We start from the raw sequence: 59,618 nt of genomic DNA, 5'->3' as shown, positions 1-59,618 counted from the left end.
TGGGAGGGCTCTGGCTGGTCCTGAAGAGTCCCTACTGGGGACTGGGCAGTTGTTATAGGTCTGAGGGTGGGCCTGTGGGTGAGCCCTGGGGCACTGTTGCTCCCAAGCCAGCAGGGGCATGCCCAGAATCAGAGCTCAGGTGGTCACCATCCTGGCTCTAGCTTTCATCTGGGTCCTGATGAGGGAGTGAGGATGGCTCTGTGCACCCTGTCCCTGCTGCAGGACCACGTTTGCACTGTGTGTGACAGAAGGGTCCCAAGCCACTGCCTTGACCCTGCCATGCACAGGTGGAGAAAGGTGGCACTATGTGGCTCTGGCTGGCTGCATGAGCCTGCCCATCCTGGATCACAGAACTGGACGCTGAGGCTCAGGATGCTCTTGTCACTGGCTTACCCCCTTTTGGGCCGATGCTGGGTGGTTTCCAAGGGATGGCAATTGTGTGAGGATGAAAGAAATGAGATGGGAGAGGGGGCCCTGTGTATGTCCTCTGCTCTGACCCTCTGCTTCCCTCATGATGAACGCAAGAAAATGGGTCTTGGTGGTGGTGTCTGTGGGTGGCTGGGGTTCCTGTGTGACTTCCAGAGCCCGTTGTCCTGAGGGTCGGCAGGCCTGGGTGGTGGGACCTCCCCGGGGCCCCTCTGCATGTCCCTCTGGCTGTCTTCTCCCCTTGTGGTATTTCTGGCTCGTCTCTACTGACCCTCCCCCCACCCGTTTCTTTCTCAATACTGTTGCCAAACATCTGGAAGAAAAGTGAAAAACTTGCCCCCCCGCACTCCCCCCGCCAGCCCCGGATGTTGTCAGATTTCCAGATGTGGGTGTTCTGCCCTCCAGATGAGAGGCAGAATGTGTTCCAGTCAGGAGCGGGCCGGCCCCAGTCCTGGACTGCTGTCCCTCCCTGTGAGGCGGAGTGACAGGATGAGAGGGACTGGGCCCAGTAGGAAGACAGCAGGGCGCACCAGGTAGAGGCCCTGGGCCCCACGGCACCCTCTCAGCCTCAGGCTTAGCCCCTCGCCACACCAGGGAAATCCCTGGGGGTGGGGGCACTGCCTCTGAAGTTTCTATCAAAGGCTCCAGGCACTTAAAAATAACCAGAAGCGCCTCCTTCCCATCCCCCAGGCGCAGATGCTGGGCAAGGAACAGAGCCCAATGTGTTTGCAAGATGTCCCCACTGTTGGCGTCCCCGTGCGGGAAGAGCCTTGTGCCACTTCAGCCTTCCCACCTCCCCAAGTGGCAGTCCCGTCAGGCTGCACTCTGTCACTGTCATCTGCTGAAGGCTGGGCCTTGGGATGGACCCTGAGGGCCCGGCACTGCAGGATGGGCACTGGAGGTGGGCACTGAGTGGTAGGAATGGGGATGAGCGTCCTCGAACCGGGGCAGACCCTGCTCGGCAGCTTGCGGTTCCTCAGAGAGGCAGACCCTCTCAGGGCCCTTGCCAAAAGGGTCGGCAGAGGGCAACATGGGGCAGTGGAACAGCACTGGAGAGAGCTTTCTGGAAGAGGGCCAGTAGAGCCGAGCCTTGAATGTGTCAGGCAGACGGGGCGAGGGCACTCTGGGCAGAGGGTGCAGTGGGGAGCCAGGCCTGGGGTGTGTAGGGAAATGTGCGTCCCTGGGGGCTGTAGAGAGGGAAAGGAGGAATCCAGGGGTGAAAGCTGAGACACTGGTCTCTAGGCCAGCAGGGGCTGAAGAGGGAGGCTGCTGAACTGGCCTGGGGCGACTGCCCTACAAGGAGCAGCATCCTTTCTCTTGCCCTTTGTGGGGGTTTCCTGGAGACCCTTGGACCCATAGCCAGGGCTACAGCTGCCTGCCATGACCAGGTACTCACATACAGACACATGTAAACACCCAGGCATAAACACACAGAAGCAACACCCGCAGACACACTCACATAGACATATAGACACACACACACATAAAGACCCAGACCCACAGAGACAAATGCAGACACCTGGGCCATCCCTTACATAGACACAGATATGGAGCACACATAGGCACACACAGAGTCCCCTACCATGGAGGCACCCAGACAACACACACAGGTGTACACAGACCCCTCACCAACAAACACAGACGCACAGAGACCCACAGACACACAGACACCAGACACAGACACAGAGACAACACACACAGACACATGCTGACCTCCGCCTTCCCCCATGCGGACATGGTCATAGACACAGACACACACAGACACATGCTGACCTCCGCCTTCCCCCACGTGGACATGGTCATAGACACAGACACGGGTACAGGGGACTTTGATGCACAGATGAGAGCTAAAGTTCAGAGGTGCCCTTAGGTCATCCCAGTCCTTCTGGTCCCAAAACAACACGTAGCGTGTACTTGGTCCACCCTTCTTCACCTCTTCATCTTACGGACCTGCGGAGGGGCAGCAGGGCCCTGTGTGGGTATGTGCGGGTTTGCAGAAGAGTGTGTGTGTATGTGTGTATGTGTGTGTTAAGCAGTGGCCTTTGTCCCCCTTTCTCCCTCCCCCTTCCCAACAGGTGATTGGGAGGAATGGAGATCCCTCCTCCCCTACCCATTCCTGAGCCCGAACAATGCCCTCCCCAGGCCCCAAAATAGCCCCTGAGCCTAGCCATATCCTTTTATGGCCCTGTCCCTATTGTGCACTGCAGGGGTGGGGCTGGGGTCATGAAGTATCTGGGCAGGATAAAGGCCTGAGCAAGGCGGCTCACCTACCCTGCTTTCTGCATTCTTCTTTCCACATCCCTCTCTATACTTACAGCCCCAATGGCCCCCAAAAAGCCAGAGCCCAAGAAGGATGACAAGGCGGCCGCCAAGGCAGCTCCAGCTCCAGCTCCTGCTCCCGCACCTCCCCCTGAACCTGAGCGCCCTAAGGAGGTCGAGTTTGATGCTTCCAAGATCAAGGTGGGTATGGGAGCTGGTTGGTGGCAGTAGGAGCAAGGCAAGTGAGTGGATCCCAGAGTGGACCTAGCAAGAGGCAGGTCAGGCTCTGGAAGTGAGCACTGAGCTGACGCTGGAAGCTTCTGTGCAGAGGTCAGACAAGCCCTGCCTGCTTCAGGCATCAGAAAGGCAGCAGCAGGAGGGATGATGGTCAGACGTTCTGCAGGACTCCCCTGGTGCTGCTGAGAACTAAGGGTGGGGTCTCGACTGGGGTTTGAGTCTGGACTGTCTTTTCAGTGGTTTTGGAAATGGGTTCTCCCTTGTCCTTCTCCCTGGACTTCTCATCCTTGGGGAATCCCGGAGCCAGTGGGAGCCAGGCAGGGATTTTCCTTCTTCAGCTGAGGGTCCCAAGTCCATACACGCTCCCAGGGTGGATGAGATGGGGAGTAAGAAGCAGGGCCCCTGTCCAGGCTGGGTCTCGCTCAAGTCACCGAGCCCAAAGCTGGTACAGCACTTCCGGGCCTCAGTTTTTAGGTAGGGAACTTGAAGCATCAGCTGACTGGGGACATTCTGAAAGCTGTGCAGGAAGCTGGTCATGGTGGTATGACCAGTGGCCCCAGGAGCCCTTCCCCAGCTGGGAAGTCTTTCTCAGAGTCTAAACTTGGAGGGAGCCATGACTCCCACCTGTGGCATCTGCATAGCAGCACGTACCCTGTGTCCTGCCTGCTCCCTGTTCTTGGCTGGGACCACTGCTGCCCTGGCTGCCTCCTCAGGAGCCCTGTGGAACCCTCCCCATCCCCACATGCCCAGCAAGACCTATATTCCATCGGTGAAGTCTTGCCTCCTGTTCATGAGCCCTTCCCAGAGACACCTACCATGTCCTTCGAGGCAAGGGTTCAAATTCCAACTCTGCTCCATTTTAGTTGCCAAGTTCTTCAGTGCTCTGAGGTGTGGTTTCCTCAGCTGTGAAACAGAACAGCAAGTCCCCTCTTGCAGGGCTGCTGGGAACCATTCAGAGTATATGCATCTGGAGTTGGTCACCCCAGGTCTCAGGCTTGCATTCTGCAGGCCTCGTGGTGAGGCTCTGACCACAGCCATGGCCCCTGGTGGCATTGTCCTTTCTCGCCAGGTCTGAGGTTGGCACAGACACCCTTCTGAGAGGTAGGGACGATGAGACCCCTCATGGGCCCTCTTCCCCCTTCCCCAGGTGGCAGGTAAAGGGCAGGGAACCTTTCCCAGGAGCTCAGATATCCTAATCTCAGCAGGCTTCCTGGTAGAGAGAGCCCTCAGGGAGCCAGGAATGACAACCTCTTCTTCCCAACCTGTTCTTCTGGTCGAGCCGGAAGCCAGGAGGGACAGACATGGTAGGGTGGCCCTGAACAGGGTGTCCCTCTGTGCTGGCATGCACTGTGGACGTTGGTGGGTCCCCGAGGCAGCAGCCATGAGAGAAACGTCAGTCATGCCCCTCCCCCAAGCTCCTTTCCCTCGTGTGACCTTGACCTTGGGGCGAGTGACTGCAGTGATAAAAATAGACCTGGTATCCGGTGAGGAGGGGGACACTGGATCCCTGGAGGCCTCTTGATTGACGTCAATCAAGGTGGCCCCAATGTGACTTCAGCAAACACTCAGCAGCACTGCCCCGGCCCTGTGCTGTCCTGGGGTGCAGGAGCTTCCCAGGGGCCTACAGACAGGGTGTGTGAGAAATAGGTATAGGTGGGGCTGGTGAGTGATTGCCCGGTCTTGAGGGCTCAGGGGTCTCTGTGAAGGCAGACGTATATAGACACATGCTCACACACACACATTCACACTTGTGCTCACCCCTGATGCTGCCACGAGCCCTCAGCCTATACCATTGCCCTTATTCCTCCTGCCACCCTGGGCCTTCCCATATCACTTTTGCTGACAGTCCTGCCCACCAGGCCCCAAGCAAAGCCAGCCTGACTGGGGCTTGCGTCTTAAGGCACATCTGTCCAGAACCAGGAGCATCAGGTAAGGCCCCCACTGGCCTGAGACCTTGGGCATGCGGCCTCCCTCCTCACTGCTACCCCTGATTCCACCGAGAATCAGGGGCTGGGTGCACACAGACTCAAGGCCTTCTGGCCGGACAGGTGGAGGGGTCAAGGAGGCAGGAGAGCGTCAAGGTGGACTGCAGGAGGTCCTGGGGGTGCAGGCTGGGATGCTGGAATGGGACAGGCTGAGACAGTTGACATTCTGGGCTGGCCATGGAGTGCCCAGGAGGAGGCGTGGTCCTACCTTTTAAGCCGGGCATCTGAGTCTTTGGGGTCTCTTTTCAGATCGAGTTCACACCTGAGCAGATTGAAGGTGAGCAGGGGTCTTGAGTCCAGGGGTTGCAGGATTGGGCTGGGGTTCCCTGGTCTGAGGGTCCTGCCAGGGGTGTGGGGAGTGGGGTAGGCTGAGCCTGGGAGTGTCTGTGGCTCACTGCCCTCTCCTGGCAGAGTTCAAGGAAGCCTTCATGCTGTTCGACCGCACACCCAAGTGTGAGATGAAGATCACCTACGGGCAGTGTGGGGATGTCCTGCGGGCGCTGGGCCAGAACCCCACACAGGCGGAGGTGCTCCGTGTCCTGGGGAAGCCAAAACAGGAAGGTAGTGCACCTGCCCAAGAGCCCCATAGTGTCAGTCCCAGAGAGACTGCCTGGGTGGGCTGCCATCCATCCTACGGGATAGCATGAGAATCTTTCCCGACATCCTCCCGTTGTCCCAGTGAGGACACCGAGGCCAGTCACAGGGCCATGCTGACCAGGAGACATGCGGTAATGGTTTGCTAGAGCATCTGGCTCCATGCTGATTTGCCAGGCCTCCTGGTGGTAGGTGCTGACACCTACGGAGGAGTGAGAAGGTCAGGCAGTGACAGCAGTGGGCAGTGGGATGCTGTTATCCCAGTCCTTTGGAAGGATCACTTGAGGCCAGGAGTTTGAGACCAGCCTGGGTAACATAGTGAAATTCCATCTCTACAAAAATTAAAAATTTAGCTTGGCATGGTGGCATGCACCTGTGGTCCCAGCTACTTAGGAAGCTGAGCCAGGAGGATCCTGTGAGCCGAGGAATTTGAGGTTGCAGTGAGCTATACTCACACCACTGTACTCCAGTCTGGATGACAGAACAAGAAGACCTTGTGTCTAAAAATAAATAAATAAATAAATAAATGAATAAATACACAAATGAATAAAAGTTTAAAGCTAAAAAAAAAAAAAAAAGGGAGTGAGGCCCAAGCCCCCACCAAGGGTTTAAAAGTCCCAGGGAAGGTCTCTGATTGGCCTAGCTGCTCCTCACCCAATCACAGGTGGTGGAGGGTGAGGTCTATAAGAAAATGCCATGAAGGGAGGACTGTTTCCCAAAAGTTGGCAAGGGGTTCTGGACAGAGCCCTCCGTGGTGGCTCAGGGCAGCAGACTCCCTTTGTGAATGGCAAAGGGTTATGGAAACAGTGCATTGCTCAGTAGACTATAAAGTGCCTCGTTGTGGTAGCTTGCTTTTAAATGGCACACTGGAGTAGACTGCTGTGAGAACTGGTGTAGACTGTTGTAGAACTGTGGGGGCGGTGGGGATAGCTCCTCATTACCAGGCACGGGGGAGGGGTGTGCCCACCCCAGCCTTAGACCCTGGAACCTGGGACCATTTTTCTGCAGAACTCAATACCAAGATGATGGACTTTGAAACTTTCCTGCCCATGCTCCAGCACATTTCCAAAAACAAGGACACGGGCACCTATGAGGACTTCGTGGAGGGGCTACGGGTCTTCGACAAGGAGGGCAATGGCACTGTCATGGGTGCTGAGCTTCGCCACGTGTTGGCCACGCTGGGTGAGGGCAGCCTCCTCCCCTACCCCCCTCCTTCCAGGGGCATCCTGGGAGAAACCACTCTGTTGCCCCCCAGGCCTGTGACCCACTGGTGAAATGGAGAGAGTTACATAGTTAGGGAGCCTCAACAGCAGACAACAGAACTGTTACTTAGGAGGGGAATAAAGCAAGCATGCTGGTGCAGCTCACAGAAGGGGGATGACATCAGCTCTGGGGACACAGCAGGGCAGGAAGGAGCTGTCTTGATATGCTCCCTTCCTTCCCACGACTCCAGGCCATCGTCCTGGTGGTCATTACTCCAAGGTCAAATTCCAGGGCCACAGCCCTAAGTGGTCAAGCAGGTCGAGTGCCTGCCCCCTGGGGATTCTGACCTCTGTGGAGACTTGTGTACCTCCCACTTGTACCCCCACCATCAGCTGCCTGCAGTAGGGGGTCCCTCTTCAAAGTGATTTTTTCCTGCAGCAAACATTTGAGTGCCTACTGTTTCAGCTCTGTGCTGGTCTCTCTCTCCTCTCTCTCTCTCTGTGTGTGTGTGTGTCTAGAGGTGGGGGTAATTAGGGGGAGCTGCGGCTGGCACTTTGAAGGGGGACCAGCACAGCACACAGAAGTACGGAGGCAGGAGAATGCCAGACTTGGGGAGCAGCGGGTGGTCTCTTGGCCCCCTCCACCATCCTCTCCCAAGGTCCCCAACTCCACCGCATGGGCCGTTCCTCTAGCTTCAAGGGGCTGCCCCAAGGGACTGCTTCTAGGGAGGCCTGGCTTCCTCCTGGTGGAGGGTCCCCCTCTCAGCCTAGTGGGACAGAGGACAGCACATGCTGCACCCCAGGCCCCTTTTTAACTTGTCATTGATTCTCCTGGCCTCAGAAATGGGGTGATGGCCAAGGTCTTGTGAACAGTGCTGGCTGTGGGAATACTGGAGAGGTTGAACCACTGTCTAGAGGGATTCAGTGGGTGCCCCCACCCCATCATGCCTCTGCACGCACAGTGCTGACTCAGCCTCCCACTCCTGCAGGTGAGAGGCTGACAGAAGACGAAGTGGAGAAGTTGATGGCTGGGCAAGAGGACTCCAACGGCTGCATCAACTACGAAGGTGGGCTCAGCAGGGGCAGGGATCTTCCGGGAGGGGAGTGCTGGGACCCAGGCTTCCAGCCATGGCTGCCCCATGTTGCATCCCTGCCACTCACTCTCCTCTTCTTTCCAGCATTCGTGAAGCACATCATGGCCAGCTAAACCTCCTGCCCAGGTAGGCACCCACTCCCTCCTGAACCCGCTGCTGCCACCTCCCTACACTCCACCAGCTGCAGTGCTCACTTGACATCCTGCTGCCTCCATCTCCCTCCTCCTCTGTAATCTGCACTGCCTTTGCTCTCAGGAAGCCCAGGGAAGGCTGTGCAGGGACGTCTCATCTCCCATGTGTGATGCTGACACCAGCGGCCTGGAGTCGGGGGAAGGAGGGGAGCGTATCAAGACCCTGCACAAACCCTCGGACCTCTGCGTGGCTGCCATCTCTGGCCCCTCTCAGGCTGTGCTTACCTGTGACGGCAGGCAGCTCCGTCCCCACCCCATGGGCCTCATGAATAAATGCCTTCTTGCCGGCCTTCCTTTCTGACTTCCTTCCCTTCCTCCCTCTTTTTTTTCCCCTCTCTCCTTCCCTCCCTCTCCTCCTTTTTCTTCTGTCTTTCTCCTTCCCTCCCTTCCTACCCACCTCCCTCCCTTTCTTCCTTCCTTCTTTCCTACATTCCCTCCCATTTTCCTCCTCTTCCTCCCCTTCTTCCTTCCTTTCTCCCTTTCCTCTGTTCCTTCTTCCTTCCCCCTTTTTTCCTTCCTCCCTTCTTTCCTCTCTCCTTCCCCTCCTTCCTTCCTTCCTTTCCCTCTTTGTCCCATATTTCTCCTTCCCCTCTTCTCTTTCCTCCTTCTTTCCCTCTCTCCTTCTTTCCTCTCTGTGGCCCTTGGCTTGCCTCTGTGAATTCTGTGGCCTATGGACGCTGAGCTGGAGGAGGCCGAGTGCTTCTCTGTTGTGCTTGCCCCCCACCCAGCCTTCTGTAGGAGGCAGCCATGCTGGGGCCACTAACAGGGATGCGGGCTGCTGGGAGCCTGAGAGCACTGTCTGAGCCGTCTCACTGCATGTCCACCAACTGGGTGACCATGGGGCACTGGCCCAGAGCCACTCTATCATGGGTGGGAAAGCTGAGGTCCAGCACAGGGAATGGCCTTGCCTGAGTGACATTGGGAATGGGTGACAGGGCAGGAGCTAACTTTGTCCCCAGGTTGTCAGAACTGAAGGGGCCTTACCCCTTGCCCTGACTCCGATGGGGAAACTGAGCCACTCTGCCAGCAGTGTGGCTCTAGGTCAGAGGTGGAGGCTTTGTGGGGATAGCCCTGGGCTCCTCAGCAGAAGACAGCATGCAATCCCTGCGTGGTGGAGAGAGGTGCACACACCTGCAGAGCCCTGCCCCATTCCACTCCCTGCTCTGGGGCCAGGGTCCCTCCCCTGGGTCCTGGATGCTGATGAGATAGAGAGCAGAGGCTTCCTGGAGGAGATGATTGGTGCAGGCTTGATGTGAAGGGAGAGCAAAGCCCTGCAGAGAGGCTGGGGGCCCCAGATATAGAAATGTAGGGGAGATCAAAGGCTTTGAGTGGGGAGTGGGCCACACTGGATGGGAAACATCTTGCAGGCCAGGAGGACCCAGGAGTCAGGGCAGCTCCAGAGGGAGCCTTTTCATGACCTCATGTGGATGCGCATGTCTGCGTGGCAGGGGGGATGTGGTGGGGTGAGAGTGACTTGGAGGGCCGGTGTAGATCAGACTGCCCAAGGGGCTGTGTGGTGTGGGGAGTCCTGAGTGTGTGTGAGAGTGTGTGTGGATGGGGGTTGCCGGCAATGTGGGAGAGAGTGCATGTGAGGGGTGAGTGTGTCGCAGGAGTCTGTTGCGTCCTCCTTTCATGCTCTCAAGCATTTACTGAGCACCGACTGTGTGCCAGGCTGTGTTCTAGGTGCTGGGAACACTGCAGAAGGCAGTGGAAACCTCTGCCCTTGTAGAACTCACACAAACCAGACAAATTCTGGCAGTGGAGTGTCGAATGGTGCTAAAGGCAGAGAAGGACTGAAAGCAGGGAGCGCTGTGGTGTGTGCATGCATGTGTGTGTGTGTAAGCCGGGAGGTGGGTGACATGTTAAATAATGAGGTCAAGGATTATCTGAGCAGGAAATAGTTGAGCAAAGATTTAATGGAGAGAAGATAATATTTAGAATACATAAAGAACTTCTGTAACTCAACAATCACCCCCCAAACAACCCAGTTAAAAAATAGGCAAATTACTTGTATGTATACATTTCTCTAAAGAGGATATACAGGCCTGGTGTGGTGGCTCACGCCTGTAATCCCAGCACTTTGGGAGGCTGGGAGAAATCACATGAGGTCAGGAGTTCAAGACCAGCCTGACCAACATGGTGAAACCCTGTCTCTACAAAAATACAAGAATTAGCCCAGCATGCTGGCAGATGCCTGTAATCCCAGCCACTTGGGAGGCTGAGGCCAAAGAATCATTTGAGCCTGGGAGGCGGAGGTTGCAGTGACCTGAGATTGCACCACTGCACTCCAGCCTGGGCAACAGAGCAAGACTCCATCTCAAAAAAACAAAACAAAACAGAACAAAAAACCAAAGGATATACAGATATAGCCAATAAGCACATGAAAAGATGCTGAATATCACTAATCATTAGATAAATGCAAATTAAAACCGCAGTGAGATACTGCCTCACACCCATTAGGATGGCTGTTACAAAACAACAGAAAATAACAAGTGTTGTTGAAGATGTGGAGAAATTAGAACCCTTGGGCACTGTTGAAATTTGAAAGTAAAATGGTGCAGCCACTGTGGAAAACACTATAGCAGTTTCCCACAAAATAGAATGACCAGATGACCAGCAATTCTACTTCTGGGCAAGTACCTAAACTACTTGAAAGCAGGGTTTGAACAGATATTTGCACACCCACGTTCACAGCAGCACTATTTGCAGTAGCTAAAAGGTGGAAGCAACCCAGGTGTCGTGGAGGGCGAATGGGTAAGCAAATGCGGTCTATCCACAAGGGAGTGTCACTCAGCCTGACAAAGCAAGGCCATGCGGACACATGCAGCAGTGTGGGTGAACCTTGAGGACATTACGCTAAGTGAAATAAATCAGTCACATACACACAAAATACTGTACGAGTCCACTTATCTAAGGGTCCTAGAGTAGTCAAATTCATACAGACAGAAAGTAAATGGTAGGGGCTGGGGGAGGGGAGATGGGGAGTTATTGCTAAAGGGAAAAAAAGGGAGAGATGGAGTGTCTTAGGCTGGGCTCCCCTACAAGTGATCCCTGAGACAAGGGCCAGATCAAGGACTACCTGCAAGTAGTCTGCCTGGAAGGTGATTCCAGGGAGCGTGGGGGGGGGGGTGGTGGGGGGCCTGGGAAGGAAGAAGATCCCCTCAAAGGGGTGCACGCAGAGCAGATGACACTATGGGCAAAGGGGTCTCAGCCCTGCTGGGAACCTCCAGGAGATGGTGGTATTGTCTCACTGAGGGATGAGGAAGGCAGACTATCTACAGACTCCCATCTGTCACTGGCTGGGCAGGGCCCCTAGGTGGGCTGGAACATTCCTGTGCGGCAACTCAGCATCTGCTTCAGGAGGCTGTGTGGGCATCTGAGGGAAGACGTCCTGGCAGAGGGCACAGAGGCCTGGTGATGGGAGCAGAAAGTGCCATGGAGAGGGGCAGGTCCTGAGTCGGAGAGGTCGCTGCAGCATGTGCCCTGGCGAGATGCTTTCTCAGTGCCATCCTGGCCGCTGTGTGGAGAAGAGACTGTGGGGGCCACAGGAGCAGCAGGGAGGCCAGTGAGGAGGGTCCAGGAGAGAGGAGACGTATACTTGGCCCAGGGTACTGGCAGGGGTGATGATCGTAAGTGGTCGGATTCCAGGACTGTTTTGGAAACATCCTCAGCAACATCATGGACAGATTTCAAGGCTTTCTGGTTCAGTCCACTCCAGCCTCAGATCTGATTTAGGGGAAGGAGTCGTGATCTGCTCTTTCACAGTTTACCGCCACGGCACTGAGAGGTGCATAGTCTGTTGGCTGGTGGGGCAGATGAAGGCGCTCTGTGCCCCGTTGCAGTGCACTCGGCCAATGAGGGCGTCTTATTGTGCCTGTGTGATCTTGGCAGGCTCTGGCCAGCCTTCCTGGCCCATGAGTGGCTGAAGACCCACATAGAGGGGAGCAGGTCCCAATCAGGCTCTACCTCCAGCTTCCTCCTGGGCAGGTCACCCCCTGAGGTGGCTGACACTTTACTGGGCAGTCCCCAGCTCCCGCCTGTTCGGCGCACCTTGCTCCTGAAAACCAAGCCCAGAAGTGTTGAGCTCCCCTTCAGAAGTCTGCATGGAACTGAGTGGTCTCAGCATTTTCTTTCTGCGTATGCCTGCCCTGGGTGGAGTCCTGAGCAGAGATTGCACCCACTGTCAGTCATCTCCAGCAAGGAGTGCCCTGCATCCAAGTTCACATGAGTCTCAGGCCTCAGGCATACATGTCCCACTCTTTCAAGAATGCCTGCTCTTCTCGTTTCCAGGGTGGCCCGCAGTACTCCCAGGCTTTTCCCAAACATACCCTCCTTCCTGCAGGCTTCCCTAGTCCCTGGGGGCTACTGTCCCACTCGGTTTGGTTTGGTGGTAGAAGGGAGCATCTTGTAATTCCCTCGTGACATTCCCCAGCCCCCAGTCTTCTTGTGTGGCTGGGAGGGGATGGGTTGGGGGCCCCTTGGTCTGCTGGTGAGGGCAGGGCTGGGGCTGTTTTTTGATGAGCCCTGGCAGGGGCAGTTTGGTTCCACTCGTTGCAGTTCAACTCCACTTAGAATGTGCCTCTGGCCCAGCCATGGCCATGTTGCTACCCTGGGGCCATTTACCTCTCATATGTGGCTCTGCTGACCACGTGTTCCTGGGTTTGGGTCACTGGCTGTGGGTGCAGGCATCAGAGTGGATGGGGTGGAGGCACCTAAAGGTGGGACTCAGCTGCAGAGGTGAGCCTTCTCCTTACTCAGCATCCTGTCGTCCTGGCTGGGTGAAGCGTGCGTGTGTATGTGTGCTTAGGTCCACAGTTGTCCGTGTATGCCTGTGGATCTGTGTCTGTGAGTGAATGTGGGCTTGCGTTTGCATGTGTGTTGTGTATGTGTGTCCACGTCTGTGAGTGTGTCGGTGCCCATTTGTCTGTGCATATGTACATGTGTATTTGCCACTGTGTGTGCATGAGTGTGCGTGCCTGTGTCCGAGTGCATATGTGCTGGGGGGGACTCGGCTGAATCAGCACTGGCGCTGGGCAGGCGGCACTGCCAGGCAGGCTGTGGCCTCCCCACAGTGGCATAAACACTGGTCCCAGCTCCCCCCTCAAGCAGGGTGGTCCAGCCTATGGCCGGTGGAGAGGGGTGGGAGGGCAGCGGGTTTGCCCTTGGGCCACCTTGATACCCCCCATGCCTCAAGTGCCCTGTCACGTGCCCCATAAGGCTGGGGTCTGTTCTGGGGTGTCTCTGTGCCTCACTTTCCTTCTCTGGCCTGGGGCCTGATCTCTGAGGTCTCCTCAAGGTGGCAGGAGGAGCCACCTCTACATTCTCAGTCCAGGCTGAGTCAGAGGGTCGGTGGGGTACTCCAGGGGTAGAGTTCAGCTTCAGCACCCCAGGCAGGGCCAGGCAGTCCCCCTGAAACTGCAAAACCTAACTCAGAAGGTCTAGTGACACTGCAGGAGCAAGGTTCTGATGGACCCTTGGAATTCACTGCTTTAGGGCAGGGTTTGGGGATCTGGAACTTGAGCACAAGGGCAGAGGATTATCAGAGCTGGGCCTGCGATGGGCCCAGAACAAACCATCCCTCCACTGCTCGGATGTTCCTGCGTGGATGCCCGTGGCTCTTGTTAGCCTGCCGCACCCTCCATCCTCTCTTCCAGACATCATCCCCAGGGATCCTGGGGTTACCACTGGGACATGAATGAGATGGCATGGAGTAGCAGTGCCAGGAAGGCCAGAAATTCAGGCTGAGATAGAAAGAAGTCAGGTGGGATCTTGAAGAAGTCAGGCATTGGATGAAAATTTTGCCAGGCCACAAGAAGAAAGGAAATCAGTGCAGCCGTGAGAAAGTGGACTGTAGGGCTCACAGCACTCAGTGGCAGACAGTCTTATGGAAAGCTGATGGAGGCCTTAAGAGAGGTCAGGGGGTGACGGAATGTATGGAACAGGGGAGGAGGGGCCAAAAAAAGTCAGGTAGCAGTGTGACAGGAGCTCCTTGTGTTGCATACGGTGGGGTTTGGGGTGTCCTCAGTGGTTGGTCCCGAGGCCATGGGTAGTCGTGAGAGTTGTGGGGTCAGGGAGAGGGCGGGCCTGCCTGGGAACAGGGGAAATGCTGATCCAGTCACCTCAGAGCACAGCAGGAAAACCCGGATCTTGAACCTGGTGACCCAGCACCGAAGTGGTTCCCTGGGGTTCTCCCAAGTTCCTTTCAACCAGCCCCAGTCCCTCCCTGGCCCACTTTTGGGGGTTATTTGTTCCCTGTCCTCCCAAAGCCACACAATCCTGGTTTGCCCAAACGCTGACAGAGCACAACTGGAATGTGGCGTGTGCGTGTGTGTGTGTGCACATGACACTCCCCCAGGCCTGATCACCCAGCAGGCCCCTCCAGTCTCAGCAGCCAGGGCCCAGGGCCTCTTGGACAGAGAAGGCCCTCGAAGGTCAGGTCTGGGCTGGGTTCCTGCCTGCACCCTCATCTCCAGCCCACCTGAGGACTCCTGAGCTTCCACCATTTTCTTTCACTCTCCACCCCCACCTCTGGTCTATGGGCTTGGGTACCTCACATATCTACCGAGGCCGTGGCCATGGTGCACATCAGAACCTTTCTGAAGGGCCGTTTGGGGTGGAATGGGGCAGCCGGAAGACTCAGACTCCAGACTCCGCACTTCCAGGTGCCCCTTGGGAAAGTTCAGATCTTGGCAGCTTCCTGATTTTTCTACTTTGGTCCAGCTGGACATGAGTATGCCCTTTTCCTTACCACAGCTATGCCCTGGGGCTGGAAGCCTTGGTCTTCCCTCCCCTCAACCCCTCTGCCATCATACCCTGCTCCTGGTCTCCTTACCTCTCTCCCGTGGTAGGCTTGGAAGCCATTTAAAGGTGTTCTACAATGTCATTGTCAGCCCCTGAGCTAACTGGGAGAGGTGGTGAGCCCTCTGTCCTGAGGAATATGCAAGCAGAGGGGAACCAATCCCAGCCAGAAAGGCTGCAGAAGGGGCTCTTACCCTGGTGGAAATTGGAAGCACTTGGGCATTTCCAAGCCCTGAGGCCCAACTTATCCCAATACCCAAGAAAGTTTTGAAAAAATGTCCTATATTGTATATTTTCCAGGATCCCAATTTATGCATCTTCAATGCTTGTCTTTCTTCCAAGATTGCACCCTGCCTACTTTCTTTTGCCTTGAGAATATCCTTTTGTTTACAAAAACAATGATGACGGTAGCTGTTGTTTTCCATATCTCTACTTGGCAAATAAGACCTTACCTTACAAGTCAGTTTTTAAGTTTTGAGGAAATTTCACAGTTTGTTGCAGTCAGCATTTCCCAAACCCCTGGATAGAGACCCTTGAATGGAGCAGATCTTTGCCAGGTCCAAGGTTCATTTGAATCAACTTATTCATCCATTCATCCATCCATTCTCCCTCCCTCCCTCCCTCCCTCCCTCCACCATGTAATTTTCAGGTGTTAACTGTGCCGCACCTGTGATGAGTAACAGAGGCCCAGCCTTGCCACTGGGATGGAGTGGGGAATGGGAACTTGGCAGGGAGGTGCTAATGAGCCTCTGGAACAGGCAGGTGCTGTGAGGTCAGGGCTGGGGGTGGTGGGGCACAAGGGAGAAGATACATCAACTCTTTGTTGGAGTATCTGGGATCCTGAGATTCTGAGTTTCCCCAAACCTCTGGATGTCCATACCTGTTTCCACCTCTGGGGCCCGCAACTGGAGGTGGGGAAGCTCATGGCAGTGACCTCACATCCCTAGCTGCAGCACAAGGTGTGGGATGGTGGCTGCTGTGGCAGGAAGGCAGATGTTTAATGGCTTCTAGCCCCAGGAAAGGTGGATGGATCTTGAGGCTGAGGGATGAGAGGGAAGTGAGGTTTCCCTCTATATGGCCCAGGCTCAGTGAGGGGTCCTGGGTTGGGCGCCCTCAAGAGGGTGACATGGCCAGACCCCAAGCTCTAGGCTGGGACAGCTGTATTCCTGGAAAGGGGCCTGCTCTGAGGGCTGACTCAGGCTCTGTGCAGTCCCTCTCCAAAAGGGGCCTTTCTCATAGTGATGGAGTTCTTGGGGTGTTTCAGAGTAGAACTGGACATATGGGAGGGCTCTCGGCTCCCAGGCTTGCAGTGGACTCCAAGAACCCTCCAGGACCACATTACAGAGTCACCTCTACCCTCCTGGGCACTCGAGAATGCTGCCGTCAAGCCCCAGGCCTGAGTGGGCGTACCCAGTGATGGGGTGAGTGTGCGCAAGGCAGCCTGAGCGCTGACAGGGACAGCTGGACTCAGTTTCCAGGCCCCCGGGTTGCCTGCCCCACTTGGGCCCCTGCCCCATTTTCTCCTGGGGCCAAAGTCCCTCCTCCAACCTCTTTTCCAGGGCAAGTCTGACCAAGCTGCTGCCTGCTTAAATGCAACAGGATCTTAGACCCTGCCGAGGAAGCTCTGCATGGGCAGCTCTCAGATGTAGAGGAGAAATCTGTCTAGGGCCTCCCCGTTTCTCTGAAATTGAGTCTCCAGAACTGTTTCACCCCTGGCTGGCCCCTTGGTGGTTCACTAGGCTGGCCGTGGCCCTGCTATTTTCTAGGGATGGAGCTTGCCCTCTGTAAGGCCACTGACTCAGTGAGGGCTCAGTTTGCCAGGACCTGAGCAGGGCAGGGACTTTGATAATTCTTCTAGCACCTGCTCCAGCGGGGGAGACGGGGGTTCTCTTTGTGTTATGAAGGGACCACTGTGGCCGCCTGTGTGGAGGGTGGAACAGAGTGGGTGCAGAGAGGCAAAAAGACAGTGTTATGGGAGGGTAACTGGGACACCTAGGGGAGGATAAGTTCAGGTGCAGACTGTTGGGGGAGAGCCCTGCAGGTCTCCCTGGGATGCTATCCCATCCATCTCTGGCCTTAATTTCCCTTCTGTGCCGGGCTGGAGGTGTTGGAGACTCTGGTGTTCTGAGCCCTGGAGAGGCCCCTTCTGGACTCTGAGCTTCGGGCTGGGGGCGGTTGGGGGAGGTGACAGCTGCTTTGAAATGTGGAGAATAATAAAGCAAGGAATGTCTGAGCTCAGGGGAAAAAAAACCCGGCTCGCCAGGCCTCCCACCCAGCTGAGCATAATGAATTAAGTATAGGCAGGCACGTTTCATGTGGGGGTGTGGGCTGGGGGAAGCAAGAAGGCCCCAAATGAGAAACAGGGTCCTGGGCGGGCTGCCAGGACCTGGGGGTTCTGGATCATCTGACCTGAACCCTGGGGATGCCCTCACTCCCCAGAAGCTTCCCCTCCATCTTCCCTTGGTCTGCATGGGTGAATGGGTGAAATGCATCCCAACCCTATGTTGACATCTGACCCTAGGCTGCACGCTGGCCCTAACCCTGACCCCAAAAGGCCAGAAATTGGAGAAGGTGTGGTTGACTTGGAGGGATCATCTCTTCATTCTCGCCCTTCTACATGCATTTATTAAACACCGATGGGGTGCCTTCTCTATGCTGGATGACGGAGTCAACGCTGCCCGCTGTTGAACTGACTGAACCTGCAGTCCTGCCCATCATCCTCTGGGGAGCAAGCCCTGAGGCTTTGGAATGCATCCTGCTCCCAGTCTCCCAGCCCTCTGCTTCCTCTGGCCAGTTCTTCACATATCCCCTCTGCTCCATGTGAGGTCATCCTCCCTTCCACCCTTATGTCCTTGGCACCCACTCAGCCTCCCTGCCCCAATCTCCCTGGGGCTTGGACATCAGTGGCTTCCAGGCCCACGCTTTCAGGTTGTTACTCATGCTCTTTCCTTTTGCTTATCTGCCTGGTGGACCTCATTCATTGACCGCCAAGACTGCTTTATAAAAGACTGCACTGGCCAGGCACAGTGGCTTATGCCTGTAATCTCAGCACTTTGGGAGGCCGAGGCAGGGAGATCACTTAAGGTCAGGAGTTCAAGACCAACCTGGCCAACAATGCGAAATGCTATCTCTGCTAAAAATACAAAAATTAGTTGGGTGTGGTGGTGCGTGTCTGTAATCCCAACTACTTGGGAGGTTGAGGTGGGAGAATTGCTTGAACCCCAGAGGCAGATGTTGCAGTGAGCTGAGATCGAGACACTGCACTCCAGCCTGGGTGACAGGGTGAGTGAGACTCTGTCTCAAAAAAAAAAAAAAACCCAAAAAACCAAAACAAAAAAACCTCCCCTTCCCAGAGTGGCCCAGGGAATAGGTAAGTAATTGAGCCATCAGCAAAAGGGCATATTCTCAGCCAGGAAGCCAGAGAGTGGTGGAGGCAGGTAGTAGGGCTGTTCCTTGGGCTCTCCAGCAGGGATTCTTGCCTCCCGGCCTCTGCCAGCTTGGGGCAAGACTCCCACTTTATTTTTAAGAAGTCTGGCCTGGAACTTGGAGCTCCTTGAAATATTCTCCCCTACAGTCCCTTCTCTCCCCCACCCACTTTAATGAAAACCATTGTTTTTCAAGCACATGTTAATTAAAAAGCAAACATGTTTTGTTAAGTAATTTGGAAGCTCTGGTTCTGCAAACCATAGCCATTCCAGTTAAATAACATCCCTCACTCAGCTTACCCCAGTGTTTTGGGAGCTGAAGACCCCCGTGGCTACTGCAGATGCACTTCCCTTTACAGCTTAGGCACCCTGTGGTGGACTGGTCAGGATTGGGTGTCCTCTCTATCTCATAGGTGGGGACATGGAGGACCCGAGCTCTTAGCAAGTTCAGTCCCACCAGCTCTCTGCAATCCTCTGCTTTGGGTCCAGGGGAAATAGCTGGTAAGGAGGGGTGAAAGACTCATGTGCCCCATACTGCAGGCAAGGTCACTGTCTCAGAGCCATGGCCCAGCTGTAGGGTGAAGGGAGGAGGATGAGCCTGACACCCTTGTGAGTCCAGGTGGGAAGGCTGGCAGGTGCTGCATGGCCTGGGCTGCCTCCCATAGTCTCCAGTGCAGCTGGGTGACATCTACCTGAAGCTGGGATAGTAGGTCCCTGAGGCGAGTGCCCAAGGTGAGGACTGGCCTGATGGGTGGAGGGAACCTTGGATGCTCAGAGGCACCCACTCCAGCCCAGCTCCCCACCCAGTGTCTGGTGACCAATATCACTACAGTGCCCATATCCCCACCTTGGCTCCGGGCCTTGGGAGCGCTGGGGCTCTGAGGCCCTTCACACCCGGCGGTACCCTCAGGGCCCATCACAAGGCGCTGGGGCCCCTAAGGTGCAAGGTTCAGTGACTTCCAGCCTTCCTGTTCCCAGCCCCTGGCAGAGGGAAGGGGCATCTCACCGAGAAGCCTTTCCAAGTCTTGCCACTGCCTCACAGCCTGCTGGTGGGCTCTCCCAACTAGGATTCTGAGCAGGAGTGCTTCCTTTGGGTGTGCCTCCAGGTGTGAGCCTGTGTCCAGGTGTGTGTTCCTGTTTCCATGTGGGCTGTGAGTGTGTCTGGTAGCCAATACCCTGGTGTGAGGTGTTCGTTCCTTCCTCCCTCCTGAAGGAGGAGATGCCTGGGCGGAGATGCCTGGGAGGAGAGTGACCAGGAAGAGTATGTGTGTGTCTGGGGAGGTGGGCCCTGGGCCCTACCAGACACCTGGGGTGGTTTGTCCAGAGCTGCTGCATCCACTCAGGGACACAGGTCCCGGGCGGGAGCCAAGCCCCAGCTTGTGCACTGGCCAGCCCTCCTTGTCTTCTGCCCTCGGCTGCTGATTTTTGTAAAACGAGGAGTGTGTGTTGGAAGTGTGCGACTTATTACACGTACAGTGTTTTCCCTTCGGGACACACACACCCTCGCAAGCCACCACACACGGTGACACCAGCGACGCATGCTGGCGGCCGGCTCCCTGGGCTCAGCCTCCTTCGGCGACACGCCAGTGATACACACTCTCCAGCCTCTCCCACTCCCACCCACATCCCGGGAGGAGCGGCCGCTCCACTGCACTCCTCCGGCCCGGCTCTCGGCGCGGCGTTTCTGTGTTCTGTTCCCTTCACAGCCGCGTGGAAACCGCAGCGGGGCGGGCCGGGATGAGCTCACGCCGCCGCCCGCCAGGCCGCCAACCCTAACTCGCTCCAGATGCAGGGCGGCCTGTGCTGGCGCGGAGAGTGGCGGGGTGGGCCGGGGCCGGGGCCGGGGGAGGCACGGCCCGCTCGCGCCCCCTGCAGGGGCGGCCTCCGCAGGTCCCCTGGAGGCGGGGGCTGCAGGCTCTGGGCTCAGGGGCGCGGGTGGGGGCTGCCCACCCCGGAAGAGGAGGGCCTTATTGCCATCCGCCCGCCTTTTCTCAGGCCTTACCCACTGCCTGAGATCTGTCCCCGGGCGGGGGGATGTGGGCGAGGGGACTGTGGAGGTCACAGTCCACGACCCCTCCCTGGTAGGCGCAGCCTCGAGGTGCTGTGGGACCCTCCCCTCTCGGGCCGGTGCCCGCCCCTCACACAGGCAGCCTTTGCTAGCCCCCACCCGCGACTGCCGGAGTGGGGCTGTCCCCCCACTTCCCCTCCCTGCAGCTCCCGGGACACCCTGACCAGGTACTGCAGCTCAAGCCTCCCGCCTCAGGGCCCTGGCCAGGCCCTGCCCACTCTTGTTCCTTTTGGAACAAACACTCCAGTTTCTACTGGGAAAGCAGCGGGGGCCTGACCACCGCCTGTTTTTAATAAGGAGCTGGTATTTCCCCGAAATCGCCGGCCGTGGCTGACCTCATGGGGATGACGGCTGGCCCTGGGCCAGGGGGCAGGAGCCGGCTCCCGTGTGAGCCCCTGGCCTGCATACAGACGCGCAGGGAGGAGGCGCTGGTTTCTCGTCCCAGCTCAGCCGTTGGCTCATCCAAAACTCTGTCCATCTATTTGACTGCTGTGTTGTGTACCCTGGGTCGATACCCTGCCAGCCCCTGCACCCCAGCCCTGCCCAGGGCCCTGGGTTCAAGCCCGGCTTTACTCCTGCCTCGTGTGATCTTGGCAAATTGCTTAACCTCTCACCACTCATTTCCTCCACTGTAGGGTTGAGACTGTTGTGGGGATTAGAGAGGGAACACTGTGGGGAGGGTCGATGGGTTCCAGGAACATTTCTAGACGGCAGGAGGAGGGGGGTCTCAGGAGCTGAGGCACCAGAGATCAGGCCCTGGGCTTCCTGGGTGGGGCATTGTGGGAGGAGGGGGGGGGCTTGGGAAATTGTCAGCCTTGGGGGAGATAGGGACAGCACAGAGCTTCCAGCAGAATGAGAGTGCTTAGTAAGGGATCAGCAGGGGTGGCGCGAGGGGGGGGGGGTGCTGTGGGCACCAAGAGGTTGGGGAGGGCATCAGCAAAGGCTTTCTAGAGGATGAACACTTAGGTGGAATGTGGCAGTGTTGGGAGCGGGGGCTCAGGATGGGAACAGAATCCTAAGGCAACAGCCTGAACGCTGGAACAAGTGAAGGGGTGGAATGGGGGAACAGAATGGAGGAGAGTGGAAGCAGGCAGTCGGGTTCAAGATATCTTAGGGGGGCTCTGCCTGAGGCACTGTGGAGAGTCCATCTGTAATTGAGGGACAAAGATTGAGGGAACCAGAGGGGGACACAGGCTCCAGTGGCAGAGATGGAGACCAGGAGCCCCAGAAGGAGCAGGGAAACCAGGAGAGGAGATGCAGTAGACAGGGAGGCAGGCGGCTGGACACAGATAGTGACTGGGAGATTTTGCTTGCTGTGGTGCCTGCACCTTTCAGATGCTTGAGGCTCCTCGTGAAGGTAGCAACTATAACTACAATAAGGAATAAGGGTGACTAATACTTATTGAGCACTTAGTGTGTGCTAGGCAGTGCTCTAAGCACTTACAGGTATCAATGTGTTCTATCTCCATTTCATTTCTATTTATTTATTTCTATATTTTTCCTAACTGCTAGGCTATATGGGATCTATTTATTAATTCACTCACTGATTCGTTCATTCATTTAACAGATATTTATTGAATGCCAGACATGTTTCAGGTGCTGGGAATACAGCAATAAGCAAGACAGACAAAAAAATCTGCCCACATAAAGTTTACAAGAGGAAGAATTTATGAAAGAGGAAGATACCCAATGTATTAGGTTGGTGCAAAAGTAATTGCGGTTTCACCATTGAAAGTAGTGGTAAAAATCTTTGCCCCGGAAAACCTAATATATGTGAGCAAAATACATAGTATGTTAGATTGTGGGAAGTACTACGGGAAAAATTAAAGGAGGATAAGGAGGATTTGGGAGGATAGGGGACACAGTTTTTGAGGGTGTCCTAGGAAGGCCTCATTGAGGAGGTAACATTTGAGTATAGACCACATCTGGTCCCCTCTTCTTAGCCTATGAGCTGAGAATGGTTGTTACAGAACATTTGTGGCTGGGTCTGGTGGCTTATGCCTGTAATCTCAACACTTTGGGAGGCTGAGGCAGGAAGATTGCTTGAGCCTAGGAGTTTGAGATCAGCCTGGGCAACATAGCAAAACCCCACCTCTACAAAAATAAATAAATAAATAACTAAGTAAAATTAGCCAGGTAGGGCCAGTTCCTCCTGGATGCCAAGAGGAGGATTTGTTTCCTTGATTTTTATAGATTTTAGAGGTCACCAGCATTCCTTAGCTTCTGGTCCCCTTCTTCCATCTTCAAAGCCAGCAGTGTTACATCTCTCTGACTGTTTAGTGTCCTATCTCCCTGTGAAAATTCTCCACTTTTGGGGACTCATGTGATTAGACTGGGCTCTTCCAGATAATCCAGGGTAATATCCCCATTTCAAGGTCCTGAACCTGAATCACATCTATAAATTTCCTTTTACAATGTAAAGTAACATATTCACAGATTTTGGGTACACGAACATGTATCTGTCAAACAGATTCAAAATCCCTACTTTTACTTCTTTTGGGTATACACCTAGAATTGAAAATTACTGGGTGATATGGTAATTCTATGTTTAACTTTTTGAGGAATTGTCATACTGTTTTCCACAGTCACTGCACCATTTGACATTCCTACCAGCAAGGCATGGCATTCAAATTTCTTCATGTCCTCTCCAATACATGTTATTTTCTGTTCTGTTCATTTCTTTTTAATTAACCATCTTGGTGGGTATGAAGTGTTATCTCACTTTGGTTTTGATTTGCATTACCCTAATGATTGAGTATCTCAATGTTGAGCATCTTTTCATGTGCTCACTGGCCATTATTTATATTCTTTGGAGAAGAAGTTTATTTACAAATTTATTTGTCCATTTAAAATAGAATTGTCGTTTTGTTTTCGAGTAATAGGAGTTGTTTATATATTTTGGATATTAATCCCTTATCAGGTATATGATTTGAAAATATTTCTCCCATTCTGTGGGGTATCTTTTTACTCTCTTGATAGTGTCCTTCATAGCACAAGGCTACCAATTTTTATTTTAAAAGTTTGTCTATTTTTTTCTTTTGTGCCGGTGCTTTTGGTGTCATATCCAAGAAATCATTGCCAAATCCAACATCATGAAGACATTCTCCTATGTTTTCTTCTAAGAGTTTTATAGTTTAACTCATACATGGGGTTTTTGATACATTTTGGGTTAATTTTTATATATGATGTAAGGTAAAGGTCTACCTTTATTCTTTTGCTTATGGATATCCATTTTTCCCAGCACTATTTTTTGGAAAGACTGTCCTCTCTCCATTGAATGCTCTTGGCATCCTTGTTGAAAATCACTTGACCATATATGAGAGGGTTTATTTCTGGGTTCTCTATTCCATTGGTCTGTATGTCTGTCATTATGCCAATACTATGCTGTTTTAATTAGTATAGCTTTGTAGTAAATTTTCAAATCAGAAAGTGTGAGTCTTCCAATTTTATTCTCTTTTTCAAGATTGTTTTGGCTATTCGGGGTGCTTGGGATGCCGGATGAATTTTAGAATGGTTTTTCTATATCTGCCAAAAAAAATCATTGGGGTTTTGATAGGGATTGCATTGAGCTACTTTGGATAATATTGTCACCGTAATAATATTAAGTCTTGCATTCCAATTTTCATGCATCACTCATTTGTTGGTGGTTGTAGGTAAGCTCCTTTAGTCAGTTTTACTTCCAGTATTTACCACTGGATGTGTGTGTGTGACTGGGAGACTGCTTCACAGTTTAGAGAATTTACTATTTCTCCACATGTTCAGCCAGAGAGGCAGAGGTTGCAGTGAGCTAAGATTGCACCACTGCAATCCAGCCTGGGCAAGAGACAGAGACCCTGTCTCAAAACAATAAAAATAAAAAATAAAAAAAAGAAAAGATGAAGTGTGTAAAATATCATTATGGCTCACCATTAACAGAAAATGTGCAATTGATTTTGACAATAGAGAACATTAACTTGAACCCCAATAAGTAAAATGTTATACTCCCCTTAAAACAATGTTATACCTCTCATTAGTAGATCTGAATTAGCAAATATTATATGCAATTAGTATTATGACTATAATTTTGTGGGAAAATTATCTTGTTGCTATATAAAAACCTACATAATATCCTCAGTTTTGCCTTATGGTCTGCAAATCCTAAAATGTTTGCTATCTGGTCCTTTGCAGAAAACTTTTGTTGACCTGTGCACTAGAGTCTACAGATACATCCATCATAGTGTTTTTAACCCCTGGTGTAATAGTTCCAAAATCTATGTCACAGCTGAGTCTGGTTTTGTTGATTGGTTTGTCTCTTGATAATGTGTTATTTTTTGTTTCATTATGTGTCTTGTAATTTTTGGTTGAAAGCTAAAGCCTTCCTGTGAAGGCTAGTGGAGACTTGGGTAAACACTATTTATGTCCAGAAATGGACATGCCTTTTCTTTAAGGAGGAGGCATTGAGACAATGTGTCAGGTTTTGTTGTTAGTATGGTTACTCTCAAAAAGTACATAATTCAAATTCTTCCAGTATTATTTTTTTGCTTAGAGTGGTAGCTGGTTTGTTAGAGAGTTTTTCTCAGTATCTGTTCAAATCACAGTCATTGGTCTTCTCTTTGTGCCTATGTCTAAGAGAGGATATCTTTCTGTACTTTTACCCTCACTCTTCCAGCAGCAGTCAGCTATTACTTGTTCCTGGACACTTGCTATCCTGGTAATGGGGGCTTTCTTTATTGTTCTGGCTCAGCCTCACTCTTAGGCAAGTGCTATGTTCTTGGCTCTTAGTCATGGGGCCTTCTAAGTGACCTTGCCCCTCTCCCAGAATAGATAATCTTTAAAGGTTTGGAGCAGCACAGTTTCCTACTTCTCCCGGAGAAATAGAGGATATTTAATGTTATGTTCATGCAGCTATAATAGGCTTTTATCTGTGCCCTGGAAGTGACATTTTTATGCCCCCTCTGAACCCCTGGTGGCAAAGGGTTGGTGTATTTGTGTGTGCGTGTGTGTGTGTTTGTGGTAGTGGTAGTGTTAGTGGTGGTGGTAGAGTTGCTGGGAAACAGAGTAGAGGATCCAGGCCAGATGTCATGCCTTTCCCACAGTGGCTTCTGCTCACCTCCCCAAAGACTGCACCGTGGGCAAGGCTTTCTTTGGTCTCTTGCCCTGCCTCTAATCTTTCTCTTGAAGACCTGGTGGAAGTTTGTGGAGAAGTGCCTATGAGTAGATGCAAATTTGCTTTGTGTTTGCAGCTCTCACAGATTCTAAAGTCTCACTCTAGGCCACACTCTGCTTTTCACAGTTCATTAAAAGATAACAGGCTGCCACAATAGATGTTACTGTGGAAATGAAAGATATAAGGACTGTGGGGAAGACTGGTTACTTATTACTACACGAAAATTTTAAAGAAGGCAAATGGCAATCTTGAATTTTAGTTTCTTGGATTAAAAGCTTCTATGATTTCCTGAAATAACTTCATATTCCTTGTCACTACAGGATTGATGTAGTTGAAAATAAAATGTAGTATCTCATCTTTTGGGTTGCTGGATTTCAACATAAATGGAATTAACAGCTTCATTATAATTCTTACATAAAAGTCAGGGCATTGATTGGGAAAGAGTGAGACCATGAAAATTTAAATGAGGCACATTTGGATAGATTTAGGACATCTGACTCCCAGCCACATTGAACCTCCCTTGCTAACAGAAGCAGTGCATCCTCTGTTTTGACAAGGGTGGTCCTCTCTACCCTAGAGCTACTGTATTGACTTCAACTGAGGAAGTTATAGGGTAAGGGCATGCCAGTTCCATACCTACCTCTAGTAGGTCTAAAGATCTACTGCCTCTAGACCCATACCACTTCAGCAGATCTTTACTGCCTCTAGACCTAATAAGTACAGTCAGATCCCAGCATGCTCTGGAAGGACAGATACAAAGTATAACCCAGGGGGAGAAGGCTTCCTTACAAAAAGAACTGCAAGATTTTGCTAACTTTCATGGGAAAGAACTTGGGAGATATGTATAGGATTGGATTCTGCAGACTCTTGATTAGAGAGGCTTGGGCCCAAATTTACCAGGAGTACATTTACCAGAAATTCTGAATTCAGTTTGCTGGTGTCTGTTTGTAGATACCAAACAGGCAGGTGAAAGTGACTCTACATCAAGCTAGTCCAACCTGCAGCCCATGGGCCACATACAGCCCAGGACAGCTTTAAATGTGGCCCAAGAAAAACTTATAAACTTTCTTAAAACATTATTTTTTTTGTGATTTTTTTAAAGCTCATCAGCTATCATAAATGTTAACATATTTTGTGTGTGGTCCAAGACAATTCTTCTTCCAGTGTGGCCCAGGAAAGTCAGAAGGTTGGACACCCTTGCTTTACATGTTTACTTGCTTATTTTTATTTTTGAGACAGAGTCCTGCTCTGTCATCCAGGCTGCAGTGTAGTGGTGCGATCATGGCTCACTGCAGCCTGGAACCCCTGGACTGAAGGGATCCTCCCACCTTAGCCTCCTGAGTAGCTAGGACAACAGGCACAGGCTACCATGTCCAACTAATCTTTTTATATTTTGTAGGGACAGGGTTTCTCCATGTTGCCCAGGCTGGATATGGGTTCGTGACTCATGGGCTCAGGCAGTCCTCCTGTGTTGGCCTCTCAAAGTGCTGGGATTACAGGTGTGAGCCACCGCGCCTGGCTGCTACTTGGTTGTTTTAAACCTGAACTCAGTGGTGGCCCACACTTGGCTACCAAGTGTGATATGTCAGAAATTCCTTGTTTGTGGGCGGCAAGCCACCCAGGTGCCGAGGCAAGAGACTGAAGGCACAAGCTATTCCAGTATACTAAAGGAAATAATTAAATTAAGAAAAGTTATACTGGAAATAGGATATAGATATAATTATTATTAATCATTAGTTTGTAGTATTACTTTTTGTTCTATTATTATAATAATCTCTGTTTTATAATTATAACCTAGAAAAAACCAGGCCATACAGAATTAGGAGCTGAAGGGACACTGTGAGAGATGACTAGAAGACAAGAGTGTGAGCTCTCTGTCATGCCCGGATAAGGGCCGCTTGAGAGCTCCTTGGTCTAGCGGTAGCGCCAGTGCCTGGGAAGGCACCCGTTACTTAGCAGACCAGGAAAGGGAGTCTCCCTTTTTCTGGAGGAGTTAGAGAACACTCTGCTCTACCAGCTCTTGTGGGAGGCCTGGCATTGGCCAGGCCTGCCCACAGTCATCTGGAGGCGTAAACATCTCCCTGTGGTGCTGTGCCTCTATGGTCATGCTCCGTGTCCACTTTCATGTTCCACCTGTACACCTGGCTCCTCCTCTTAAGTTCTTAGAAGATAGCAGTAGCAAAATTAGTGAAAGTATTAAAGTCTTTGATCTTTCTGATAAGTGCATAGAAGAAATGCTGATGTATGCTGCCTTTCCTCTCTGCCTTGGCTACCACAAAGGGAAAGGCCCCCTGTCCGGTGGACACGTGACTTGCGTGACCTTATCAATCTTTTGAGACGACTCATACTCCTTACCCTGCCCCCTTGCCTAGAATACAATAAATAGCAGCGAGTCCAGGCCACTACAGGTCTTGGTGGTAGTGGTCCCCTGGGGCCTAGCTGTTTTTCTTTCTGTCTCTGTCTTATGTCGTTATATCTACGATCTCTCATCTCCACACATGAGGAGAAAAACCCACAGGCCCTGTAGGGCTGGTCCCTACACTTGTTCAATGTAGAGAGAGAGTTAGAGAGAGGGGAATATTGGGATGAATTCATGATGTATGACCTGCTCGCCCACTCCCCTGAGCTCCAAGAGGGCCTTAGAGAATACCCCCTTCACCAAGACTTAGAACAATAAATTGGTGAGGAGAGCACCGGCATCCTTGGAAAACACTGTCATGGTTATCCACTTTTGGACAGGAAAAAGTGGAACATACGGCAATTCAAAAGCTGTTATTGTTGTTGTTTTTCCTCCAACTTCAACAAAGATGAAGCCAGGAGAGGCAGAGGCTTGGTAGTAGGTCTTGGGCAGCAGACAAAAGGATGAGTTACCAGAACAGACAGAATAGACATTAGGGACACAGAGCTAATAAGAGTGGATTGACCTGCGGGCTGTTTAAAAGATGTCCCTGCGACTGAAACAGAAGAGCAGCCCACTCCTCTGTCTAGCCTGCTTCATCTGTAAAGTCCTCCTACCCTAATATCTAGGTCTGGTGAATGAAGCCCTGATTTGAGGACGCTATGGGGAATAAGAGCTCCTCGATGAATTCCCAGAAGACCTATCCCGACCAGCTCCAGGCCAGGTACCACGCCTGCAAGGGCAGGAGCAGCATCGCACCTGCCTCCTAAGTGCAGACCCTAAAGCAGGAGGTCTCCATCAAGGGAGTTTTCTCAGAATTACCCTAACCCCTTGGTCCTGGGCAGGGTTCTGGCTGGACATAGTCTGGAGTGAGGATCTGAGTGAAACCGCACCGCGAGGGCGACATTTCCCACTCAGACAAGGAATCTGGCAAGACCAGGGTCTGGCAAGTCGGCTCCGCCATTTCCATCCCTCGAGGCCCCGGCCTCGCCCCCTCGTGCCTCGCAGGCGCCCTGGTTCCAGCCAACCCCCGGCAGGGGCGCGAGCTGTCGGGAGAGGGGCAGCCGGTATCCATGACATGTCCTCTGGCGGCGGCTCCCTGGGCCTCCTGGCCTGGCTCCTGCTCCTTCAGCCCTGGCCCTGGCAGAACTGGGCGGGCAGGGCGGCGCCACTCCTTCCCTCCGCTCTCCTCTCAGAGGAGGGCCGCGAGAACCCCAAAGCGAGCCCGGCCTCAGGACCTGCGGCGGGCCCCCCACCCAATCTGTTTACGTCCTTCCCAGGTGACTCACTGCGTGGGAGGCCCGCAGGCGGAGGTTGGGCGCCAGGCTGGGGCAGGTGCTACCTGGTAGCCCGGGGAATCTGAAGCGTGGCTCGGAGCCCTGGGGGACACGGGTCCTTCTTGGCTGTCGTCGGGGCACCCCGGGGAGTCAAGTCCTGTGTCTTTGAGTGAGTTCTTCATCCTACACTATCCTCACCCCAGTGTGTGGCCGAACCCCTCTGAGAATCATGGGAGGAGTGGACGCGGAGGAAGGGAAGTGGCCCTGGCAGGTGAGCGTGAGGGCCAGAGGCAGGCACATCTGCGGCGGCACCCTGGTCACCACCACGTGGGTGCTGACGGCAGGCCACTGCATTTCCAGGTGAGGAGCGACACGCGGGGCTGGGGGGCCTTCTGGGGCCAGGCCAGCCCCCTCAAGCACCCACTGAGTTCCATTGCCCTGGCAATTTGGCAACAACGAAACAAAACTCACAGTGAAGCCGGAGGGGGTCTCTGCATTGGTCGTCTTGCTATAGGCATGTCTAAGTTGGGCAGGCAAACCAAGTTTGAGAGTGATCAAGGAAGGGTTTTTGGTGATGGAGATGGGGTGGTAGGGGTAGTGGCCCGGGAGATTGAGGCCAGTTTGAGAAACATTGGAAATGTATGGAAAAGGCACAAAGAATGTTTCCTAGGCCTTTTCTTAGAGGCATGTCCTCTCTCCCACAGCCGCCTCCGTTACAGTGTCAAGATGGGAGATCGGAGTGTCTATAAGGAAAATACAAGTGTGGTGGTCCCTGTCCGAAGAGCTTTTGTCCACCCTAAGTTCTCAACAGTTATAGCCGTTCAAAATGACCTTGCCCTTCTCCGGCTTCATCATCCTGTGAATTTTACCTCAAACATCCAGCCTATCTGCATCCCTCAGGAGAATTTCCAGGTGGAAGCTAGGACCAGGTGCTGGGTGACCGGATGGGGCAAAACACAAGAAGGTGGTGAGACTTCAAGGCAGGAAGCAAACTTAGGGCAGAGAGGAGGCACCCTTACCCCTGGAGTAGACAGGAAGGCTACAGAGAGGAGCAGGGAGGCAGACTGCCTGGTGGGTGGCAGGTTGTGAGGGACACGCAGTTTAGCAGCTGTCAGGGTCATGGTTCCTGGTTGTCTTGGGTGACACCAGAAACTGGGTTGAGTTCTTTTGTTGCAACACCAATATTTGATGGCAGCCATTTAGGAAGACTTTTGTCCTGGGAACTGGAGTTGCTGAGCCAGGAGAAGAAGAAACACATGGGCAACATCTCTTTCTGTGGATTTGTGGGGGCACTGTGCTTGACTGGTTTGGGGGGATTTTTAGGTTCCCTGGACAGAGCCAGATGCTATAAAGTTCTCCCCAGGAACACCTCAGAGGGCAATGAGTTGTCTGCCAGTCAGAGCTGCTCCTCATTGGAAGCACCTGCCTTGGTGGATAGGGTATTTTCTGTTCCTGGAGATGTAGAGAGAACCAGAAGACTCCTGTTGGTGGGGTGTAGGCCCTCCTATCCCTGGGGAGAAGCTGGATTTGGTACTTCTGGGGCATTTTCTGCCTGAGAGTCTGTGATCCTGCTCTAGACAGTAAAGATGCTTTACTGATGCACAGGACACACTCTCACTATTACTATTGATACTTAGAGTGACGATACTTGGTTGTCATTTCTCAGGTTGGCAAGGCCTTGCCTCTCCCTCTCCTGAAATATTCTTCCTGTTTTTGTCTTGGTTTTGTTTCTTACATCCTCCTCTCCTCATATCAACTTTGGGCCTTCTGTATCAAATGAGAAGAATACTCACTGCCTTGTCTTTTTCCAGAGGGATGCTGGGTGCTTAGGGGCCTATTGTCCACTTGTGCAGATCTGATGATCTTCTTTGATAGGAGAGAAACTTACATCAGAAATTCTCCAGGAGGTGGACCAATACATCATGCGCTATGAGGAATGTAATAAGATAATAAAAAAGGCTTTGTCATCTACTACGGATGTAATAAAAAAAGGGATGGTCTGTGGCTATAAAGAACAAGGAAAAGATTCTTGCCAGGTAAGTTCATGGATCCTTTCCCCATTCCCAGATGGCAGAGTCTGGGTTATTTGCTGCTTCCTCTATTCACGCCTAGTTGAGTTAAAGAGATTCATAAAGGGAAACCTGCCATGGCTGCCCTAACTTGGCCTGGTCTGTTCTTTCAAAAGGGAGGAGCACTGCCTGGGGGCACTGCTGGTGTGTGGGAAAGTTGGGGTGGGAAATGCTAATAACATATGCCGTACTAATTGAGGTCCTCCTATGTGATGCTCACCATGCCAGTGTGGACATTAACCCTCATTATCTCAGTTAACCCACACCACAACCCTGCAACATAAACATCACACCCCTTGTATGAATGTGGAAGACGAGATCCAAGGACGTTACTCAGGATCCTCCTGTGAGTACCAACTCCCAGACCCACGCTCTTCCCTCGGCACCAAGCTGCCTTCCTGAGGAGAGGCCATTTGAGCTGGGTCTTAGAGAATGAGTTTTTGGATTTCTTGGAAAGAGGAAAACAGCATTGTAAGGAGAGGGAATCGCATGTGCAGTGGCTCAGAGGTCTGAAGGTACTTCTCATGTTAAGGGACACTTTACACATTTGGAGCAATGAGGCAGCAGATGTGGCTGAGAAGTGGGTTGGAGTCAGAATGTGTATGGCTTGGAGTGCAGTGCCAATTTTCTAGATTTTGCTCTGGCAGGACTTGGGAGGGGGCTTTGGTGAGCATAATTAGATTTGCCTTTTCGATAAATGACTCCCTGAGCTGTGTGGTGCATAGACAGAAGTCTAAATGCTTGTTTTCATCACCTAGGCCATGATAAATTGAGTCCTGAGCAGTGCCTGGAGCAGGGAGGCAAGTGAAGGTGTTTTTGAGGTTGACCTATCCATTCTTGTTGACTGACTGCATGTAGGAGTGGGGGTGAGGGAGAGGTTCAAGAGGACCCTATTTTTCTGACTGAGATGGTTGGTCAGCAGAGGAGGTTTGGGAAAGGACATGCAGAATTCTGCTTGAGTTGGAGGGTGTGGAACTGGCTATGTAGGTTAGGAGTTGTAGAGAAACTTCAGGCTAAATACAAGGGTTTAGGGGGCTGCCATGCTGAGGTGATGTTCAAGACATTTAAGAGCCACTATGGTTTGGAAAATGAGAAGTCATCATTTTCTCAGAGCATATTAAAGTTTTCCCCTTAACATTTTAGTTCCCATGCTCACATATTCAGTTGTCATATTCACAGAAATCTGGGCAGTGGGGCCTTTGAGGTGCTGGAGGAAGCCCTATGTGTGCGTGTCTCCTCAACACCTTGTAGTACAGTCAGTCTGCTCTGATATAGATCCTATTCAATTTCTGAAGTTCGTTTCTTTCTCTTTCTCCAGGGAGATTCTGGGGGTCCCTTGGCCTGTGAATATGATGACACATGGGTCCAGGTAGGGATTGTGAGCTGGGGCATTGGCTGTGGTCGCCGCGGATTGCCTGGAATTTATACAGAAATTGGTGTCTACAGTAAGTGGCTGATGGCAGTGGTGGCTCAGGCTACCTGTTCGTATCCAGCAGTGTTCCTCATTTTACTCCTGCATCTGCTGTGGCCCCTGGGCATCCTGGTGGCCCTGTGATCACCCCAGTCCACTCCCCTTTTGTTTCTGAGTCTTATACTAGGCCTCTCTTCCAACCTCCCACTCCTTCCCAATGCCCTTTCTGCAAATCCCAGTTGGAATCCATGGACCCTCTGGAGATCCATACAATAGAGCATGGCAGGGAGACTGGGGCCTGGAAAGTGCCCCTGCCTGGTGCTCTGGTCACCTGCCTGAGCCACACCTGCACCAGGGCTGTGCGCTGGCTGGTGGGAAGGAGGGAGTGAACCGACTGCAGCTAGAGGGTCAGCCGCCCTGCCAGGTGGGCCATGGTGACTCATCAATATCTGGGGGAACATCTATCAAAGAAGAGACATCATCAACGGCGAAGCAAGCATTCAACGTGTTTCTGGTGTCAGGGCTCCCACCTGAGACTTTGTGAAACCAGCCAGCTGGGTGATTGCTCAGAGAGAGTGAAGGAGGCGTTACCAGGTCCCTGCAGAGGTGTGAGGTCTGGGACTTCCACTCTGGTTCCACTGTCTGGGGCTGGGAGAAGATCCCCTGCAGCCCAGTGTGGATCCATCTGCGAGTGGACAGCCTCTGCCACACTAGTTCTTTTGGAGCAACCCATTCTTGGCATCCCCTTCCTCAGTGCCCTAGTGGCCACTTTCAGGGACACTGCAAGTTGTATTGAGTCTGTTATGGAGTATGGAGTTTTCAGAAATCAACTAAATAAATATTCGGAGAGTCTCCCGTGTTCTGCATGTCTACTGGCCTGGTTATTGGGGACACTGAAGAGAACTTACCTCACATTAAACTTAGGAAGATGTTGATGATTCTTTTTAAACTAAAGAGTGAGAGGGGTAGTCTCTGCCTACCCAGTTGTGAGTTGGATGGGTGGTTTTAGACAATTGGATTTTGCTGCCTATGCTCTCCATGGCCATCAGCATTTCCACATGGAGTTTTGTAGCTGAATTTGCTAGTCATTGCATCTGGGAAGGAGGAAGTGAGAGAAACTGGAAGCAAGAGAGGGATCAGGGCACTACATCCCAAACTACATCCTCCATTTTCTGCCTATTTCTGCCTCTCCTTCTCCAAACCTTGAGCACCAGATCACTTTAATCAGGCTCTATGGAAAACACAGGGCTGAAGGTTAGGGAGATGATGGGTTGGGGTGCTTACCGATTCTGACCATTTCCCTCATTACCCTATGGGTCCCAGGGTAGTTCTTTGATATGATGCAGACCACATTATTGCTTCCAGTTTCCTCCTTTGTTTATGAAACATTGAAGTTGCCTCCTTTTAGGAGAGGATTGGTGTGTTTTGCCTATGGAAAGAAGGTGCATGTGAATATTTACATGAATAAAGATTGGTAGAGGCTGAACAGTGGCTCACACCTGTAATCCCAGCACTTTGGGAGGCTGAGGAAGGCAGATTGCTTGAGCCCAGGAGTTCGAGACCAGCCCAGACAACATTGCTAAATCCCGTCTCCACTAACAATACAAAAATCAGCTGGGCATGTTGGTGCATGCCTGTAGTCCAAGCTACTCGGGAGGCTGAGGTGGGAGGATTGCTTGAACCTGGGAGGTCGAGGTTGTAGTGAGCTCAGATCACGCTGCTGCACTCCAGTCCGGGCAACAGAGTGAGACTTTGTTTCAAAAAAAAAAAAAAAAAAGGTAGAGATTGGTGGATAACTACTGCTCTAATTACTATCAGATCAGATTTGCATGTTATTGAACCTCGTATAAATGGAGCCATACAGCAAATGCTCTTTTGTGTCTGGCTTCTTACCCTCCATGTATTTTTTCCGTACGTGGTTTTTGAGATTCATCCATATTGGACCTAGAATTAACCGATGCAGATAACTATTGGATTTCAAGACCTACTATAAAGGTATGGTAATTAAGACAGTGTTGTATTGGCATAAGGTATTGTGCTGGAGCCCTGTTGATTCTAATAGGGATGGCACCGTATCCAGGAGGCTGAAGAAAAGAGCTGGAGGCAGTGAATGAGACATAGGGTTTGTTGGAGGGACTTACATACAGGGGTGGTCCAGTGGCAGCAGGCTGGACAGGAGAACTGCTACTGTTTGTAAGAAACATACATTTTCACCTAACACCCTCCACCTAGCAACCTCCATCTAATCCAAAACAAAGGGCCTTGATCCCCCTATATGGCCTGTGTTCCAAGGGATGGGCTGGGCGTTCAGATGTCTTTCATAGATAAGGAGGGAATCTGTAGGTTGGCCACTCCTGGATTCCTTAGCTCAGCACCTTGAATACACATTCTTCTTAGATGGTAGGGTCATTCTCCAGATATGCTTAAGTTAAATTATTGCTTTCAGGTGCATTTGCCATACATATATATATCAATGAAACAGGATAGAGAGTCCAGAAATAGGCCCCCACCCATATGGCCAATTTATTTCAACGAAAGTGCTGAGGTAATTATTTGGGGGAAAGGGTAAGTCTAATAAATGGTGCTGGAATGATGGCATATTCCTATGCAAAAAAAAAAAAAAAAAAGTGAGCCTTGATCCTTACCTTGCATTATGTAGAAAAATTAACATATTATAGAACTAAATGTAAAACCTGAATTTATAAAACTTCTCTAAGAAAACTTGAAGAAAAATCTTTCTGATCTTTGTTAGGCACAGATTCTTTAAATATGATTCAAAAAGTATGTACCACATAAGAAAAGAATGATATATTGGATCTCAACAAAGTTAAAATCTTCTGCTCTTAGAAAGACAGTATTAAGAAAATGAAAATAAAAGCCACAGACTTGAAGAAAATAGCAACAATGTTCACTGTTAAAGAAAAAATTATTCAGTAATGTTTATTAAAGCACAACAAGGAAGACTTTATTGAGGACCAACAAAACAGGTTTAAGGATCACTACAATAGGGTCTCCCTTCCAGGGTGAGGAAGAGAGACTGGGCTCAACTTTGAATACAGTGTAGACATGTGGGAATTTATAACCAAAGAGAAGTGTGGGGATCAGTGGATGGAACATTATTAAGAAGAAATATCAGGGGTGTCTTAGTTCATTTGTGTTGCTTTAACAGAATACCACAGTCTGGGTAATTTATAAAAGAAGATTTATTTTTTACTGTTCTTGAGGCTGGAAAGTCCAATCTTAAGGTGCTGGCATCTTGTGAGGGCCTTCTTGCTGTGTTATCCTGTGGCAGAAGGCAGAAGGGTGAGAGGGAGGGAGGGGGAGGGGGGGGGAGAGAGAGAGAGAGAGAGAGAGAGAGAGAGAGAGAGAGAACTTATAACCTGAAGCCGTTTCATAATTAGCTTTAATTCTGATATAAAATTTGTTATAATGTATTGATTGGTGGAGCCCTCATGACCTAAACACTTCCCATTAAGCCCATCTTCAGACACTTTTGCTTTGGGGATAAAGTTTCCAACACATGAACTTTGGGGGACACAGTGAAACCATAGTAGGGTGTAAGGGGGATCCTGGCTCATCTGACCTAACAGGATTCTTGCTTAAGATAGGCCAGAGTGATCAGACATCACCTGGGGGATGGGAGAGGATGAGGAAACTGATCAGATAATGAGGATAATCAGATAGCAAGAATGGGAGTTCTGGCTAAATGGACTTAGCAGAGTTCTTTTGGTAAAAGCAGATTTTACAAAGAAGTGCACAGACAGATCTAGGAGAAGATTTAGATGCCTGACTAAAGTTTGGTCAGGCAAATAACTTTTGTCACCATTCAAAGACTTATATATGAATGTTTATCACATCTGTATTCATAACAGCCAGGATCTGGAAACAATCCTAATGTCAACAGTTGAGTGATGAAATACTAGTCAGCAATAAAAATAATACACTTTTGTTCATTTAAAAATAAATGAAAAAGTAACATTTAAAAAGAAAAAGAATAAAAATGAACTATGAATACACAAAATGACATGGATGAAATTTAAAAAACATTACATTGAGTGAAAGAAATTACACTCCCTCAATTTAGATTGCAAGTAGTCTTCCAAGTTAGCAGAACAATTGAGGACTTTCCTATTGCTGGTTAGAGACCGTCCCTCACCACACGTTTGTCCTTTATGACTTCTTTGGTGCAAGTGCTATGTCTTCACTTAATGACCTTTAAGTTTCCTCCTATAGGTCAGCAGTATGAGCTTTAAAAGCTAGCTTTACTGGCCGGGAGCGGTGGCCTGTAATCTCAGAACTTTGGGAGGCCGAGGCAGGTGGATCACGAAGTCAGGAGATTGAGATCATCCTGGCTAACATGGTGAAACCCCGTCTCTACTAAAAACACAAAAATTGGCCAGGTGTGGTGTCTTGCGTCTGTAGTCCCAGCTACTCGGGAGGCTGAAGCAGGAGAATCGCTTGAACCTGGGAGGCGGAGGTTGCAGTGAGCCAAGATTGCGCCACTACACTCCAGCCTGGGTGAAAGATCAAAACTCTGTCTCCAAAAAAAAAAAAAAAAAAAAAAAAAAAAGCTAGCTTTACCTTTTACACACACACACAAAGCTAGCTTTACCTTTCACACATGTTACTTTCTTGCAGGTCACCAGTTGCAAAACAAATTTCAGACTACTAAACACTTGGGTCTTGAATAGCTGGAGGAGTAATGAAAAGGAAAGAATGAAGATTCTGAAGTTACCCAACTTCTTTTCTTTCCTACATTTCTATGTGATTGCCTTATCTAAGAAAGTCAGATGTCTCACAGCAAGGGGTATGGGAGGAGAAGGGAGTAGCTAAAGAGATTCCGAGATAACTTCATCACCAGATTGATTAGGAATTTATCAAAATCTGGGCTAACTCTAGTCTTTGGTTAGGCATTTTTTTAAAAACAAAAAGAGTGATGTGGAAATTTCAGATCAAGAGACCTAGAAATCAGTCCAAGCATTATTCTATGTTGGGAGCAAGTCCCCCAAAATCTGGCCATAAACTGGCTCCAAAACTGGCCGTAAACAAAATCTCTGTAGCACTGTAACATGTTCATAATGGCCAGCTCTAGGCGCTTAACATAAGGATTTAAAATTAAAAGAACAAATATTTAAAGCATCCCAGGCACACCTGACCTTAATACCAGAAACTGGAGTGCTTAAAGGAGCTGCAGACAAATTAGCAGCTAGTAGCCCATTAAAATGGATAGAAACACTTGGAAGCTCTGTGATATCAGTGATGACTGTGCTTTTAATCTGTGTTTGTCTTTGCGTAGTGTGCAGATGCGGATCCCGACTCCTGTGAGAAGTAGCTCACTGTGACAAAGCTGCCCTTGCTTTGATCTCTTTGCAAATCAGAGAAGGGGGACATGTTGGAAGCAAGCCCCCCAAAATCTGGTCATAAACTGGCCCTAAAACTGGCCATAAACAAAATCTCTGCAGCACTGTAACATGTTCACAATGGCCCTAACGCCTGCACTGGAAGGTTGTGGGTTTACGGGAATGAGGGCAAGGAACACCTGGCCCGCCCGGGGCAGAAAACTGCTTAAAGGCATTCTTAAGCCACAAACAATAGCATGAGAGATTTATGCCTTAAGGACATGTTCCTGCTGCAGTTAACTAGCCCAAACTATTCCTTTAATTCGGCCTGTCCCTTCGTTTCCCATAAGGGATACTTTTAGTTAATATAATATCTATAGAAACACTGCTAATGACTGGTTTGCTGTTAATAAATATGTGGGTAAATCTCTGTTTGGGGCTCTCAGCTCTGAAGGCTGTGAGACCCCTGATTTCCCATTTCACATCTCTATACTTCTGTATGTGTGTCTTTAATTCCTCTAGCGCTGCTGGGTTAGGGTCTCCCCAACTGAGCTGGACTTGGCAATTCTATTATCTGTTTTTTTTTTTTTTTTTTTTTTTTTGAGACGGAGTCTCACGCTGTTGCCCAGGCTGGAGTGCAGTGGCGCGATCTCGGCTCACTGCAAGCTCCGCCTCCTGGGTTCACGCCATTCTCCTGCCTCAGCCCCCTGAGTAGCTAGGACTACAGGCGCCCGCCACCGCGCCCGGCTAATTTTTTGTATTTTTAGTAGAGACGGGGTTTCACTGTGGTCTCGATCTCCTGACCTTGTGATCCACCCGCCTCGGCCTCCCAAAGTGCTGGGATTACAGGCTTGAGCCACCGCGCCCGGCCTTTATCTGTTTTTTAAAAGACACAAAATGATATTGTAGGGCCATTAAGGAATATTCACTAAAGAACTTGCTTTCCCATTATAAACAATTAGAAAAAACTGGACAGAATTATTTTATTCTGAGTTATTTATTTTATTTTATTTAGAGTTATTTTATTCAGAGTTATTTATTTTAATAACTTCAGCTATTAGGACAATAGCCAGTATATGACTGTGATCCTAGAGAGAAGGAAAACAAGTGAAGTGAGTTATATAATTATATTGGCCTCCTTGGTGGAGGCAATTTTCAGATGGCACAGAGAGGGAAACCCAAACAGAACACTGATATCACTAAGTGAAGGAGACAGAGATTTGAGTTCAGGAAGGCTACGTATCTGGAGTTTGCAGATCAGAATACTGTAGAGCAGAGGTTGGCAGACTATGGTTGTGGACCAATTCAAGACATAGTCTTTTTTTGTACAGGTCTAAGATAAGAATGATTTATACACTTTTGAAAGACTTGTTTTTAAAAAAAGAATATAGCAGAGACTATGTGTGGCCTACAAAGCCTCAAATATTTACTATTTAGCTATATATAGAAGTGTTTCCCAAACCATGCTATATAGGGTGAAGATAATCAGAGAAAGTTCCAGAAATCTGCAGAGCACTCCCTTTTAGGCTTTGGCTGAATGTTAATTTGCACATGAATAGGGTAAATTTCCAGGTGACTAGGCAAAGGACAAATGCCAGGGAGCCATAAGTTGAGCAATTCTCAGAACTCACGCAGTACTGGGAGACATTCAAGTTTCACCCAACCAGAGAGGAGGGATCTCACTGAATACTTGGGTGATCAGTAGAGATCCTACAAGATTCACACCTTAATATCAAGGATAAGGTAGCTGATATGGTTTGGCTCTGTGTCCCCACCCAAATCTCATCTTGAATTGTAATCCCTGTGTGTCTATGGTGGAACCTGGTAGGAGGTGAGTGGATCATGGTAGTGGTTTCCCCCATGCTGTTCTCACGATAGTGAATGAATTCTCATGAGATCTGATGGTTTAAAAGTGTTTGGCAGTTCCCCATTTGCTTGCTTTCTCTCCTGCCACCACGTAAGCTGTGCCTTGCTTCTCCTTTGCCTCCCACCATAATTGTAAGTTTCTTGAGGCCTCCCCAGTCATGTGAAATTGTGAGTCAATTAAACCTCTTTTATTTGTAAATTACCCAATTTCAGGTAGTTCTTTTTAGCTGTGTGAAATTGGACTAATACAGAAAATTGGTACTGGAATAGTGAGGTAATGCTATAAAGATAACCTGAAAATGTGGAAGCAACTTTGGAACTGGGTAACACACAGAGGTTGGAAAAGTTTGGAGGGCTCAGAAGAAGACAGGAAGATGTGGGAAAGTTTGGAACTTCCTAGAAACTTGTTGAATGCTTTTGACCAAAATGTTGATAGTGATATGGACAGTGAAGTCCAGGCTGAAGTGGTCTCAGATGGAGATGAGGAACTTATTGGGAACTGGAGTACGGTCACTCTTGCTATGCTTTAGCAAAGAGACTGGTGGCATTTTGTCCCTGTCCTAGAGATCTCTGGAGCTGTGAACTTGAGAGAGATGATTTAGGGTATCTGGTGGAAGAAATTTCTAAGCAGCAAAGCGTTCAAGAGGTGACCTGTTTTTTTCTGAAAGTGTAGAGTCAGCCATGTGCATTCATAGAGAGATAATCTGAAATTAGTGCTTATGTTTAAAAGGGAAGCAGAACATAAAAGTTTGGAAAATTTGCAGCCTGACCATGTGGCAGAAAAGAAAAACCCATAATGTAGAATATAAAACTGAACTTTTGTACTCATTACATTAAAATCTGTTGACCCTTCATTTTGAATGGGCCTTTTACCCATGCATAACTTTGTAAAATCATTGGAAAATATTGGTTTACTTAGTTATGCAGATTTTCCAAAAGTTGACACATTTCATTATAGAGTACTGTACAATATCAGAAAAGAATTGCCTTCACTCAGATTACCACCACTGTCATCAGAAAAGTCTTTAATGATTGGAAAGCTGTTGTGTTCATGGTAGCACATACAAATTTTCCAAAATTCAAATTTTCACTTGAAAGCTCAAATTTTAACATTGGCAACAAATACTGTCAGTCATTTTTCTTAAAGTCACAGATTCTAACTTACTTTATTTTTGAGAAAATGCCTGCCAAATACTTAGGTCAAAATAACAATAGTTCTATTATGATTCATTCTTTGAAAGTAAAAATGATGTCCCATGATAAAACCAGCTAGTTCAGTTCACAACTCAAACAACTGCACATGTGTTTTCTTGAGTCAGCATCATACTTCTGCGTACAGCAGCAGTGCTTTATGCATACTTGCCATTTCATCACACAAAATAATTAAATGCATGTACATTAAAAGATCAATACTTAATAAATTAATAATTTTTACAAAGATTATTTATAAGATATATGTATATATTTATAATATGTATGAACCCCAGTAAGGATGAGATGTTGGCCCTCCAGGGTAGAAGGAGGTTGATATAATCATCTTCCTACCAAATAGCTAGTTGGTTTCCTTCAGGAATGTAGCACATCAAAGGCTTGGCATTGCTCTCTGATGCTGACAGATTAGACATTCAGAGCAGTAGTAGCTAGATCACCTTTGTTCAGAGGAAACTCGTGCTGTTTTATTGGGTGAATGAATAGCCTCCAATCCTGCCAACACAATTATATTCTTTTCCTGAGCACAGCGTGTAGTGCAGAGGTTGACAAGGACAGGCGCTAGCTGAGCTCTACTGGAGGAGTCATCCTATCCACCTGGTTCAACGTTGAGTGCTTCTTCTTCAGCAGATACCCATTGGTGGGCATTGGTATGAGATTTTAAAAAGCCACACCTATTATACCCACTCCTATAGGTCTAGCCATGTGCTTCTTCCCCAAATGTTTGAATTTTGCTCTAAGGCCCAACCAACCAGACAAGTCATTCTTCACTGCCTGAGGGTCCATATATATTCTTACTCAGGCCACTTCTCCCTTTACAGCAAGTTGATGACCAGGTGTACTGTGTGAAACTCTATGTATAGGGTTTCCCCTCACCACTGTCTTTTAGGGACACTCATGAATGGAGGATTGTGATGGTTGACACTGAGTGTCAACTTCATTGGACTGAAGGATGCAAAGTATTGATCCTGGGTGTGTCTGTGAGGGTGTTGCCAAAGGAGATTAACATTTCAGTCAGTGGGTTGGGAAAGGCAGACTCACCCTTAATCTGGGTGGGCACCATTTAATCAGCTGCCAGGACAGCTAGAATATAAAGCAGGCAGAAAAAACATGAAAAGACTAGACTGGTCTAGCTTCCCAGCCCACATCTTTCTCTTGTGCTGGATGCTTCCTGTCCTTGAACATCAGACTCCAAGTTCTTCAGTTTTAGGACTTGGACTGGCTTTTCTTGCTCCTCAGCTTGCAGATGGCTTATTGTGGGACCTTGTGATTGTGTGAGTTAACAAACTCTCATATATATATATATGTCTCCTGTCTAGAACCCTGACTAATACAGATTTTGGTACCAGGAGTGGTTCTAAAGGAACAGAATATTAAGGATGGAGTTATTTCATTGGTTTTGGGGTTTCTGGAATTGGCTGCTTAACATGATTAGACGCAACAATGCGAAGGACTCTACTTCTAAACTTTTTTTTTTTCTTTTTTGAGATGGCGTCTCACCCTGTTGCCCAGGCTGGAGTGTGGTGGCACGATCTTGGCTCACTACAACCTCTGCCTCCCAGATTCAAGCGATTCTCCTGCCCCAGCCTCCCGAGTAGCTGGGATTACAGGCACTGGCCACCAAGCCCGGCTAATTTTTAAAATATTTTTAGTAGAGACAGGGTTTCACCATGTTGGTCAGGCTGGTTTTGAACTTCTGACCTTGTGATCTGCCTGCCTTGGCCTCCCAAAGTGCTGGGATTATAGGCATCAGCTACCACACCCGGCAGGACTCTACTTCTAATAGTATGGAGAACACTGATAGTCCTTGGCATGAACTGTTTAGAGAGTTATGCAAAATAAATACATTTGACATTCCTGATTCACAGCTCATGAGAGGCAAGGACTTTAGTGACTCTATACACAATACCTTTGACCATATGTGGAGAGCCAAGGAACAAAATGAAGCTGGTTGTTTGCTTTAAGTTCAGTGGACAAAGTGATGAAAGAGAATGGTGAACTCAGGGATTCTAACTCCCAGTTTCAGAAGCAGATACTGAGCCTCAAATCTGCTAAGATTGCCCTGTGTGAGAGTCTTATCTCCTGTAGAGAAAGAGCTGAAATTGTGGAAAAGCAGACATAAGCTCTTACATGTGAGTGGCTGACCTGCAATGAAATGTGCATGCACAGTCTCGCCAGGTGTCTACTGTTAAAGTGAGGGCATTGATTGGAAAACAATGGGACCCTGCAACTTGGAATGGGGACTTGTAAGAGGACCCTGATGAAGCTGGGGACACTGAATTTGTAAACTCTGCTGAACTTTTTTTGGCCAGAAGAAAAGCTTTCTCATCCCCAGTAGTGGCAACATCCCCTCCCTGACCCGTGCTGCCATCAGCCTTTCTACCTTTGTCTAAGGAGATAAACCCTGTGCTGCCTGAGGCAACAGCGATGGCCTCTTCTGAGACAGTTGCCAGACAAGGTAATGTTGATTCTCCTCAGGAGCCACCCCCAATACCCCCATTTGCTTCTAGACCTATAACTAGACCTATAACCAGTCTTAGTGGGCCCTTAGAGGTGAGGTTGAGAGTGTGACCCATGAGAAGGTGCACTACACTTGAAAATAACTACTTGAGTTTTCTAATTTATATAAGCAGAAATCCAGAGAACAGGCATGGGAATGGATATTAAGGGTATGGGATAATGGTGGAAGGAACATAGAGTTGGATCAGGATGAATTTATTGATTTGGGCACACTAAGTAGGGACTCTGCATTTAAAGTTGCAGCTTGGTGAGTTAAAATAAGGTTCTAATAGTTTGTTTGCTTGGTTAGCTGAAATATGCATTAAAAGATGGCCCACTGTGAGGGAGCTGGAAATGCCTGATCTCCCTTGGTTTAATATAGAGGAAGGCATCCAAAGGCTTAGGGAGATTGAGATGGTGGAGTGGATTAGTCACTTTAGACCTACTCATCCCAGCTGGGAGGGTCCAGAGGATATACCCTTGATCAATGCCTTGTGAAATAGATTTGTGAGGTTAGTACCTGCGTCTTTGAAGGGCCCTGTAAGTGCTCTTCTCTGTATGTCAGATCTAACAGTGGGAACTGCAGTCACTAAACTATAAAATTTAAATACAGTGGGAATAATTGGATCTCAAGGTGGTAGGGGCCAAGTGGTGGCACTCAACCATCAAAGGCAAGGTGGGCATAGCTACTGTAATGAACAGCAGAGGCAAAGCAGCAATCAGAATGGTCTGACTCGTGTAGAGTTCTGGCATTGGGTAATTAATCAAGGTGTTTCTAGAAGTGAAATTGATAGGAAGCCTACTGTATTCCTACTTAATTTATATAAGCAGAAAATTCTAGGTCGGATGGATAACAGACTAATTTGAATTATAAACACAGAGAATCATGGCCCCTCAATCAATTTCCAGACTTGAGCCAGTTTACAGACCCAGAACCCCTTGAATGAAGGGGAGGCTGGGTCCCCTTGAGGAAAGACCCCATTACACTACCGACAACTTATGCTGTTAATATTTCTCCCATCCTTCCCCAAGGAGACCTATGGCCTTTTACCATGGTAACTGTGCATTGGGGAAAGGGAAATGATCAGATATTTCAGGGACTACTGGACACTGGTTCTGAGCTGACACTGATTCCAGGGTATCCAAAATGTCATTGTGGTCCTCCAGTTAAAGTAGGGACTTATGGAGGTCAGGTAATTAATGGAGTTTTAGCTCAAGTCTGACCTTGGTCCAGTGGGTCCCTGGACTCATCCTGTGGTCATTACCCCAGTGCCAGAAGCATAATTGGCATAGACATACTTAGCAGCTGACAGAACTCCCACATTGGCTCCCTGACTGGTAGGGCGAGGGCTATTATTGTGGGAAAGGCCAAATGGAAGCCATTAGAGCTGCCTCTACCTAGAAAAATAGTAAATCAAAAACAACATTGCATCCCGGGAGATCTACGGAGATCAACTACGGAGATCAGTGCCACCATCAAGGACTTGAAGATGCAGGGGTGGTGATTCCCACCACATCCCTGTTCAACTCTCCCATTTGGCCTGTGCAGAAGACAGAGGGATCTTGGAGAATGATAGTGGATTATCATAAGCTTAACCAAGTGGTGACTCCAGTTGCAGCTGCTGTACCAGATGTGCTTTCATTGTTTAAGCAAATTAGCACATCTCCTGATACCAAGTATGCAGCCATTGACTTGGCAAATGCCTTTTTTCTCCATTCCTGTCCATAAGGCCCACCAGAAGCAAGTTGCCTTCAGCTGGCAAGGCCAGCAATATACCTTTACTGTCCTCCCTCAGGGCTGTATCAACTCTCTGGCTTTGTGTCGTAATCTTATTTGGAGAGCCCTTGATTGCTTTCTGTTTCTGCAAGATACCACACTGGTACATGACGTTGATGACATGCTGATTGGATCCAGTGAGCAAGAAGTAGCAAACACTCTGGACTTATTGGTGAGACATTTACATGCCAGAGGATGGGAAATAAATCCAACTAAAATTCAGGGACCTTCTACCTTGGTAAAATTTTTAGGGGTTCAGTGGTGTGGGGCCTATCGAGATATTCCTTCTAAGGTGAAGGATACGTAGCTGCATTTGGCCCCTCTTACAGCCAAGGAAGAGGCACACTGCCTAGTGGGTCTATTTGGATTTTGGAGGCAACATATTCCTCATTTGGGTGTGTCACTCTGACCCATTTATCGAGTGACCTGAAAGGCTGCCAGTTTTGAGTGGGGTCCAGAACAAGAGAAGGCTCTGCAACAGGTCCAGACTGCTGTGCAAACTGCTCTGCCACCTGGGCCATATGACCCAGCAGATCCAATGGTGCTTGAGGTGTCAGTGGCAGATAGGGATGCTGTTTGGAGCCTCTGGCAGGCCCCCATAGGTGAATCACAACAGAGGCCTCTAGGATTTTGGAGCAAGGCCCCACCATCTTCTGCAGATAACTACTGTCCTTTTGAGAGTCGGCTCTTGGCCTGTTACTAGGCCAAGAGCCTAGTAAACATGTGGAAACTGGATGTTTGACTATGGGTCATCAAGTCACCATGTGACCTGAACTGCCAATCACGAACTGAGTGCTTTCGGACCCATCTAGCCATAAAGTGGGTTGTGCACAGCAGCATTCCATCATCAAATTGAAGTGGTATATACGTGATTAGGCTCGAGAAGGTCCTGAAGGCACAGTAAGTTACACAAGGAAGTCGTTCAAATGCCCATGGTTTCCACTCCTGCCACCCTGCCTTCTCTCCCCCAGCCTGCACTGATGGCCTCATGAGGAGTTTCCTATGGTCAGTTGACAGAGGAAGAGAAGATTAGGGCCTGCTTCACAGACGGTTCTGCACGATATGCAGACACCACCAGAAAGTGGACATCTACAGCACTACAGCCCCTTTCTAGGACATCCCTGAAGGACAGTGGTGAAGGGAAATCTTCCCAGTGGGCAGAACTTCAAGCAGTGCCCCTGGTTGTGCACTTTCCGTGGACGGAGAAATGGCCAGATGTGCGATTATATACTGATTCATGGGCTGTAGCCAATGGTTTGGTTGGATGGTCAGGGACTTGGAAGAAGCATGATTGGAAAATTGATGACAAAGAAATTTGGGGAAGAGGTATATGGGTAGACCTCCCTAGTGGTCAAAAACTGTCAAGATATTTGTATCCCATGTGAGTGCTCACCAACAGGTGATCTCAGCAAAGGAGAATTTTAATAATCAAGTGGATAGGATGACCTGTTCTGTGGACACCAGCCTCTTTCTCCAGCCACCCCTGTCATCATCCAGTGGGCTCATGAACAAAGTGGCCATGGTGGCAGGGATTTGGGTTATGTATGGGCTCAGCAACATGGACTTCCACTCACCACGGCTGACCTGGCTATGGCCACTGCTGAGTGCCCAATTTGCCAGCAGCAGAGACCAATACTGAGCCCTCGATATGGCACTATTCCTCAGGGTGATCAGCCAGCTACCTGGTGGCAGGTTGATTATATTGGACGTCTTCCCTTATGGAAAGGGCAGAGGTTTATCCTCACTGGAATAGATATTTACTCCAGAAATGGGTTTGCCATTGCATGCAATGGAGAAAGCATTGCATGCAACGCTTCTGCCAAGACTACCATCCATGGACTCATGGAATGCCTTATCCACTTATCTGTGTCATGGTATTCCACACAGCATTGCCTCTGACCAAGGCACTCACTTAACAGCTAAAGGAGTGTGGCAGTGAGCTCATGCTCATGAAATTCACTGGTCTTACCATGTTCTCCATCATCCTAAAGCAGCTAGGTTGATAGAATGGTAGAATGGCCTTTTGAAGTCACAATTGCAATGCCAACTAGGTGACAATACTTTGCAGGGCTGGGGCAAAGTTCTCCAGAAGGCCATGTATGCTCTGAGTCAGAATCTAATACATGATACTGTTTCTCCCATAGCCAGGTTTCACCAGTCCAGGAATCAAGGGGTGGAAGTAGAAGTGGCACCACTCACCATCACCCCTAATGATCCACTAGCAAAATTTTTGCTTCCAGTTCCTGCAGTGTTACATTCTGCTGGCCTAGACGTCTTAGTTCCAGAGGGAGGAATGCTGCCACCAGCAGACACAACAATGATTCCATTAAACCGGAAGTTAAGATTGCCACCTGGACACTTTGGGCTCCTCCTATCTTTAAGTCAACAGGCTAAGAAGGGAGTTACAGTGTTGGCTGAGGTGATTGACTCCAACTATCAAGATGAAATCAGTCTACTACTCCACAATGCAGATAAGAAAGAGTATGTATGGAATACAGGAGATCCATTAGGGTGTCTCTTAGTATTACCACCCTGTGAGTAAAGTCAATGGGAAACTACAACAACCCAATCCAGGGAAGATTGCAAATGGCCCAGACCCTTCAGGAATGAAGGTTTGGGTCACTCCACCAGGAAAAAAGCCACGACCTGCTGTGGTGCTTGCTGAAGGCAAGGCAAAGGGAATACAGAATCGGTAGTAGAAGAAGGTAGTCATCAATACCAGTTATGATCACGTGACCAGCTGCAGAAATAAGGACTGTAACTGTCATGAGTATTTCCTCCTTTTGTTAAAAACATGTTTGTACACACTTGCACTAAGAAAATATAATTTTATTTCCTTTTTCCTTTATCAACGTGACATAAGATTTATTCACTTCATATCAACATTTAAGTATTGCTAACTTAATTTAACAGTATTTGGGTTGGGGATTGGTGTGTTTCCAGTTGTACAAAGGATAGCTGTATTGTGCTAGGTGTAATTATAACCTTATTATTATCTTTATCTGAAAATTGTGTATGATCTCAGGAGATGCATATGGGTTCAAGTCAACAAGGGGTGGACTTGTGATGGTTAATACTGAGTGTCAACTTGATTGTATTGACGGATGCAAAGTATTGGTCCTGGGTGTGTCTGTGAGGGTGTTGCCAAAGGAGATTAACATTTGAGTCAGTGGGCTGGGAAAGGGAGACCCACCCTTAATCTGGGTGGGCATCATCTAATCAGCTGCCAGCATGGCTACAATATAAAGTAGGCAGAAAAACGTGAAAAGACTAGACTGGCCTAGCCTCCCAGCCCACATCTTTGTCTTGTGTTGGATGCTTGCTGCCCTCAAACATTGGACTCCATGTTCTTCAGTTTTAGGACTTGGATTGGCTTTCCTTGCTCCTTGGCTTGTAGACGGACTACTGTGGGACCTTGTGATTGTGTGAGTTAATATTCCTTAATAAGCTCCCATATCTATATATCTATACATATATATATATATAGATAGCTCCCATATCTATATATCTATACATATATATATAGATAGATATATATATACACACACACACACACATAAATAAATACATATATATAAAATCCTATTAGTTCTGTCCCTCTAGAGAACCCTGACTAATACAGGGATAGAATGCAATAGCAGCCTATTTTCAGCTGGCACAGAATTTTGAGTTCATTTTTGAACCAAGCACAGTTTTTCCTCCTAATTTAGCTAGGATGCTCCCCATAAGGCTATGAGTGTAAACTGAGGGAGACATTTCAATGCATCACAAATAGGTGACATGGGGGTCTAGTTCATCTCTTTGTGTAACTTACTTGTGTCTTCAAGACTTGTCATAATCCAGTTCCAAAGTATCACTTCCATTGAATGATGGATTGCTGTTTAGTCCAATTGAGTCTATGACTTGGTGAGTCTGACTAAATATCTACCTTATGATAGGAAGCTCCAGTTTCTTGGTCACTTGATGTTTTGTGGTCTGGCACTTAGTTTCCTTTAGGGTTTAGTAGTGTGTCAGGAGTTGCTTTTCAAATAATGTAGTTTCTTTGCTGCAGATGGTATGATCTTGCTCCAGAACTGAGAGATCTACACTGTGACTCTCTAGGTATGACATATCAGAGACTCTTTACAGCATTTTAATTAACCATGGCAAACTCTAGCACCATGGTATTTGCCAGGTCATATACCCCAGGTGACAAGGCTGCTTATACCGCAGCCTGACTCCGTCTCTTGACAGGAGGAACTGCAAAGTATTGCGGTCATTTTTGCAGTCTGTCACAGAGGTCTTTATGTATTAAACAACACCTTTTTTATTCCTTTGTAAATAAACTGGTTGAGTAATACAAAACTCTTGAATTAATGGTATGGAATCAGAAAATTGCTAAGCAACTCATTTGGTGAAATTTGCCCTAATGGAAGGAACTTTACCACAAGGGGGGTCTGTAAAAGCAAAAACCAACACTCTACCTTACTTCTAATGCCCAAGTATTTCCCCATGGCATAGTCAGGGGATTGATTCCAGAAATAAACCAAAATGTAACAGGGGCATCCTATCTAATTGTGATACCAAACTAATAAAACTGTCAATATTCCTGCAAACCTAGACTTCAAAACAAAACAAAAATGATTTTGTCTCTTAATTTTACTCTGCTGATGTCTCAATGTATGTTATAACCTTTGTGAACATGATGGTCATGTGAGAAAGTTGCTGTGTTCTCAGTTTGAACAGACTCATTTAAGCCTGGTGATCTTGGTAATTTTATGGCATTTTTTCCTTTAAATGCTCACTGTGTAGGTTTGACGAATCAATTCTTCTGAGGTCTGACTTTCTCGCACCCTACAAAGAAACTTATTTATTTTTTAAATGCATTTATTTCTGAATCTTCCTTTGTCACTCCTATTGGCCATTTGTATTTCTTCTTTTGTGCAGCGCCTTCAAGGTATCTGCCATATTGTGAGTGATTTTCAGTTCTTTTGATATTCTGAATACTGGTTTTTAATTGGTTATGTGTGTTGCAAATATCTCCCCCCACCATGTGGCTTTTAATTTTTTCCACAAATTTTTATGGTGCCTTTTGATGAACAGTGGTTCTTAATTTAAAGGTGTCACATTTATTAATCTTTCTTCATGGTCAGTGTTTTTTGTATCTTGTATAAGAAATAATTCTTTACTCCATGGTCATGAAGATATTTCCTTATAACCGGCGTCTTATTGATGAGAATTTACATTTTTTTAAATGGTGCTTTACTATTACAAACAGTTGCTGCAGGGCCTTGTTATATATATTTTGGCATACTTGGCATGTTTTCTGAAAGAATATCTGTATAGAATAAACCAGCAGAGAAATTACTAGGTAGGATGTTATTTTAAATGTTGATAGTCACTGAAAAATTGGCTTTCAAAAGATATCGAACATGTCTTTCATTCAAGATACTTATCATACTGTATTACAATTATTGGTTAATCTGTTCATCCACCTATGAAGAGATAATCATAGCTTCCCATATGGTTCTGGATGCTGAAAAAAACAAAGCAAGTCTGTTCTTTAACATGGTTGTAATTGGGTTGAATTCATCAACTGCACAGGAGAAAAACAGCAGAGATTGTGAAAAATGTTGCCTGGACATGGCTTAAGATCTAGAACTTGGATGTTGAGATCGGACTGCAGCAAAGAATGTTTCTCCTTCAAGGAAATAATATACAATGACTTCAAAAGAAGTATTCTAATACGTTTTGAGATAAACAAAGGTTGGATCAGTAAACCTAAAGATGACTAGAAAAGATGGCAAATTGTACTCTGATGGTGATTTTTTTAGCTTTTTTAGATTTTTAACAGAATATATTGTTATATGAAAAAATGGGCTCCAAAATATGTGCCCAATTGTGAAGATAATGAGATTTCCCTCTTCGGTTTGCTTGTTTTTTTCTTATTTTTCTACAATGAAAATAACTTGCCTTAATAATAATAATATATTGCTAATGTTTATATCAGATAGGCTAATTGGTTTTAGAAGTGTATATTCTGGGGTCAATATTAGACAATAACAATACTGTATACAAACTTTTATCTTTATTTCTTTTGTTTTATTTTGAGACAGGGTCTCACTTTGTTGCCCAGGCTAGAGTACAGTGGTGAAATCATGGCTCACTGCAACCTCGACATCCCAGGCTCAGGTGATCCCCTCCACCTCACCCTCCTGAGAAGCTGGGACTACAGGTGTGTAGCACCATGCCTGGCTAGTTTTTATTTTTTTGTAAAGAATGGGTCTCGCTATGTTGCCCATGTTGGTCTTGAACTCCTGGCTCCAGTCATCCACCCATATCAGCCTCCCAAAGTGTTGGGATTACAGGTGTGAGCCACTGAGCCTGGCCAGATTTTTATACTATTAAAGCTTTATGATTGAGTGTGTTGTTTTATAAATTAAGTTTGAAAAATTTTTTGAGATAACTTATGAAATTGAATAGATCCACATGCAATTGTAAGAAATAATAATAGAGATCCTCTATACCATTTACCCAGTTCCTGCAGTGGTAACATCCTGAGAAATGATAGTACCACATCACAACCAGGATATTGACATTGATACAATCCATCTATCTTACTCAGATTTCTCCAATTTTACTTGTGCTAATTTGTGAGGGTGTGCAAGTCAAGATGTATGTATAATTCTATCCAATTTAATCATATGTGTGAGTCTCTACCACCATAGTCAAGACACAAAACAATTTCATTACCAGAGTATTCCTTGTATTGCCTTTACAAAACCATGCCTACCTCCCTAACTCTGGACAATCACTAATCTACTTTTCATTTCTCAAATTTTATCTTTTCAAAAGTGTTATATAAATGGAACTATACAGCATGCAACCTTTTGGGATTGGCTTTTTTGATTCAGCATTATTCCCCGGAAATTCATTCAAGTTGTTGCCTCTATTGATATTTTATTCTATCTTTTGCTGAGTAGTATTCTGTGGTATGAATGTACCACTATTTGTTTAACTGTTCACCCACTGAAGGACATTAGGGTTTGTATTCATCTCCTATTATAGCTGTAATAATTTACCATAAATGTAGTGGCTTGAAACAACTCAAATGTGTTATCTTGTAGTTTAGAGGTTAGAAGTCCTAAAATCAAGGTGTTGGCCAGCTGTCTTCCTTCTGCAGGCTCTAGGGGAAAATCTGTTTCTTTGCCATTTCCAGTTTCTAAAGGCTGCTGCATTCCTAGGCTTGTGGCCCCTTTAACATTTGCAGTCAGCAGTATAGCATCTTCAAAACTCTCTCTCTGACCTCTGCTTCTGACATCACATCTTTTTTTTCTGACTTTGACTCTCTTTCCTCCCTCTAGGATACTTGGTATTACATTGAGCCCACCAGGATAATCCAGAATAATCCCCTGTCTCAATATGCTTGATTTAATCACATTTTTTAGCCATGTATGGTAAAATATTCACAGGATCCATGGATTAGAGTGTGCTCATTTTTGGGAGGCCATTATTCTGTTCATTACAGGATTGTTTCCAGATGTTGGCTATGTGAGTACAGATACTACAAACTTTTATACAGGTTTGTGTGTGTGAACATCTTTATTTCTCTGGGATAAATACCCAGAAGTATAATTACTGGGTTGTATAGTAATTGCTTATTTTGTTGTATAAGAAACTGCCAATCCGTTTTCCAGAGTGGCTGTAATAGTTTATATTCCCACCACAATGTATGAGTGATCCAATATCTCTGCATCCATGCCAGCATTTGATGTTGTCACTATTATTTATTTTAGCCAGTCTGATAGGTGTGTAGTGATATCTCATTGTGGTTTTAGTTTCCATTTTGTTATTGACTCATGATGTTGTTGACAGTTGTTGTGATACTTTGGTTCTTGTCTTCTTAGTTTAAAAAAATTTAAATAAGAGATGCATAGCAAAGGAGATGGAGCATAGAGTAATTTATTGTAAAGGGAAAAGAATATTTTGAAAGTTAAGTGCAGAATAGACAGTACACCCTGAGAGAGAGATAATTCAGAGTGGTCTGCTTATAAGGATGAGACAGTGAAGACTGGCACTAGGGAGACTCTCTTTATGGGAGTATTACATGGTTATTTATAAGGAGTGGAAAGAGGTGTTATTAGTAAGCATGTTCTGGGTGGTCCTATGGGTGTACATGCACAGTAGCTGTGCATACTTGTTCATACATCGCACGTCTCATCAGCATCTGAAATCTACACCCGGGGTGTGCTTTTTACTGTGATAATGAAAGAAGGGTCAGTTTGAGAAAGGTAAAATCGAAGTGTGCATGCACTCTACAGGGGAAATTTCTTGCTGAAGATAGCTTTGCTTGAATGAGCTCAATTACAATGCGAATGCTGAGGTTTATGGCGTTGATTGTGGAAAGGTCATCACGGCTGCTGCGTCCCGAGGACATGGTCTATCTATCCTGCCTCAATGTTGAACATCTTTTCATGTGGGTGTTGATTTTCAAAAAGGTAGCAGTATCGTCTCTAACGCAGTGGTTAGTAATGTTAAGTGCAACATGCATGTTAAAGAGTTTTAAATTTTATTGCAGACAAATAAGGGAGGGAGACTCTGGTAAAGTCCTGGCCTGGAGGAAGCTCTGCCGTAGAGTAGTGGACGCGTCTTTGTATGAACAAAGGGCTGGACCGCTGCCACTCTGAGGCCAGGGACCTAGGCCAGGAGACACTGAATGCCAGGGAGGCGCCAGATGAGGTGGAGGGACCTGAGTCCACGGAGAGCTGCGAAGAGAGGACTCATCTGAGTCAGGACTGCACGGCGCGACCCCGCCTAGGCCCCGCCCCTCGGACGGTCCGGTGTCCCGGCCCCTCCCCCTCGTCCCTCGCGGGCGCTCCAGGCTCCAGCCAGAACGCATGGCAGGCGTGGAAACCGCTGCGAGGCGGCGCCACCACGGAGGCTGAGGTTGCCGGCAGTATCCATAGCGTCCCAGGGCGGCAGCTCCCTCGGGCTCCTGGCCTGGCTCTTGCTTCTTCAGCCATGGCTCGACGAGGCCCGGGCGGGCAGGGCGGGTGCGCAGGGAGGCATAGCACTGTTCTTCCCCTCCGCTCTCCCCTCAGGGCCAGGTGGCCAGGACCCCGGAGCGAGCAGATGGGAGCCGCCACCTGTAGGGGCTCCAGGATCCCAAGCGGCCGGTCAGTCCAGACGGAAGACAGTGACCCCCGCTCCGGTGTTATTTCCCTCAGGTGAGTCTGATTTCTTACCAGGCTCTGGCAATCCCACACACTATCATCAACATGGACCAACGGGACAGTAGCATTAAACGTCAGGTGACGCTTCTGGGCCATGCCCAGCTGCAGAGAACTGGCCTGGTTTGAGGGGGAGGGGACCTGCCCTAGAGGAGGAGGGGCTCAGGGGACACGATCTGTCCAGGGGCGGAGCGGCTCCCTGAGACCTGGGAGGATACAGCCATTTTCCGAAGAGCCTCAGGGGATGCAGGCCTTGCTTTGAGGGTTCTGAGGCTCATGGTGAAGGTGCTACAGCAGCGTTACTTTTAGTCCCTTCCTTTCATTGACCTGCCCCAGCCTGCGGCAAGCGGTTTGCAAGGATAATTGTAGGATTGCGGAGCCCAGATAGGAAGTGGCCCTGGCAGGTGAGCCTGCAGACCAGCAACAGACACATCTGCGGAGGCTCCCTTATTGCCAGGCGCTGGGTGCTTACTGCCGCCCACTGCATCTCTAGGTGAGTGTTTGGGGCTCAGAGCTTGGGCCCTGATCAGGCTGCGGGAACTGGAGCCAGTCTGTCCCCCTTCCTCAACCTCCTCTTCCTCATCTGTAAAAGGGGGTGACAGCCCCATAGTTTTTATCCAGTCTGGGTGAGACCTGATGATTAGCATTTCTAACAAGTTTCTAGGTGCTGCTGCTGCCGCAGCTGATCTGGAGACCACCGGCTAAAGTGGTCAGGGGTCCTGGAGGGATGTGGTTTGGAGAGAGGGAGGTAGCTGCTGGCTGGCATAGGAAGATGGGTACCAGGTGGGAAGCACCTGGAAGGTGTGGAAGCAGAGTGTAGACCCTGGAGGATCTTTCTGCAGTCATCTGGAATACAGAGTGAAGCTGGGAGACACAAATGTGCATCATCGCTCCAAAACAGCACTTGTAGTCCCAGTTCGTGACATCGTTATCCACCGATATTTTATGTCTTCTGGAATAATTGAAAATGACATTGCCCTTGCTCTGCTTCACTTCCCTGTGAATTACTCCACGCACATCCAGCCTGTGTGCCTCCCTGAACAGGCTTTCATGGTACAAGCTGATACGAAGTGCTGGGTGACAGGATGGGGCAAAGTGAATGAAACAGGTGAGACTATGAAGCAAGACTACAGCAGCCCCAGACCAGGGAAAATGTTGCTTGGTGCCCTGGGGTTGATCTACAAGCTAAAGGGAGGGACAGGGAGGCAGATATTTTTTAGTAAGTCAGGGAGGAGGGTGCAGTAGATGCTGCCAGGGAATAATTTTAACAACGGGTCTATGAAATTCTTTTGGTTTGTCAGGACCTGGGGATTTGGGTGCCAGGCATGGTGGGTTCTCTCTCGGGTGGATTTTAACTCTGGGGGTGATGAGCTAGCTGTCTGCCCTTTTAAGGTGTCCCTCCCAGGAAGTACCTACCTTGGTAGATAAGGAGCTTCCTGTGTATGAGAAGAGGCCAGAGACCTGTCAGTGAGGTGTAGGGCCTCCTACCCTTGGGGAGAGGCTGGATTTGGTACCCTCGGGCCATTACCTGTCTGACAGTCTGTGATCCTGCTCTAGAAAATATAGATGCTTTACTGATGTACAGGATACTGTGTCACTATTAGTACTACTATTCAGAGTGACAGATGCTTGGTTTTGGTTTCTCAGGGTGGTAATGCCTTGCCTTCCCTTTCCTGTCTGTTCTTATTTCCCCTGTTTTTGTTTGGATCTTATGTCCTTGTCTCCCCATGTCAACATTGGGCCTCATATCTTCCTTTGTCAAATGGGACAATATCCAACGCCTAAGAGGGTGTCTGTGTGTGAACACACAGTATTGAGACCCAGAGTGGGTAAGGGGTTCTCCTGTCCTGTCCCACTTATGCAGACCCACTCAGTTGTAAATTGTCTCTCTGCAGATTCATCAAAAAAGATAGTAACTGAGCTTCAGGAGGCTGAACTAAGCATTATGCTTCATGAGAAATGTAATAAGGTATTCAAGGAAAAGATGAGAATTAGGAATGAAATGGTCACGAGGGGGACCGTCTGTGGCTATAATGACCAAGGGAAGGATTCCTGTCAGGTCAGTTCATGGGCCTCTTGCTACCTCAGCACTGTAGTTGTCTCCTTAAAGCTTCCTCATCCCCAGCCAGTAGGGCCTGGGTTATCTCCTAGCCTCTCCGTTACCCTTATTCATGGTAATGGGACATGAGGACAAGCCACCAAGGCTCTCCTGGGCAGCCTACCTGATCCTTCAGGAGAGAGCAGCTGACACAGCCTGGAGTGGGAGGAGGGGTGAATCAGGCAGGTCCCACCAACGATACATGCTCCATGTCTTGAGCCCCTTCTGTGTGGCAGGCAGTGTACTCAGGTAAGCACCTGACTCATCATTGTCTCAGAGTAGGCACGATTCCATTATGTATATTCTGTTTTTTGGAACACACCTTTTTAGTAGGTACATGATTTTGGTTTATTGGAAATTGTCAATTCTCAGATCTCATATTGACAGATACCCAAGGCTAGGGAGGGTCTTAGGGGTTCCTGGGGAAGCCCCCTGAGTGCCTAGCTCTGCAGCCCATTGCAGTGCAATTAGCCTGCTCTGATGTGGATGCTATTTCTTTCCTACAGTGACTATCTTTCTTTTTCCAGGGAGATTCTGGGGGGCCCCTGGTCTGTGAATTAAATGGCACATGGTTCCAGGTGGGAATTGTGAGCTGGGGCATTGGCTGCAGTAACAAAGGATATCCTGGAGTTTACACAGAAGTTAGTTTCTACAAGAAATGGATTATTGATCACTTGAGACAAGCTTCCTGTCTGAATTCAGCAGACTCCCTCATCCTAGTCCTGTGTCTGATGATGCCCCTGGGCATCCTGGTGACCCGGTGATTGGATCCCATTCTACTTTCCCTGTTTCTGAGTCTCACACTTAGGTATCTCCTCTGACCAACCTCCCACTCCTTCTGAATGCCTTTTCCACAAATCCCAGTTGGAATCCACGGGCCCTCTGGAGATCCATACAATAGAGCATGGCAGGGAGACTGGGCCTTGGAAAGTACCCCTGCCTTGTGCTCTGGTCACCTGCCTCAGCCATGCCTGCACCAGGGCTGTGCTCTGGCTGGTGGGAAGGAGGGAGTGAACTGATTGCAGCTAGAGGGCCACCCGCCCTGCCAGGTGGGCCACGGTGACTCATCAATATCTGGGGGAACATCTATCAAAGAAGAAACATCATCAACGGTGAAGCAAGCGTTCAACGTGGTTCTGGTGTCAGGGCTCCCACCTGAGACTTTGAGAAACTAACCAGCTGGGTGATTGCTCAGAGAGAGTGAAGGAGGCGTTACCAGGTCCCTGCAGAGGTGTGAGGCCTGGGACTTCCACTGTGGCTCCACTGTCTGGGGCTGGAAGAAGATCCCCTGCAGCCCAGTGTGGATCCATCTGCGAGTGGACAGCCTCTGCCACACCAGCTCTCTTGGGGCAACCCATTCTTGCACCTCTTTCCTCAGTGCCCTAGTGGCCACTTTCAGGGACACTACAAGTTGTGTTGGGTCTGTTACAGAGTGTGGAGTTTTCAGAAATCAACTAAATAAATGTTTGGAGAGTCTCCTCTGTTTCTGAAGCTCTGCTCACTGGGGTGTGAGGTTGTATGTAACATACTCTATAAAGAATTGGCTTCCCATTTATTAGGAAGATATTCATGGTTTTTATTAAACTCTGGCAGAGCCAGGGATGAGGAGTTTTCTGCGCTCATTAAGTCTGACAGGTGGCTTTACCCAGTGGGTTCTGCTGCTGGTTTTTTTTTTTTTTTTTTTGCCATCGGCATCTCTGTAGCTGGGAATGTGGCACTTGAGTTTAACAAACCCTGCATCAGGAGCATCAAGAGGGACAGAGACTGAGGTGTGGCACACTCAGACATCTTCCTGCTTCTCCTTGCTGCCCTATAACAAGTGTGGGAGGGAGGGAGAGAGAGAGGGGGAGAGAGAAAGAGAGAGAGAGAGAGAGAGAGAGAGAGAGAGAACCTGCTGCCTGAGGGAGCTGGGGCTCAGTGGGTGAAAACACTCTGCTTTTCAAACTCTACCTGGTTACAGCTAAACCCAGCAAGTTCTAGGTCATGACCTACAGAAATGCCCGTGAAGAAGAGTTGGATGCCCAGGACTTGCCACCTATTTCTGTTACTTGCATCTTTCTTTCAGAACAGACTGACCCTTTTCCATGTTCCATCTGCTGGGAATGCCAGTATGGCTTCTCATTTCCTTCTTTCTTCTTCCTCATCAGTTCAGCCCCAATATATGCATTACCCCTTTCCACAAACCACTCCTGTGGACTCTGCTGGGCTGTGTAATGTAATGTGCCTTCTTCTGGGCTCCCTGGACTCTGCAGTCTCTGTGCCTGTTAATTTCTCTGTTTCCACTGGTTGACATGTTGTTCTTCATGGCTGTGGGACTCTGTCTAATCTTTCCTTATCTTCCATCCTCCAGCTCCAGGCTTGGAACAGAGCAGGAGTTTAGGAACTATTTGGTGAGTGAGTGAGTGAATGAATAGATAATTAGGTGCTCATATATTCTCTATTGCCTTACTCTTTTCTCTCACTGCCCTTTCACTTCATTGCTTTGTCCCCTTTTTGCTTTCCAGGTTGCCTTCATCATGGGGAAAAAACACAACTGGGTAGGCCAGGGTTACAGCCCCTGCAGTGGAGAAAGTCCCAGGCTCCAGGAAGTTTATGGTTCCGGATGGGGTGCCCTTTGGTCTGCCAATATTAGAGCATGTTTCTTGTTACAGGAGAATAGAAATTCCATTCAAGCATCTTGGCTACTGAGGAATAGCCTCAGGCTACCAGAAAAGATGGGCATGGCCCCCCAGGGAACAAAACATCAAGTGCCAAGTAAACATTAGTTGATTTTACTCTTTCCAACAAATACTTATGCATTATCTTTTATGAATCAGGCACTGGACTTCATCCACAGATAAGATGTAGATGGCAGGTGGGGGACAGAGGTGGTCATTACAAGGACTCCTAGGTAAGGAGCTTGGTGGCTGGGTAGAACCTGAAAGAGATAGATGACACAGGGAGAGGAGTTGTTGACTGGCAGGCACTCAGTTTTACTAAAAATGCGAGACTTGAACAAAAAGGAAGTAAAAACAAACAACAAAAATCTCTATGGGTTTCTA

General features: G+C 48.7%; 3 protein-coding genes across 7 annotated transcripts; all 3 read left to right on the top strand.

Moving 5' to 3' along the window:
* The first annotated feature begins 2,669 nt into the window (after positions 1-2,669).
* On the top strand, positions 2,670-17,943 carry LOC105480374 (myosin light chain 3). Of its 3 annotated transcripts, none has more exons than XM_011739097.2 (7): positions 2,670-2,886; positions 5,157-5,184; positions 5,319-5,468; positions 6,510-6,683; positions 7,693-7,770; positions 7,882-7,923; positions 17,308-17,943. In XM_011739097.2, exons 1-6 carry the CDS (start codon positions 2,749-2,751, stop codon positions 7,908-7,910), a joined length of 597 nt encoding a protein of 198 aa, XP_011737399.1. In that variant the 5' UTR covers positions 2,670-2,748; the 3' UTR covers positions 7,911-7,923; positions 17,308-17,943. The 3 variants fall into 3 exon arrangements, with proteins under 3 accessions (XP_011737399.1, XP_011737398.1, XP_011737397.1); XM_011739096.2 differs by lacking the exon at positions 17,308-17,943 and adding an exon at positions 8,057-8,277; XM_011739095.2 differs by lacking the exon at positions 17,308-17,943 and adding an exon at positions 8,053-8,277 and having other exon boundaries at positions 2,671-2,886.
* Positions 17,944-28,452: 10,509 nt separating this feature from the next.
* Positions 28,453-33,446, top strand: PRSS42 (Putative serine protease 42). The gene is made up of 5 exons (XM_011739094.3): positions 28,453-29,103; positions 29,304-29,460; positions 29,805-30,064; positions 30,976-31,136; positions 32,488-33,446. The coding sequence occupies exons 1-5, from the start codon at positions 28,902-28,904 to the stop codon at positions 32,722-32,724; spliced, it is 1,017 nt and encodes a 338-aa protein (XP_011737396.2). The 5' UTR covers positions 28,453-28,901; the 3' UTR covers positions 32,725-33,446.
* Positions 31,143-58,055, top strand: PRSS43 (serine protease 44). 3 transcript variants are annotated; one of them, XM_071091564.1, is made up of 6 exons: positions 31,143-31,515; positions 54,351-54,476; positions 54,816-54,972; positions 55,337-55,587; positions 56,375-56,538; positions 57,105-58,055. In XM_071091564.1, exons 1-6 carry the CDS (start codon positions 31,470-31,472, stop codon positions 57,339-57,341), a joined length of 981 nt encoding a protein of 326 aa, XP_070947665.1. In that variant the 5' UTR covers positions 31,143-31,469; the 3' UTR covers positions 57,342-58,055. The 3 variants fall into 3 exon arrangements, with proteins under 3 accessions (XP_070947665.1, XP_024648118.2, XP_070947666.1); XM_024792350.2 differs by having other exon boundaries at positions 55,322-55,587; XM_071091565.1 differs by having other exon boundaries at positions 55,322-55,587; positions 57,084-57,248.
* The last annotated feature ends 1,563 nt before the right edge of the window (positions 58,056-59,618 follow it).

The sequence above is a fragment of the Macaca nemestrina genome, chromosome 2, assembly GCF_043159975.1.
Source record: "Macaca nemestrina isolate mMacNem1 chromosome 2, mMacNem.hap1, whole genome shotgun sequence".
Taxonomy (NCBI): domain Eukaryota; kingdom Metazoa; phylum Chordata; class Mammalia; order Primates; family Cercopithecidae; genus Macaca; species Macaca nemestrina.
This window is presented reverse-complemented; position numbering and strand designations above follow the sequence as displayed.

Bases quoted from the DNA above. Each gene is read 5' to 3' on its own strand.
- PRSS43 (XM_024792350.2), top strand. From the start codon at position 31,470: ATGAATGTGGAAGACGAGATCCAAGGACGTTACTCAGGATCCTCCT. The intron at 31,516-54,350 runs GTGAGTACCAAC...CTCTCCCCTCAG, and splicing joins ACGTTACTCAGGATCCTCCT to GGCCAGGTGGCCAGGACCCC. The intron at 54,973-55,321 runs GTGAGTGTTTGG...ATCTTTCTGCAG, and splicing joins GCCGCCCACTGCATCTCTAG to TCATCTGGAATACAGAGTGA.
- LOC105480374 (XM_011739097.2), top strand. From the start codon at position 2,749: ATGGCCCCCAAAAAGCCAGAGCCCAAGAAGGATGACAAGGCGGCCGCC. The intron at 5,185-5,318 runs GTGAGCAGGGGT...CTCTCCTGGCAG, and splicing joins CACACCTGAGCAGATTGAAG to AGTTCAAGGAAGCCTTCATG. The intron at 7,771-7,881 runs GTGGGCTCAGCA...TCTTCTTTCCAG, and splicing joins CGGCTGCATCAACTACGAAG to CATTCGTGAAGCACATCATG.
- PRSS42 (XM_011739094.3), top strand. From the start codon at position 28,902: ATGTCCTCTGGCGGCGGCTCCCTGGGCCTCCTGGCCTGGCTCCTGCTC. The intron at 29,461-29,804 runs GTGAGGAGCGAC...TCTCTCCCACAG, and splicing joins GCAGGCCACTGCATTTCCAG to CCGCCTCCGTTACAGTGTCA. The intron at 31,137-32,487 runs GTAAGTTCATGG...CTCTTTCTCCAG, and splicing joins AAGGAAAAGATTCTTGCCAG to GGAGATTCTGGGGGTCCCTT.